General features: G+C 45.5%; 2 protein-coding genes across 19 annotated transcripts in view; one reads left to right on the forward strand and one right to left on the reverse strand.

Annotated features, from left to right (window-relative positions):
• LOC127585086 (KN motif and ankyrin repeat domain-containing protein 2-like) overlaps positions 1-7,301 on the forward strand; it is a 142,470-nt gene extending 135,169 nt beyond the window's left edge. For 16 of the 17 annotated variants that reach the window (XM_052042251.1, XM_052042252.1, XM_052042250.1 and 13 more), the window contains one exon: positions 3,339-7,301. In XM_052042251.1, coding sequence (XP_051898211.1) covers positions 3,339-3,398 — 60 coding nt within the window. In that variant the 3' untranslated portion in view covers positions 3,399-7,301. The remainder of the gene's footprint in view (positions 1-3,338) is intronic. The other variant, XR_007958469.1, reaches the window with a different exon arrangement.
• A 27,103-nt stretch (positions 7,302-34,404) lies between these two features.
• On the reverse strand, positions 34,405-52,600 carry ldlra (low density lipoprotein receptor a). 2 transcript variants are annotated; one of them, XM_052041890.1, is made up of 18 exons: positions 52,445-52,600; positions 45,208-45,330; positions 44,609-44,731; positions 44,125-44,505; positions 43,673-43,795; positions 43,280-43,402; positions 42,925-43,044; positions 42,697-42,822; positions 42,054-42,225; positions 41,162-41,389; positions 40,413-40,531; positions 39,981-40,120; positions 39,502-39,643; positions 38,537-38,689; positions 37,923-38,108; positions 37,755-37,835; positions 37,258-37,418; positions 34,405-36,501 (listed from the first exon to the last, which is right to left on the reverse strand). In XM_052041890.1, the coding sequence occupies exons 1-18, from the start codon at positions 52,560-52,562 to the stop codon at positions 36,466-36,468; spliced, it is 2,655 nt and encodes an 884-aa protein (XP_051897850.1). In that variant the 5' UTR covers positions 52,563-52,600; the 3' UTR covers positions 34,405-36,465. The 2 variants fall into 2 exon arrangements, with proteins under 2 accessions (XP_051897850.1, XP_051897849.1); XM_052041889.1 differs by having other exon boundaries at positions 37,755-37,838.
• Between the last annotated feature and the right edge of the window lie 8,348 nt (positions 52,601-60,948).

Genomic DNA, 60,948 nt, shown 5'->3' on the forward strand with positions numbered 1-60,948 from the left:
GGCACAGCCAAACCCTGGTAAAGTTGGCATAATTGCAGTTGTCAAACTCCAAACAAGTTAGAACGGACACTCACCCAGTATGGATGGCTCATGGGAAGGGAGAGGGAGGTGGTCACAACTGGCAGAGAGCAGAAGACCAGGTAGAAATGGTCAGTTTTCCAACAGTGGTTTTATTATAAGGCTGTGATTAACCCTGACAGATTCAGCTCTGGTCAGTAGGTAGCCCCATTTCACTTCCGATCTCACCTTAAAGTTAGCCTTGCTCTACTATCGAAGCAAAGCAATGTCCTCATTCAGTTACACACCTGCCTCAATCTCTTTCACTCCAAAGGTCTCACCGTCTTCCCTCCAGCTTACCATGTTCACCCAAAATTCTGCAGCCCACATCCTAACTCAGTCCAGGTCCTATTCACCCATCGCCCCTGCGCTCACTGACCGACATTGGCTTCCAGTTCGACAGTCCTCGGTCTCACTGCGATCCCTCCCCCCCCCCCAAAAAAAATCTGCGGATGTTGGAAATCTGAAAAAGAAAACACAAAATGTTGGAAACACTCAGCAGGTTGGGCAGCATCTGTGAAGAGAGAAACAGGCAACTGTTTCAGGACAAAGACTCATTATCAGAACTGATGAAGGGTCTCGGACCTGGAACGTTAACTCTGTATCTCCCTCTTCTTCCTTCCTGTGCTACCTCCTTCAGACGTACAACCCTTCCAGATTCCCAACCTCCAGTTCTGGCCTCCCCGACTTCAAGTCCTCCACCAGTAGTGACCTTGTCTCTGTGTCCCAAGCACAGGAATGATCTCTGATATCTCACCACTTGTTAACTCTTTCACCACCACATTGACCATAGTCACCGATTTCAACGTTTCCTGTGGCTCAGTGTCCAGTTGGATACCGCTCCCAGAATGCACCTTGGGACGTTTTGCTACATTGATTTTTAGACTGAATCTTTAGAACCAACAATTACTTTAACCCAGTCCTTTCTTCAGTTAATTAATCACTGTGCCCTTCATTCTCCAGAGGAACATAAGAATGGAAGAAGATACGGGCAGGAGTTGGCCACCATGTCCCTTGAGCATGCCACGTCACTCACCATGATCCAGGCTGGTCTACACCAGCCTCCCCTCCACTTCTCATAGAAACATACTGCACAGAAACCAGCCTATTCGGCCCATCTCATCCATGCTGACCACGATGCTGGTCCTATTTTCCGCATTTGGCCCTTTTCCACCTACATCCAAGTACTTGTCCAAACACGATTTGTGCCCAAATCCCTCAATTCCCCGATCTTTCAGACTTTTATCTACCTCCATCTTAAATAATCAGAATCAGGTTTATTATCACTGACATATGTCATGAAATTTGTTGTTTTGCGGCAGCAGTACAGTGCAAGACATAAAAATTACTATAAGCTACCAAAAAATGAATAAATGAAATAGTGCAAAAGAGGAATAACGAGGTAGTGTTCATGGGGTCATGGACCGTTCAGAAATCTGATGGCGGAGGGGAAGAAGCTGTTCCTGAATCGTTGAGTGTGGGTCTTCAGGCTCCTGTACCTCCTCCCCAATGGTAGTAACAAGAAGAGGGCATGTCCCGGGTGGTGAGGGTCCTTAATGGTGGATGCTGCCTTCTTGAGGCATCACCTCTTGAAGATGTCCTCGATAGTGGGGAGGGTTGTGCCCATGATGGAGCTGGCTGAGTCTACAACCCTCTGCAGCCTCTTTCGATCCTGCGCATTGGAGCCTCCACACCAGGCAGTGATGCAACCAGTCAGAATGCTCTTCACAACCCTGTGGGTTAGAGAGCTCCAGAGATTCACCATCCTCTGCGAAAAGAACTTCCTACTCACTTATATGACTACCCCGTTGTAACCATGTCCCCTCGTTCAAGAGTCTCCCAGTAGATAAGATAAGACATCTTTATTAGTCACATGTACATCGAAACACACAGTGAAATGCATCAAGTGTTCTGGGGGCAGGCTGCAAGTGTCACCACGCTTCCGACGCCAACATAGCATGCCCACAACTTCCTAACCCGTACATCTTTGGAATATGGGAGGAAACCAGAGCACCCGGAGGAAACCCACACAGACACAGGGAGAACATACAAACTCCTTACAGACAGCGGCCGGAATTGAACTCGGGTCGCTGGCGCTGTAATAGTGTTACACTAACAGTTACACTACCGTGCCTGCCCACATCTCAAACCTCAACATCTACCCTTGTCATACCTCTTCAGGATCCTATATTTCTTCAGGTCACCCCTCAATCTTCTAAACAAAGAATACAGACCCCAATTGTGCTAAAGATGCACTCTTGATCTCTCAATCTACCTCATTGTGGCCATTGCACCTTAATTGTCTACCTGCACTGCACTTTCTCTGTAATTGTAACACTATATTCTGCATTCTGTTTTCCTTTTGTACTACCTTGATGTACTAATGTACTGTATGGAATGATCTGTCTGGATGGCATGCAAACAAAAGCTTTTCACTCTATCTCGGTATGTGTGACATACTTGGGGCATAGATAGGGTGAATGGACACAGTCTTTCTCCAGGGTTGGGGAATCAAGAACTAGAGGGCACAGGTGTAAGGTGAGAAGGGAGAGATTTAATAGGACCTGAGGGGCAACTTTTTCACTCAGAGGGTGGTGGACATATGGAACAAGCTGCCAGAGGAAGTGGTTGAGGCAGGAACATTAACAACGTTCAAAAAGTGCAACAGGCAATCTGCTGGAAGAGCTCAGCAGGTCGAGCAGCACCCGTGGGAGGAAATAAATTGTCGACATTTCGGGTCGAAACCCATTTAAAAGGGACATGGGCAGGTTTATAGAACATAGAACACTACAGCACAGTACAGGCCCTTCGGCCCACGATGTTGTGCTGACATTTTATCCTGCTCTAAGATCTATCTAACCCTTCCCTCCCACATAGCCCCCTATTTCTCTATCATCCATGTGTCTACCTAAGAGTCTCTTAAATGTCCCTAATGTATCTGCCCCTACTACCTCTGCCGGCAGTGCGTACCACACACCCACCGCTCTGTGTGTAAAAAAACTTGCCTCTGACATCCCCCTTGTATCTTCCTCCAATCACCTTAAAATTATGTCCCTTATTATATCCCATTATATCCCAATTATAGAAGGATATGGGCCAAACGTGGGACTAGCTTAGATGGGCATCTTGTTCGACAATAAACCAATTACCAGTCAGCCTCTCAAACTGTTTTGAGGAGACATTCTTGTCTGTGTCTGTCTGTTCAGGGTGGGTGAACTGCTGATGCCCAACTGTAAGAGGAGGAGAGCTGTGCGGGTAATAAATGTCTCTGTCTTTTACAGGGCGCGCCCGCCCCCACACAACCTGTGCCTCGCCCTTCCCCACCTGAAGCCCAACTGTAGACGTGTGCGACCCCCAGCCGAGCTCCTGCCCACCGCACCACCGAAGACCCAGCAGGATGTGCTCGAGGGCTCCCTCTCCAGACTGGCACGGCCCGTCACCTGACACAGCCCGCTGGCGTACTCGACGCTGTGGCATGGCGGCCTGTGTCTGTCAACCCCCGGAGGATCCCCGAGCGCCGCTCTAAACTCAGCAGCCCAGGAGGAGAGGCCTGAACAAAGGAGAGAGGTGCGAGCCGAAAAGGAAGCTCAGCCATCGCACTCTCCGGATTATAAACCTACTGCTGTAACCTTGCATGACAATCTCGCTGTCCGTCCACCAGCTTTTTGTATGAAGAAAGTATATAGAAGCCTGTAGAGGACATTCAGCCCATTGAGACTTCAGACTGAGCAGACTGATTCTTATCGTCGGTGGCTTCCACAACCCTCTCTCCCCACTTCCTCCACTCACTTCCCCTCCCTCCCCTTGCCCCTCCCTCCCCTTGCCCCTCCATTCCCCTTCCCTTCTCAATTGGCCTGCCCACCATGGCAGGTTTCTCAGGACGTCAAAATTAGGACCTGCCTCTGACACAGAGAGAGAGAGAGAGAGAGAGAGAGAGAGAGAGTGAGAGATCCTCGTCACCCCAATAGTCAGTCAGTTCCTGTACAGATACACCAGTCAGTTCCTGTACAGATACATCAGTCAGCCGGTTCCTGTACAGATACGCCAGTCAGGCAGTTCCTGTACAGGTACATCAGTCAGCCGGTTTCTGTACAGATACACCAGTCAGTTCCTGTACAGATACATCAGTCAGCCGGTTCCTGTACAGATATGCCAGTCAAGCAGTTCCTGTACAGGTACATCAGTCAGCCGGTTTCTGTACAGATACATCAGTCAGAGGGTTCCTGTTCAATGACTCTGTTGAAGAGGAACAACGAGCCGAGCCCTGTGGATCCAACATTGAGATGGACGGGGCCTGACTGTGGAGTGAGGAGTAATACAGACTCCATGACATCCGCTAATACCCTTCCCAGGCAGACACTTAAACAGCTGTGATCAGGTTGACCACAGCTGGAGGCGAAGCTGATTCACAGGGGTCTGCTTTACCCTCCCCTATCCCAAACAGACACTGCTTTATACCTCTCCCACCTCGGGCTTCAGAGGGAGATCAAAACCAGCGATAAATCTTATACCCGATCACCGTTCTGGGGCTCAGGCAGCAATGAGCAACAGACCCATTACTGGGAGCCACGGGATACCCGAAGGGGGGAGATCAAAGATCACTCGTTAAACCTCTTTTGCTGCTAATCGTGATCAGGTAACTGACCTGCCTGGGCTATTACCAAATCCCTCCCCAGGGACTGATGCCTGACCACTGGGAAACTGAGTAGACATTCAGATGGGGAGGCGAAACAAGTAACTTCACAGGGTCAGATTCCTCACCAGTTTGTTGGGGGCTGCAAGGGAGATCAGGACTACTCAACCAGAGGTCCATATGCACCAGCTCAGTACTGTGGCTTGGAGATATTGGAAGGTGAGGGGGGGAAGCGGATGGACACAATGGGGTCGAATTTCACTTCCATTTTGCTTCAGGTGGGTTTAGAAATGGAAAGCCAGCCCACAAACCCATTCAACCCATCGTTTATAAATTGCACAAGGCTTAATTTAAAACACTTTTGTTTTAAAGAGGCTTGAGGAAATGGACAGTCCAGATTCAGACTGGGCCCAGTGTTGAAGAAGTGCCACGAGCTTCACCAAACACAATTGTGCACGTTCCCCATCACCTGAGCACATTCCCCAATATATAAACCAAATGTAGTGGATTTATTCTTGTGTATATTACTATGCTGATATTTACAGACCCAGATCCAGCCTCTTTTGCCACTGCTCTGTTTTATCTTCTACTAATAACCAGTTGTACTATTGATGCCGCTGGTTTTGGTGTTTTCTGCAGGACATCAAGACCAGCCCCACTTCCTGGTGTCTTTGTATTATCCTTTTTACAGAAATATCTATCAGAGTTTTGTAATCCACATATTGCAATACACTGAAACGGAAATACTGCTGGCTCATGCTTTATCTCATTTAACAGCTGTCTGCTGGCACGCAGGAGGTCAGGGCATTCACAGTTGGGTGAGAATTGGAGGGGATGTTTGGACTGGGAAGGGGAGGTGGTTGTCAGTTGTGGTTGTTGGATAGGTTGGGAGAGTGCTCTGAAGGTTCAGTAAACCAGTCTATGTTCTGTTTGGACGGATACAAACAGTCCGTGTGAAACAAGTCTTTACTGTGGCTGCACGCTCTGTCTCTCACCTGAATACCCCTGTACCTGCACACTCTGTCTCTCACCTGAATAACCCTGTACCTGCACACTCCTCTCACCTGAATAACCCTCTACCTGCATACTCCTCTCACCTGAATACCCCTGTACCTGCACACTCTGTCTCTCACCTGAATAACCCTGTACCTGCACACTCTGTCTCTCACCTGAATAACCCTGTACCTGCACACTCTGTCTCTCACCTGAATAACCCTGTACCTGCACACTCCTCTCACCTGAATACCCCTGTACCTGCACACTCTGTCTCTCACGTGAATAACCCTGTGTCTGCACACTCTGTCTCTCACCTGAATAACCCTGTACCTGCACACTCTGTCTCTCACGTGAATAACCCTGTGTCTGCACACTCTGTCTCTCACCTGAATAACCCTGTACCTGCCCACTCTGTCTCTCACTGAATAACCCTGTACCTGCACACTCCTCTCACCTGAATAACCTTGTACCTGCACACTCTGTCTCTCACCTGACCAACCCTGTGCCTGCACACTCCTCCCAGCTACAGAAATACACATGAGTGTAGCAGCATCAAACCTGGGCCCAATCTGCCCTCCTGGATAAAGTAGAAGAGCTGCATAAAAGAGGAGCAGGCAAGATCTCCCAGTTTTCCTGACAAACATTTATCTCTCAACAAACATTACTAAATAATCATATTGCTGTGGAAGTGCATTGCTGCGTAAATTGGCTGTTGTGTCTCATGGAATGTAACGTCAAAAAATAGTTGACCACCTCTCAAGAACTTTGAGGTGTCCTGAGGGTTTGGAACTCAAGAACACTTCAAGGCAACATCTAAATCATCATAAACCCAGGATGGTTCCTGGTCGAATTCTCTACCTTGTCAGTCATACTGGACAGCACCTCCTGCTGAGTATTTGAGGGAGGGATTGAATTAAGTTTAATTCCGATAATCCAGCACTCTTGGGACTTTGGTATTGCAGGACCAACAGATTTTCTGGACCGTTGGATACCTATTTCATTTCAGGTTTCTACACATTTTCCAGTGGTACAATAAATTTTCCAGTGAACCCAGAGAGTTTAAAGGGAGCAGGACGTATACACGCACCCCTGGTCCCATTTCTGACCACAGACCATCCCATATTCCTCATCCCTGGTGTTCTGGTCTCACACCCAACTTGCACTCTGGACCCCTGGCTCACATTCCTGATTAATGAGTGAGGCAGATGCTGGGCCATCAGAATTTCCAAACAATCGGATGTCAGCTCATTGGAGTTTTTCTTTGCAGCCCATATGAGCAGAAGCACCAAAGTCAAAGTCGAGTTTATTGTCACATGCACAAATCCATGTGTGCACAGGTGCAATGAAAAACTTACTTGTATCACAGGCACAGAGCATCAGATAAGCAGCATTCACAAGAAAAACATAAATGTAAATTATACACAAATTTTACAAGAAAACACAATTAGAACAAAAAATACAAAGTCCATTTTAGTGCAAAGTGGTCACTGTAGTGACTAGGGTTTTGCCGGTTGGTTCAAGAACCCAATGGTTGAAGGGAAGTAGCTGTTCCTGAACCTGGTGGCATGGGACTTCAGGCTTCTGTACCAAACTGCAAATAACTATATCGTGTACTTTCACATACTGTACACGGGAATTTCTCAGGTGCATTTCTGGTAGGTGAAATGTATTTCAGTACAATGTATTCTGTGGGTGGATAGTGGCATATTATGTGTAACAGTGAAAAATAACTTTGTTAAATGGAAGCCTCAAATGCCAACAAGTCTGTGGTGTTATCATGTAAGTTCATAAGTCAAGCATTTATAAATCAAGGAGTTACTTATAAAACATTTCTTCACTGTTGCTGAGTCTGAATCCATCAAAAACACTAGGTACATCTTCACCACATGGACTGTGACAGTTCAAAGAGGTGGCTCATCACCACTCCCTCACTGGTAGTTAGGGGTGGGTAGTGTAAGAGTGGCTTGGTGGTGCTGCTGTCGGTGCTGCCGTCTCACAGATTGCAAACAGTTACCTTGTGTGTCACAGCGGTTCGAATGTGACATCGGGTGCTGTCTGTGCAGAGTTAGCATGTTCTCCCTGTGACTGCATTGGTGTACATAGGTCTCCCATATCCCAAGGACACATTGGCAGGTTAATTGGCTACTGTAAATTGTCCCTTAGTTTAAGATAAAGGCAAAAAAAAACCAAAGGGGTGTTGATGACCATCTTTTTTTAAATACCTCACTGTAACAGGCCCTTACAGCCCAATGACCCCACACTGCCCGATTACGCCCATGTTAACCTACTAACCCGCACGTCTTTGGAATGTGGGAGGAAACCGGAGCACCCGGAGGAAACCCACGCAGACACGGGGAGAACATACAAACTCCTTATGGACATAAGGGGAATGGGACTAATGGTACTACTTCTCAAGGAGCCAGCATAAGGTAAGATAAGAGAAGATATCTTTATTCGTCACATGTCCATTGAAACACACAATGAAATACATCTTTTGTATAAAGTGTTCTATGGGCAGCCTGCAAGTGTTCTGTGTCATAGCAAGTATAAGATAAGCATTGGTCTTGCCAGCCACACCACTGGTGAGGCAGCATTTGGAATATTGTGCTCAGTTTTGGTTGCCCTGCTATAGGAAAGATGCCATTAAGCTGGAAAGAGTGCAGAGGAGATTTACGAGGATGTTGCCAGGACTTGAGGGACTGAGTTATGGAGAGAGACTGAGCAGTGTGGGCCTTTTTTTCACTGGAGCGTAGGAGAAAGAGGGCTGATCTTATAGAGATGCATGAAATCATGAGGGGCATAGATAGGGTGAATGTGCACAGTCTGTTTCCCAGGGTTGGGGAATCAACAACTAGAGGGCATAGGTTTAGGGTGAGAGGGGAGAGATTTAATAGGAACCGGAGGGTCAACTTTTTCACCCATAGGGTCGTCCGTATATGGAACGAGCTGCCAGAGGAAGTGGTTGAGGCAGGTACACTAACAACATTTAAAAGGCACTTGGACAGGTAATTTGGTAATTAGTGATTGGTTTATTACTGTCACATGTACCAGGATACAGTGAAAGACTTTGTTTTGCATGTCATCCATACAGATCATTTCATAACTTCAGTACAATGAGGTAGTACAAGGGAAAAGCAATAACAGAATGCAGAATAACGTGTTACAATTGCAGAGAAAATGCAGTGCAGGCAATCAATAAGGTGCAAGGCCATGTATGTGGATAGGAAAGGTTTAGAGGTATGTGGGTCAAATGCAGGTAAATGGGACCAGCTTAGGTCAGCATGGACAAGTTGGTCCGAAGGGCCTGTTTCCGTGCTGTATGACTCTATGACTCTACCTCCCAACAGATGACTCAAGTGTTAAATATATATTTGAATTCTAATGAAATACCAGCAGGGGGAGCAGGGTTCCACAGCGCTGTGTTGCTCCGAGCTACCTTGCGCCTGATGCTGAGGGGCCCAGGGTTGTGCAGGGTGAGCAGATATACACAGTGGCTGCCGTGCCTTGCACTCAATGGGTAAGGTTAAACCAACAATTTACAGCACAGAGGAGGCCATTCAAGAGGCTGTCTTCTTCCATTCCTTTCTCTGTTTTGATACATTTCCTTTCCTCACAATCACTTGCTTTTTTTAACAATAATAGATTGTGTAGCGCAGTTGTCAAAGTCGAGTTTATTGTCAGATGCACAAGTCCATGTGTGCACAGGTGCAGTGAGAAACGTGTAGCAGAATCACAGGCACATAGCATCATATAAGCAGCATTCACATGAAAAACATAAACTAAACAATTTTTACAAGAAAGAACACAATCAGAACAAAAAAAAACAAACTCCATTTCAGTGCAAGGTGGTCACAGTGTCCCTACACTGTCGTGATTAAGGTTGTGTCGGTTGGTTCAAGAACCAAATGGTTGAAGGGAAGTAGCTGTTCTTGAAAGTCAAAGTCAAAGTCAAGTTTATTGTCATGTACACAAGTCTGTGTGTGCACAGGTGCAATGGAAAACTAGCAGCATCGTCAGCAGCATCAGATAAGCAGCATTCACAAGAAAAGCATAAGTTAAACATAAATTATACACAATTTTTACAAGAAAAAAACACAATTAGAACAAAAAAAACCAAGTCCATTTCAGTGCAAAATGATCAGAGTGGTCATAGTGTTGCTAAACTGTAGTGGTGATTAGGGTTTTGCCAGTTGGTTCAAGAACCAAATGGTTGAAGGGAAGTAGGTGTGTGGTGTGCGACTTAAGGCTTCTGTACCTCCTGCCTGATGGGAGCTGCGAGAAGATGGCATGGCCCGGATGGTGGGGATCCTTGATGGATGTTGCCTTCTTGAACCAGGAACCTGGTGGTGTGGGACTTCAGGCTTCTGTACCTCCTGCCCCATGGTATCTGCGAGAAGATGGCATGGTCCAGATGGTGGACACCTTTGATGATGGATGTTGTCTTCTTGAGGCAGCACCTCCTGTAGATACTACCGATGGTGGGGAGGGATGTGCCCCTGATGTATTGGCCTGAGTCCACTACTCTCTGCAGCTTCTTATGTTCCTGTGCATTCAAATTGCCGTACCAGACCGTGGTGCAACCAGTCAGGACACTTTCAACAGTACATCTGTAGAAGTTTGTTAGAGTGCTCAGTGACAATCCGAACCTCCTTAACCTTGTAAGAAAGTAGTTGCTATTTGTGTGGGGTTTGCACGTTCTCCCTGTGACCACCTGGGTTTCCGTCGGACGCTCCAGTTTCTTCCCACATCCCAAAAACGTGCGGGTTGGGACATTAATTAGCCCTAGTGTAGATGGCTGGTGCAAGAATCAGGGGGGGAATTAATGAGGACTCCAGTGGCCAATGAACCTACCAATCTGCACGTCTTTGGGATGTGGGAGGAAATCAGAGCACCTGGGGGAAACCTACGTGGTCATCCGCGCCAAGAGGTCAGGGTCTAACCCAGCTCCTGTGTTGCCCATGTGAAGGGAGGAAGGGGTGAGTGGCTTGTACTGATTCCTTACACCAGATGAGTCCTTATAACCAGTGCTAAGCTGAGACAGACAGAACTGGGCAGGGGAGGGAGACTGGAGACACAAGAGACTGCAGATGCCGGAATCTGGAGCAACACACAATCTGCTGGAGGAACTCAGCGGGTCGAGCAGCGTCTGTGGGGGGAAAAGAATTGTCAACATTTCGGGTCAAAACCCTGCATCAGAACCAAATGTCTGTATCTGCATCAGGTCCTGATGCAGGGTTTCAACCTGAAACGTTGACAATTCCTTTCCCCCCACAGATGCTGCTCGACCCGCTGAGTTCCCCCAGCAGATTGTTTGCTGCAGAGGAAGGAGATTGATGGGATTGCACTGAGAACCATCACAGACTCAATGGGATGAAGAGATGCCTCCTATTGTCATTAGGAGATGTATGAAAAACATCCCAAGGAACATTAACAACCTCATTGTAACATTGAGCTAAATAAGGTACTGAGGCCTCCAATAAGAAACAATCTAAGCACTACCCTAACAGCATTACCATCAATGAGTCCCCCTATACTAATATGGTGGGGATCATCACTGACCAGAAACTTAACCGGATCAGCCACATAACTACTGTGGTTACTAAAGCAGTCAGAGATTGACTTGGCGTAAGTGACTCACCTCCTGATACTTCAAAGCCTTTCCACTATCTACAAGGCAGGTCAGGAGTTTGTTGGAATGCTCTCTGCTTGCTGGGTGTGCATTCTCCAGAATACTCTGGAGAGAAACGAGAGTCTGCGACATTATTCAGGACAAAACACCACCTTAAACGTTCATGAAATTCACTCCCTCCACCTCTGGTGGCTGCAGTGTGCACTAGTTACTCACCCAACTACTCCGAGGGCATCACCCAACCCTCCGAGAAGGACAAGGGCAGCAGGTTCAAGGAAACACCAGCACCCATAGGTGCTGGTATTGGAATTGGTTTATTATTGTCACATGTACTGAGGTACAGTGAAAAGCTTAGTTTTGCAAGCCATCCATACAGATCATTTCAAAACATAAGTACTTTGAGCTAGTACAAGGGAAAAGCAATAACAGAATGCAGAATATAGTGTTATGGTTATAGAGAAAGTGCAGTGCAGGCAGACAATAAGGAGCAAGGCCATGATGAGGTAGATTGTGAGGTCAAGGGTTCATCTTTAATGTATAGGAGAATCTTATACATCAATGAATCTTTAAACAGCGGGATAGAAGCTGTCCTTGAGCCTGGTGGTGCACGTTCTCAAGCTTTTGTATCTTATGCCTGATGGAGGGAGGGAGAAGAGAGAATGTCTGGGCTGGGAAGGGTCTTTGATTATGTTGGCTGCTTTACTGAGGCAGCGGGAAGTGTAGACAGAGTCCATGGAGGGGAGGCTGGTGTCTGTGATGGACTGAACTCTGTCCACAACTCTCTGCAGTTTCTTGCGGTCCTGGGCAGAGCAGTTGCTACCAAGCCGTGATGCATCCATACTGGATGCTTTCTATGGTGCATCTTTAAAAATTGGTGAGGGTCGACGGGGACATGCCAAATTTCCTTAGCCTCCTGAGGAAGTAGAGGTGCTAGTGTGCTTTCTAGGCCAGGTTCCCTTCCCAAGTCACACACAACCCTGAGGTGGAAAAATGTCACTGTTCCTTCATCTGAATCTTGGAACTCCCTACCCAGCAACACCATGGGAGCACCTTCCCCAAGACAGGGACATTTCAAGCAGTTGTCCCACCCCAACTTTCTCAGAGGGTAATTTGGAAAAGTCAATACATACTGGCCTTGCCAATGAGACACACCAGCCAGAATTTTTTTTATATAAAAGCATTCGAGTAAATGACTATAAGCTTGGTCAAAGTGTAGATTTATCATCTTGATGAAGGAGAGAGGCTCAGGAAGGAATTTCAGAGTGTATGCAAAGACACTTTGGTCAGCGTTGGAAAGGCTAAAATCAAGAATGCACAAGTACCCAGGATTAGCCGACCACAGATGCTAGGCTGGAGGAGGTTGGATTTGGTGAGACCAGAGAGAGTTTTGAAATTAAAAGATGAGTGAGTGGAGATTTTTATAAGTAGGGGTGTGGCGACTCACCGTCTAGTTGGGCGAACCGGCTCGGCAGTCGGATCGCGCGGCGTCGGAGCGATGAGGCCCAAGATGGCGGCAGGCCTCGTCTTTCCAAGCGACGGGGAGAACCCTCGCGCGGGAAAGTCCTGATGACGTAGGACTTACGTCATTGCCGGTGTTTAAGGCGGGAAAATAAACCAGTTCTGTTTGGCAAACCTCCGAGTAGAGTCTTGTTTTATTCCGCGGTAGCAACCGCTACATTGGTGACCCCGACAGTCCAAACGGCTTTTGGACCCACGAAATGGACGACAGCGCGGCAGCCAACGCAGTGGCCCCACCCTGCAAGTTTCAGGGAAACGCCGTCCAGATTTCTTGTCCTGAACGAAGAGGAGGCTCTGTCGGCGGCCAGCCGCCCGAGCCTCCTCTTCGTTCAGGACAAGAAATCTGGACAGCGTTTCCTCGTTGATACTGGAGCGGAGGTCAGTATTTTGCCCCCGACAGGCCGCGACACTCGTGACAGGCCACCAGGTCCTCTACTCAATGCCGCCGACGGTACAACGATACGGTCTTTCGGCACCTGTACGCTTCAATTACACTTTGGCGGCAGCCGTTTTACCTGGACCTTTACCCTTGCCACCGTCGCCCGACCACTCCTAGGAGCCGATTTCCTTCGGGCCCACAACCTGTTAGTCGACCTGCGAAGGAAGCGGTTAGTCCACTCTAGCACGCTCCGGACCTATCCCCTGGGAGAAATCAGCCCACCAGCCCCGCACCTGGACTCCATTTCCCTTTCTGGCGACGATTTCGCCAAGCTCCTAGCCGAATTCCCATCGATTTTGGCACCTTCGTTTACAAATTCTAGGCCCACACACAGGGTACAACACCACATCATTACCACAGGGCCACCCCTTCATGCCCGAGCACGACGATTACCTCCAGACAAGCTCCGCCTGGCAAAGGAAGAGTTCCGTCACATGGAGGAGCTGGGGATTGTTCGCAGGTCAGACAGCCCCTGGGCCTCCCCCCTGCACATGGTCCCCAAAGCCACCGGAGGGTGGAGGCCCTGTGGCGACTACCGTAGGCTGAATGACGCCACCACCCCGGACCGCTATCCCATCCCTCACATCCAGGACTTCGCAGCGAACTTACACGGGGCCCACATCTTTTCCAAAGTGGACCTCGTTAGGGGATACCACCAAATCCCGGTCCATCCGGATGACGTCCCCAAAACTGCGATTATCACCCCATTCGGCCTGTTCGAATTCCTTCGGGCGCCATTGCAACGACCATATGAGGGACCGTTCCGAGTCATACGGAATAACGGATCCACTTTTATTTTGGACATTGGAGGCAGGGAACAGGTTTTCACGGCGGACCGCCTCAAACCGGCCCATTTGGATCTGCAACAGCCTGTCGAGGTTGCCACGCCGCGACGCAGAGGCCGCCCCCCTAAGCGGCAGCTGGCACAGCCCACGGACCTTGGGGACTGTCTCGCCGGTTCTTGGGGGGGGGTTGTGTGGCGACTCACCGTCTAGTCGGGCGAACCGGCTCGGCAGTCGGGTCGCGCGGCGTCGGAGCGACGAGGCCCAAGATGGTGGCGGGCCTCGTCTTTCCGAGCGACGGGGAGAACCCGCACGCGGGAAAGTCCTGATGACGTAGGACTTACGTCATTGCCGGTGTTTAAGGCGGGAAAATAAACCAGTTCTGTTTGGCAATCCTCCGAGTAGAGTCTTGTTTTATTCCGTGGTAGCAACCGCTACAGGGAGAAGATATAATAGGAACTTGAGGGGCAACTTTTTTTTACACAAAGGGTGGAACGTATGTGGAACGAGCTGCCAGAGGAAGTGGTTGAGGCAGGTACAATAACAACACTTAAAAGACCATTGGACAGGTACATGGATAGGAAAGGTTTAGAGGGATGTGGGACAAATGCTGGAAAATGGGACTAGCTTCAATGGACATCTTAGGTCGGCACAGACCCATTGGGCCAAAGGGCCTGTTTCCGTGCTGTGCGACTCTATGACTCTAGGTGGCAGAGAGGCAGCACTAGTTGGGAATGAGCTGTGCAGGCCTCAAGGAATGAGGGGAGTGAGAGCACTGTGTGAGGAATGAGACTGGCATTACCTGTCGGTAGGCAGTGCCACGTCAAAACCTGGCTCCAATAACACAATCCGTTGGCAAAGCCTTGCTTAGTCACTGCACCTTCCCAATCACCAAGTACTTGATAGCTGAACAAAGAAAAGCACTTAACATAGCACCAGATCTCACCTCCTCCCTAAGGTGATTCACACACTTCAGTGAGTGACCCTGCTCCTGTTTTGTGACAATCTGCTGGAGGAACTCAGTGGGCTGAGCAGCATTTGTGTGTGTGTGTGTGTGGGGGGGAGGGAAGGAAATGTCGATGTTTCAGGACATCACAACAATTCCCTTCCCCCCAGAGATGCTGCTCGACCCGCTGAGTTCCTCCAACAGGTTGTGTGTCGCTCCAGATTCCAGCATCTGCAGTCCCTGGTGTCTTCCTTATGTTGCCTTTTCCAACAGATCCTAAATACCCAACCAATCACAACAGCAGACTGGAGGCACAAGAGACACCGCAGATGCTGGAAATTTGGAGCAACACACGCACAGTGCTGGAGGAACTCAGCGGGTCAGGCAGCATCTATGGAGGGAAGTGAACAGTCGACGTGCTGCCTGACCCGCTGAGTTCCTCCAGCATTTTGTACGTGTTACATCAGCAGATTTATGGGTTGGAACCTAACACTACTGAACATTGTTAAACATCCCAAGCTGCTTCACAGGAGCTAATCAAACAAGTTTGATTCACATTGAGCGATTGGGAGAGGCAACCAGAAGGCAGCTCAAACAGCTAAGGAATGCCTTGAATGCAGAGAACAGTTCATAGAATCATAGAATAAAGAAACAGGCCCTTTGGCCCACTGAGTCCATGCCAACCACCGAGCATCCATTTACACCAATCCTACACCTAATCCCAACCTCTCACCTGGAAGAAACCTACTCGGTCACAGGGAGAATGTGCAAACTCCACACAGACAGCACTGGAGATCAGGATCGAACCCGGATCATTGCGGCCCTGCCAGCTGTGCCACTGTCAGAGAAACTTTGAGGGGAATCCTGGATGCTGCCAGTTATGGAACAAATAAATTCAGCTTGTATTGGTACTGGTGTTGGTTTATTATTGTCACTTGTACCGAGGTACAGTGAAAAACTTGTCTTGCATACCAATCGTACAGGTCTGTTGCAGGAGATGGGCAGGGGTTTGTAAACAAGGATTAGAATTTTAAATTCAAGACGTTGTCACAGGGGCAGGCGTGAGCGAGTGGTGGGGTGAGGGGTGAGGAGTGAGCTGACCCGGGGGTGGATCAAGGAAGAAGGAGCAGAGGAATAATTGTGAATTGAGCTGCTTTCTCGTCCACTCCTGGCAGGAGGTCTTTGGAGACTATTGTTAGCACAGCTCGGGACTATCACCCAGGGAAGAGGGGAATTCAATGGCCTCAGATGCAGCTCCTTTATGTGTGATTGAAGCTCTTGGAAGGCTAGGACGGTCTCTGGCGGTCTCCATGGTGACAGTGAATAGCTGTCAAAGATCCTCTGTGTCAGTTGTACCTCTGAGGTGGGGTTGCCTCCACTTTTGTTCACAGACACTGGGAGGAGTCCCATGGCAAACTCTCCTGCCCTCTCCTCCCTAGACTGTGAATGAGCAACTGAAATAAACGGACCCAGGGAGCGTGCCTTCGCTCCCCAGGGTACAGCGGTAGGAACTGTAATTAATGACAGTGCCCCGGGACAAGAAAGGGGTTTCTGAGATCCGTGTGGAGACAAAATCTTCCCTCCTTGTGATCCCTGTTCAATAATTACCCCCTCCTCCCCAAGTAGAAGGCAACCAGCTGTAAGTGCAGAGGGTTAGGGTGGAGGTAGAGTTGACCTCAGTTGTGATGCCGTTTCTAGTGGAATGGCTTTCCACACTTGCCCTCTGGACATGAAAAATGCCTCAAGTGAAGCACTGGGGACCCATGGAACTGAGCCCAGCTGGTAGAACTGCTGCCTCATAACCCCAGAGACACGGGTTCAATTCTGACCTCTGGTGCTGTCTGTGTGGAGTTTGCATGTTCTCCCTCTCCCATGTCTCAAAAGACGTGCAGGCTGGTGGATTAATTGGCCGCTGTAAATTACCCCTAGTGTGTAGGTGAGGGGTAGAACCTGGGGGGAGTTGCTGGGAGTGTGGGGATTGGTCTAGGATGAGTATAATTGGGTGCCTCTTGGTCAGCACGGACTCAGTGGGCCAAAGGGCCTGCTTCCGTGCTGAATGACTCTATGGCTGTGAGAGGGGGAGGGACTGGGCAGTGGTCCACACTGGAAGAGGTCCCAGCAACGTGCTTTCAGGCCACCTGGAGCAGGCTGGCAGGAAGGGGCAGAGGGGAGGGGGGTGGGTTGGTGGGGAAGGGGTCCTCGATCCAGACAGCAAGAGTGTGGGGGAGTGGCGGAGGGAAACAAAACACTAACAGAAATCTTGTAACAGGCAGTGGTTACTAAATAAATTCCTCAATAGATCAAAGACTATTAGACTCTCCTCTCTATTGCCTGCCTTCCAACTATTACTGAACCCTCCCCTGCCATTATAAACCCACCCCCACAACACCTTCATTACTAAACCTCTCCCCACATCCATAAAGGAACCCCTTCATTTGATGTGATGAAATGATCTGTATGGATGGCATAGAAAACAAAGTTTTTCACTGCACCTCAGTACATGTGACAATAATAACTAATTTACCAATTTTTACCATTACTAAAACTCACCCCACAACCATAACTAAAGCACCTCATTACTAACACTTTCCCCATAACCATTACACCCTTCCCCCCTCCCACAACCGTTATGGACCCCACCTGCCCTACAACCATTACGAACCCAATTCCATCCTCCCCTTATAACAATAACTAACCCCAACCTTGCCCCACAGTCTGTTTGAAGAACGAGACAGGAAATGAATTCTTTTCTTTTGAGCCATGAAGCAAACCAAGCCTTCGGCAGTCTGGTTGCTGGGCAACAGGGGTTGATTGAGGTAGATCATAATAAGGTGTCTTTCCAGAGATACGGGCAAGGTCGTAGCCAGAGCGCTCCTGGTTGTAACATGAGCCCGCACCTCATGGGTGGGGTGGGATGACATCCATGGCACTCTCTCAAGGCAGGGGTGGGGTGGACAATTCTCAGTCCTCCAGGTCACGGGACTGAGCAGAGAACCAGGGTTCCAGTGGGAATGGGCAGGTTGCAGAGCCGAGGTGGTGTGTGGTGGGAGGGGGGGTGTGGGGTGGTGGAGAGTGGTTGAATGGAAGGCAGTCAGACTCTGGAAGTCAGTGAGGCCACATCTCACTCCCTGACCCAGCCTCCACCCGCCGTTTATGTTCAGGAGCTTTCGAGCAATTTAATTTCCAAGTTCCTGCCTCTCCAGAGTCATAGAGTCAAACAGGTCCTTTGGTCACAAGAGAAAGGGCTGAGAGCTGGAAGTTTCCCTTTACCTACACAGGGCATCCAAAGGGTTACGGACACCCACTGATACAGTGCGACTGTCACTGACACAGAGGGTGACACAGTGCAACTGTCACTGACACACTGAGGGTGATACAGCGCGACTGTCACTGACACTGAGGGCAACATAGTGCGACTGTTGCTGACATACTGAGAGTGACACAGTGTGACTGTCACTGACACAGAGGGTGACACAATATGACTGTCACTGACACACTGAGGGTGATGCAGCGCGACTGTCACTGACACTGAGGGCAACATAGTGCGACTGTTGCTGACATACTGAGAGTGACACAGTGTGACTGTCACTGACACAGAGAGTGACACAATATGACTGTCACTGACACAGAGGATGACCCAGTCCGACTGTCACTGACACACTGAGGGTGACCCAGTGCGACTGTCATATTGACAACAGCACAGTGCTTTTGAACTTAAAGCTGTGACTCTTTCCAAGTTAGTGAACTGTGGGAGGCAGCACATCTATCTGCCCTTCCCACTGCACCCCAGATTTTGCACATTCTATGCAGTAATTAAGGGTGGAAACATAATTAAAAGAGTTTCCTCTGGGACAACGGTCCTTGTACAGTCACCCCGCACGTCCTCAAACAATCCTGAACAACAGGGCACTGACAGCAGGGAGAGAAAGATACTTTAACAGGACATCAAAATACCTGAAGCCCATACAACTAATGGATACCAGTCAGAAAAAACGCAGCAGACAATCTGCACACGGAAAGTTCCCTTAAGCAACCATGACTGCAGGAACTAAAATCTCAAAATACTGGAAATACTCAGCAGGTCAGGCAGCAACTGTGATAGAAGAAACAGAGTTAATATCTGAGGTCCAGTAGTCATGAAGGGTCCCAGACCTGAAACATTATCTGAAGGAACTCAGTGGGTCAGGCAGCATCTGTGGAGAGAAATGGACAGTCGATGTTTTGGGTTGAGACTCTTTAGTATTGGAATTTTTTTTCTTTTTTTTATCAAAATAAACGTTATTCATAATAAAAGACAAACTATATACAATTATAAAACAGTGCAAGCCTTTACATTCTTGTACAGATCATTCATTAGTGTTACCTTTTTATATAAAAAACAGTACTGATGCCACACGTGTAGCTCCCTGGGGGCTAACCAGTCCCGTATTTACAATATTTAGGGGCTTTCTCACCTGACCCCGCCCCTCCCTCTCTAGTGGCAGAAGAACCCTAAACTGTAGTCCTTCCCCACCGAGCCTTTGCGTTGGCTGTACCCAGCTTCAGTGTGTCCCTCAGCACGTAATCCTGCAGCCTGGAATGTGCCAGTCAGCAGCATTCCCCTGTGGACATCTCGCAGTGCTGGAAGACCAACAAGTTTCAGGCCGACCAAAGGGCGTCTTTCACCGAGTTGATGACCTTCCAGCAGCAGTTGATAGCCGTCTCTGTGTGTGTCCCCAGGAACAGCCCGTAGATCAGAGAGTCCTCTTGGAATTGGTTTATTATTGTCACTTGTACCGAGGTACAGTGAAAAACTTGTCTTGCATACCATTCATACAGATCAATTCATTACACACTTAGTACAGGGTAAAAACAATACCAGAATACGGAGTAAAGTGTCACAGCTACAGGTAAGTTCAATGCAGGTAGACAATATGGTGCAAGGTCATAACAAGTTAGACTGTGAGGTCAAGAGTCCATCTCATCGTATAAAGAAACCGTTCAATAGTCTTATCACAGTGGGGTAGAAGCTGTCCTTGAGCCTGGTGGTATGTGCCCTCAGGGTCCTGTATCTTCTGCCTGATGGGAGAGGGGAGAAGAGAGAGTGACCTGGGTGGGTGGGTGGGGTCTTTGATTATGCTGCTTGTTTCACCAAATAGACATCAGAAATAGACCTGAGAAGTAAATAGACTGCAGGCTTGTGAAATGAAGGTTGGCAACTTGTGCTCACAAAACAGTTAGATCTCTAAATGGAATGGCAGTTGCGGTCAAGTCACAAGAGAAATTGTACCAAGATATTGGGTCTGCTTTTTGGTAACACACGTTATCAAGAACAGACATGCTGATTGGTATTTGGTAATTGGTTTATTATTGTCACATGTACTGAGGTACAGTGAAAAATTTCATTTTGCATGCCACCCAGACAGATCAATTCAAAACATAAGCACATTGAGGTAGTGCAGCAACCGAATGCAGAATCTAGTGTTACAGTTACAGAGAAAGTGCAGTGCAGGCAGACAATAAGGTGCAAGGCCATGACGAGGTAGATTGTGAGGTCAAGAGCTAATCTTTATTGTACAAGAGGTTCATTGAATGGTTTAAAACAGTGGGATAGAAGCTGTCCTTGAGCCTGGTGGTGCGTGTTCTCAGGCTTTTGTACCTTCTGCCCAATGGGAGGGGGGAGAAGAGAGAATGTCTGGGGTGGGTGGGGTCCCTGATTATTTCAGCTGCTTTCCCAAGGCACTGAGAAGTGTAGACAGCATCCGTGGAGGGGAGGCTGGTTTCTGTGATGCGCTGGGCTGTGTCCACAACTCTCTGCAGTTTCTTGCGGTCCCGGGCAGAGCAGTTGCTATACCAAGCCATGATGCATCCAGATAGGATGCTTTCTATGGTGCAAGCAACTATCTCAGACACACTGAGGGCACAATGCACCTGTCACTGATACACTGAGGGTGGGACGGTGTGACTGTCACTGATACTGTCCATGATAGACTGTGACCTGTATGGTGAGCCTGTTACTGATCCTTGAGGGCTGTACAGTGCAACTGTCACTGACACTGTGGGCAACACAGCGTTACCGTCGGTGATACACGGAGGGCTGTACTGTGGACTGGTACTGACACACAGACAGCTGCCCAATGTGACTGTCACTGTCATACTGAGACTGTATTCTACCTGACAATGCTACACTGAGGATAATCCAGTGCTTCTGTTTCCATCTCACTGAGGCGGTGGGTTTGCCTGCTGTGAGTGTGCTGAAGGTGTAGCAGTTTGCCTGATAGCCAACTGGTGACATTCATTTATAATGGTGGGGCTCGATGCGACTTGCTGCTGCTTCCTGAGATGAACATACCCTGGAAGTGTAAAGGTCAGGGGGCAGGTCAGACCTGCGGAGTGACAGTGAGTGTTGCCCGAGTAGTGTGTCTAAACTTTCTCTTCTGCTTTACTCGCTTTGCGCAAACCAGCTGCGGTCCTCTTCCTGAGAAAGAACTTGGGGAGATCCTGGAGTTGCGAAAGGCGCTAAAAGTGGCACATATTTTATCTGCACACCCATGAAGATCCACGCACAGTGGGTGAGAGTGCACTGAACGAGCTGCAGTGGAAGCTGGGGTAGAATGGGCGTGAGCGGCCGAAAGGGCTACTCCTCCTGTTTGTAAGAGGAGCAGAGGGAAGAACTGCAAAACATCTCTCCACTTCATAGAACATAGAGCACAGAACGGTACGTCACAGGAACAGGCCCTTCGGCCCACAATGTTGTGCCGATCTTGATGCCAATTTATACTAAATGTCCTCCTCCTGTGTACCACCCACATCCCTCCATTCCCTTCATACTGATGTGTCTATCTAAAAGCCTCTTAAACTCCACCAAACTATCTCTTCCACCTGGTAATCCGTTCCAGGCACCGACCACTCTCTGCGTAAAAACTTGCCCCTGACGTCACCTTTAAACTTCGTCCTTCTAACCTTAACTTGATCCAAGTCTTTCCCCAACAATATTCCAAATCAATGATAACTTTATGAATTTGAACTCCACCCTATGTTATAACACCTGAGGAACTTTAGTGGCAGGGTGTTTTCGGTAATTCTAGCCAGTTACTTAAGTACGGCGTGATTTAATAGTTAGGTATTGGCTGCACAGTAAATAACTGAATAATTATAGTCAGTTGGTTAAGTCTATATTACAGCTAAGAATACTTTTGAAACCAATGGTTTGGATGCCACTTTACTGTAGTAAGTTGATCGTTGTAACGATGGCCAGGCCTAACCCTGTGACCATGGAGACTGAATGTGCCTTCTCTTCAGTCGGGAGAGCTTTCATTGCATTATTTGTCTATCCTTTCCCTCTGTGCTTTAGGTTTAACCTCTGTACTATCTACACGATATGCAGTAGAAACACAAGAGTTTGGAAGGACTTGAAGAAAAACTGCTGGTGCTGGAAATGTAAAATAAAAGCAGAAAGTGCTCAAAGTGCTCAGCAGGTCAGGCAGCGTATGTGGGGAGAGAAACAGAGTTAGCGTTTCAGGTCAAAGAATCTTCGTCGGAATTAGGAAGGAGTCAAAAGAAGCTGCAGAGAAGGTGGGGGAGGGTGGTGTCTCCGATAGGGTAAACCTAGGGTGACCATGGGGATAAGCTGTAAATAAGGTTGTCTGGTGAATGGGTATTAGTATTGGTTTATTATAGGTTAAATGAACGGGCAAAGATCCAGCAAATCGAGCATGATGTTGGACAATGTGTTCATTTTGAGAGGAAAAATAAAAAGAAAGCATTACATCTAAATGGTGAGAGGTTCCAGAGCTCCTGAGGTGCAGAGGGATATGGGTATCCTAGTGCATGAGTCACAAAAGGCTAGGATGCGGGTTCAGCAAGTATTGGTATTGGTTTATTATTGTCACTTGTACCGAGGTGCAGTGAAAAGCTTGTCTTGCAAACCGATTGTACAGGTCAATTCATTACACAGTGCAGTTACATTGAGTTAGTACAGAGTGCATTGATGTAGTACAGGTAAAAACAATAACAGTACAGAGTAAAGTGTCACAGCTATGGAGAAAGTGCAGTGCAATAAGGTGCAAGGTCACAACAAGGTAGATCGTGGGGTCATAGTCCATCTCATTGTATAAGGGAACCGTTCAATAGTCTTATCACAGTGGGTTAGAAGCTGGCCTTGAGCCTGGTGGTTCGTGCCCTCAGGCTCCCGTATCTTCTACCCGATGGAAGAGGAGAGAAAAGAGAACGTCGCGGGTGGGTGGGGTCAGTTAGAGGGTGAGAACAGGAAAAAAAGAACGTAGGAGTTGCAAAATGCAGAGCAGGGAGACCTGCCCGGCAGGTCAGGCTGGGAACATCCTCCACTTCCAGAGGGAAAGGAAGGAAAACAATGGGGGAAGAAAGGACTTGATTGGCTAGATCCCAGTGTGAGGGTGTGGTTGGTAGCATGATTGACAGATTGATCAGATGCCAGGGCAGGACTTACACAGGGCCCTGGGGAGTGTTGGAGAACAGAGAAATCTAGGGGTACAAGTATATTGTTCCGTGAAAGTGGCGACACAGGTAGACAAAGTGGTGAAGACGGCGTGTGACACACTTGCCTTCATTGGATGGAGCAGTGAGTACAAGAGTTGGGATGTCATGTTACAGGTGTACAAGACCTTGGTGAGACCGCACCTGGAATATTGTGTGCAGTTCTGGTCACCATACTTAGAAAGGATGTGATTAAGATAGAGAGGGTGCTGAAAAGATTCATAATGATGTTGCAGGGACTGGGAGGCTTGAGTTATGAGGAGATAGTGGATAGGCTGGGACTGTTTTCCCTGGAGCAAAGGGGGCTGAGGGGTGACCTTATAGAGGTTTATAAAATCGTGAGGGGCACAGATAAGGTGGATGGTCACAGTATTTTTCTCAGGGTAGGGGAGTCCAGAGGGCAAAGATTTAAAGGAGACCTGAGGGACAAGTTTTTCACACAGAAGGTGGTGAGTATTTGGAACAAGCTGCCAGAGGAAGTTGTTGAGGTGGGTACAATTACACTTAAAAGATATTTGGACAGGTCCATGGATAGGAAAGGTTTAGAGGGATATCAGACAAATGCAGGCAAATGGGACTAGCTTAGATGGGCATCTTGATCGGCATGGGTGATGGGATGCCAGTCAAGAGGGCTGCTTTGCCCTGGATGGTGTTGAGCTTCTGGGGAGTTAGTGCTGAAGTGGGGAGTGGTCCATCATGGTCCTAACCCGTTCCATGTAGATGGTGACAGGCTTTGAGGCGTCAGAAGATGAGTGATATACCCAGTCTGCTCTTGTAACCGCAATACTTATGCAACTGATCCAATTGAGTTTCTGGTTAATTGTGCAGGACTCAGAGATGGTAAAGGCATTAAATGTCAAAGATGGTTGTTGGCAATAAATTTATGGCCAAAAATCACAAGAAGCTTTCACACTGAAACTAAAAAGTAATCATAAATGTGAATAGAACTGGGTTTACTTCAAGGAAGGAGAATATGAAGGTGAACCTGAATCCAACTGCGTGTTGTGTTCAGTCTTGAAGGGGTTACAGTACAGACTCATCAGAATGCCTCCAGAAATTGAAGGGTTAGTTTATGGGGCTGGCTTGTTGAAACCTGGTGTGAACTCCTTTGAGTTCAGAAGACTGAGTGGTGATCTTATCAAAATTTTGGAAATGATACAGTAAAAACCATTTCCTCTAATGGGGAATCCGGACAAGAGGGAATAATCTTATAATGGGGTCTGGTCATGCAAAGGGGCATGGAAGTCACTTCCTGAAAGGTTCTGGTCACTGGAAGGTCAAATGAAATCATTAGGACTGAGATTGATCGGTTTCTGTTGAGTAAGGATATACAAGACGTGTGGAACACAAGCAAGTGTGTGGAGTTGAGGGGCAGGTCAACCACAATCTGACTGGATGACAGAAGTACGAGGATGTTGCCAGGACTCGAGGGACTGAGTCATAGGGAGAGGTTGGCCAGGTTAGGACTTTATTCCTTGAAGCGTAGGAGACTGAGGGGTGACCTTATAGAGGTGTATAAAATCATGAGGGGCAGAGATAAGGTGAAGGTGCACAGTCTTTTTCACAGGGTTGGGGAATCAAGAACTAGAGGGCATAGGTTTAAGGTGAAAGGGGAAAGATTTAATAGGGACCTGAGGTTCCTACTGTCCTTAATAGGACAACTGTTTCACACAGAGGGTGGTACGTATATGGAACGAGCTGCCAGAGGAAGTGGTTGAGGCAGGTACAATAACAACATTAAAAAGACACTTGCAAAGGTAGATGGAAAGATTTAGAGGGATATGGGTCAAACACTGGCAAATGGGACTAGCTTAGGTGGACATCTTGGTTGGCATCGACGATTTGGGTCGTAGAGTCTATTTCTGTGCTGTATGACTATGAGTCTATGCCTCTAAGCAAAGGCATAATGTTTGGCTCAAGATCAACCCACAATACGACGACTAAGTCCTGATACAAGAGGAAATCCCAAACTAACATACAAGCAAATCCCAACTGATGTTGGTCTCTCAGCAACCATTGCAGTTTAGAACTTGGCACTGGCTATTATATTCCTGTATCTCACGAAACATCCCACACCGGCATGCAAAAGGCGCAGAACTCTGTGGAACGCCAGCATTCACTGCCCAGGACCACAAGAAACTGCAGAGAGTTGTGGACGCAGCCCAGCGGGTCACGGAAACCAGCCTCCCCTCCATGGACTCTGTCTTTACTTCTCGCTGCCTTGGTGAACCAGCCAACATAATCAAAGACCCCTCTCACCCGGATCATTCTCTCTTCTCTCCTCGTCCATCAGGTAGAAGATACAAGAGCCTGAGGCAAAAAACCGCCAGGCTTAAGGACAGCTTCTATCCCAGTGTGATAAGACTATTGAATGGTTCCCTTATACAATGAGATGGACTCTGACCTCACAGTCTACCTTGTGACCTTGCACCTTATTGTCTACCTGCACTGCACTTCCTCTGTAGCTGTGACACTTTGTACTGTTATTGTTTTTACCTGTACTACCTCAATGCACTCTGTACTAACTCAATGTAACTGCACTGTGTAATGAATTGACCTGTACGATCGGTTTGCAAGACAAGTTTTTCACTGTACCTCGGTACAAGTGATAATAATAAACCAATAACAATACCAATACCAATACCAATAAAAGTGCTTGACAGATCCTTCAATGCCAAGCTGCATTCAAAACATTCCCAAGATTGCCAGAATCTCTTCCCTGAGCATTGACACAAAAGCTCGGCAAGCAGTGAATGGTGCAATGAAGCTTTGGGTGAAGTTTGGTGTGTCTGGAAACTTGTAAGTGTAACCAAAATGTTTGGAGTTGGGGGATAGAGAGACGGGGCTGGTCGGAGGAACAAGTTCATGGGTTTTTGAACTAAAATCAGAGGCTTTATAAGGGGTTGGTCAGACTGCATTTGGAATATTATGAGCAATTTTGGGCTCTGTATCTAAGGAAGGATGTGCTGGCCCTGGAGAGGGTCCAGAGGAGCTTCTTAAGAATGATCCCAGGAGTGAAAGGCTTAACGTATGAGGAGCGTTTGATGGCTCTGGGCCTATAGTCGATGCAGTTCAGAAGGATGAGGGGGAGATCTCATTGAAACCTACCGAATACTGAAAGGCCTGGATAGAGTGGACGTGGAGAGGATGTTTCCATCAGTGGGAGAGTCCAGGATCCAAGGGAACAGCCTCAGAATAAATGGACGTCCCTTTAGAACTGAGATGAGGAGGAATTTCTTCAGCCAGAGGGTGGTGAATCTGTGGAATTCATTGCCACAGACGGCTGTGGAGGCCAAGTCACTGGGTGTATTCAAGGCAGAGATTAGTAGGTTCTTGATCGGTAAGAGGGGGTTAAGGGTTACAGAGAGAAGGTGGGAGAATGGGGTTGAAAAAAGTCAGCCGTGATTGAATGGCGGAGCAGACTTGATGGGCCAAATGGCCTAATTCTGCTCCTATATCTTACTGTCTCATGGCAAGAATGAAGCTGGCTGACAAAGAGAATCAGGATGTCCAAAGTATCGTACCAAATGTTGTCATATAACATGCTGTTCCAGGATAAGGTGAACAGTCCTGGCATATTGTCAGTCACTGATAGATCTTTCAGATTATTCTGTACATGCCATGAGGGCCAGGTAGTGACCATCTCCAGCAAGAGGGAGTTTGACCTAGACCCTAGACACTCAATGGCATTGCCATCGATATCCTGAGAATCATTTTTGATTAGAAACCTAATCAGCTACAAGAGCAGGTTAGAGGCTCAGCACACACAAGGGAGACTGCAGATGCTGGAAGCCTGGACCAGATTTCTCCAGACCAAAGGTGTAGCCATGGGCACTCGGATGGGCCCCAGCTATGCCAGCCTTTTCGTCGGCTACATGGAGCAGTCCATGTTCCAAGCCTACACCACTAACATTCCCCAATTTTTTCTCTGCCACATTGACGACTGCATTGCGGCTGCTTCCTGTATCCATGCGGAGCTCGTCAATTTCATCAACTTTGCCTCCAACTTCCACCCCGCCCTCAAATTCACTTGGTCCGTCTCCGACACCTCTCTCCCCTTCCTGCATCTCTCTGTCTCCATCTCCGGAGACAGATTATCTGCTTGCATCTTTTACAAACCCACTGACCCCCACAGGTACCTCGACGACACCTCTTCCCATGCTATTCCCTTCTCCCAGTTCCTCTGCCTCTGCCACATCTGTTCTCATGATGAGACTTTCCATTCCAGGACATCCTGGAAAACAGGGTTTCCCCTCTACCACCATCAATGCTGCCCTCACCCGCATCTCCTCCATTTCCTGCATGTCTGCCTTCACCCCATTCCCCCCCCAAACATAACAGGGACAGGGTTCCCCTTGTCCTCACCTCCCACCCCACGAGACTCCGCATCCGACATATCATTCCCCACAACTTCTGCCATCTCCAACGGGATCCCATCACCAGGCACATCTTCCCCTTCTCCCCTCTCTCCACTTTCCGCAGGGATCACTCTCTCCACGACTCCCTTGTCCACTCGTCCCCTCCCACTGATGACCCTCCTGGCAACCGCACCAAGTGCTACACCTGTCCCTATACCTCCTCCCTCACCACAATTCAGGGCCTCAGGCAGTCCTTCCAGGAAGTGCTTCACCTGTGAGTCCGAGGGTATCATTTATCGCATCCGGTGCTCCCGGTGCAGCCTCCTCTACATCGAAGAGACCCAACACAGATTGGGTGACCGCTTCGTCGGGCACTTTCGCTCCGTCCGCCACAACAGCCAGGACCTCCCGGTGGCCACCCACTTCAATTCCACATCCCCTTCCCATACTGACATGGCTATCCATGGCCTCCTCTACTGCCACGTTGAGGCCAGACGCAGGTTGGAGGAACAACACCTCATATTTTGCCTTGGGAGTCTCCAACCTGATGGCATCAACATTGATTTCTCTAACTTCCGGTAACCCTACCCCTCGGTTCCCCACCACCCCCCACCCCCAACAAAGCGGTCACACAAAGTCTGTAGTCCTTCGTGCTAAAGGCATTTAGCACACTGGCCTTCATCAGTCAGGGCATTGAGTATAGGAGTTGGGATATTATGTTGCAGTTGTATAAGTCTTTGGTGAGTCCAAAGTCTTTGGTGGACAGTTTTGGTCACCCTGTTATAGGAAAGATGTGGTTAAACTGGAAAAAGTGCAGGGAAGATTTACGAGGATGTTGCCAGGATTAGTGGGCCTGAGTTATAGGGAGAGGTTGGCCAGACTAGGTCTTTATTCCTTGGAACATAGGAGGATGAGGGGACACCTTAATAGAAATTATAAGAAGCATAGATAAGGTGGATGGTAACAGTCCTTTCCCCAGGGTAGGGGAGTCCGAAACTAGGGGGCATAGGTTTAGGGTGAGAGGGGAACGATTTAAAAAGGATCTAAGGGGCAACTTTTTCATGCAGAGGGTGGTGAGTATATGGAACGAGCTGCCAGAGGAAGTGGGTGAGGCAGGTAAAATAGTATCATTTAAGAAGCACTTGGATAGGTACATGGAGGGGCGGGACTTAGAGGGATATAGGGCGAACGCAGGAAACTGGGACTAGCTGGGTGGGCACCGTGGTCGGCATGGACTGGTTGTACTGGTTGAATGTACAAACTCCTTACAGACAGCAGCCGGAGTTGAACCCGGGTCGCTGGTGCTGTAATAGCGTTACGCTACATACTGCCATTATGGTTCACTATTTTAATCGCCTTACATACAGAAAGATACACACTACCATTCGTAACAGCCTAAAACAGGTTTGAGCTAATGTTCTTTTAAAGTGAAGTCAAGGTAATAATGTAGGAACCAATTTAGATACAGGAAGGTTTTACAAACAATATTTTTAAGACTAGATAATCTGTTTTTTTCAGTATGGTGGTTGAGGGCTAAGTGTTGTTAAGAGAGAATACCTCTGTGTTTTATTATTAAGACAGTTCTTTGAAAGGTTTTACAACTGAGAGCAGACAGGGCTTCAGTTTAACATTTAAACTGTGAAGGGTCACATTTCCAACAATGCACATAACCTCTTGGGACTTCTGTGTTCAAGTCTCTGACGTGGAACAAGAACCCACAACTTTCAGACTTCGTGGGGAGTGCCACAGCTGTCTTTAACTCTGTATTCTGTAACTCAGAATTAAAGGTTGAGGGAGAGAATTCCAGAGTTTAAGGTGTTAGCACCCAAGGACAGGACACTCAGGATTAGAGCAGGTAAACTTGGAGACAGCTGAGACATCCTCCAAACCAACCACAAAACTACAGAAATAGAGATCGAAAATGAGGGCAAAGGCTCACCACACCAGGTAGAGGTTGTGGAAGGAGAGAGACGATGAGAAAATAAAAGTTTCAGGTTTACAGTCATTTATCAGAACTGAGAAGTGACATTTTATAAATAGAACTAGAATTTATTGGGGTTTTTTTTATTCAATCCAGAGGTGTTTTCATTTTTATTTTCCATTCTGGAAATAAACCCCTCAAGAGATACATCAATTTTCAATCACTCAGTACTAAATCAAGTACCATAATTATAATTGCAGACTAGATCAGGTAATAGAGTTATGCAGCACTGAAATAGGCCCTTCAGCCCAACTCACCTATGCTGACCAAGATGCCTATCTAGACTAGTCCCATTTTCCTGTGTTTGGCCCATATCCCACTAGACCTTCCCTATCCATGTACCTGACCAAATGTCCTTTAAGAGTTGTTATTGTACCCGTCTCTACCACTTCCTCTAGCAGCTCGTTCCACATACCCACCACCCTCTGTGTGAAGAAGTTACCCCTTCATATCCCATTTAAATCTTTCCCCTCTAACTTTAAACCGATGCTGTCTAATTTTAGACTCCCCTACTCTGGGAAAATTTCTGTGATTATTTACCCTACTTATGCCCCTCATGATTTTATCAGGCACGGTAGTGTAGCAGTTAGCGTAACGCTATTACAGTGCCAGCGACCCGGGTTCAATTCCGGCTGCTGTCTGTAAAGAGTTCGTACGTTCTCCCCGTGTCTGCGTGGGTTTCCTCCGGGTGCTCCGGTTTCGTCCCACATTCCAAAGACGTACGGGTTAGGAAGTTGTGGGCATGCTACATTGGTGCCGGAAGCGTGGCGACACTTGCGGGCTGCCCCCAGAACATGCTACACAAAAGATGTATTTCACTGTGTGTTTCGATGTGCATGTGACTAATAAAGAAATCTTATCGTATAAACCTCTATAAGATCACCCTGCAGCCTCCTTCACTCCAGGGAAAACAGTCCCAGCCTATCCAGCCTCTCCTCATAACTCAAGCCCTCCAGTCTCGGAAACATGATCTGAATCTTTTTTGGAGCCTCTCCAGATTAATCACATCCTTTCTATAGTATGGTGACCAGAACTGCATGCAATATTCCAGGTGCTGTATCTCCAAACTCATATACAGCTGTAATATGACATCCCAACTCTTGTACTCAGTGCCCTCTCCGATGAAGGCAAGCATCCCATATGCCTCTTTCACCACTTTGTCTACCTGTGTCATCACCTTCAGGGAACTATGTGCGTATACTGCCAGGTCTCTGTCTTCTACACTTCCCAGGGCCCTGTCGTTCACTATGTAAGTCCTACCCTGCTTTAACTTCCAAAAGTGCATAATTTCACACTTGTCTGAGTTAGAACCATAGAACACTACAGCACAGAAAACAGGCCATTCGGCCCTTCTAGTCTGTGCCGAAACTTTATTCCACTAGTCCCATTGACCTGCACCCAGTCCATAACTCTCCAGACCTCTCCCTTCCATGTATCTATCCAATTTATTCTTAAAACTTAAGAGCGAGCCCGCATTTACCACGTCAGATGGCAGCTCGTTCCACACTCCCACCACTCTCTGAGTGAAGAAGTTCCCCCTAATGTTCCCCCTAAACCTTTCCCCTTTCACCCTAAAGCCATGTCCTCTCATACTTATCTCTCCTAATCTAGGTGGAAAGAGCCTAGTTTTGAGCCTAATTTAAAGTTAAATTCCATCTGCCATTCCTTGGCCCACTTTCCCAGTTAATAGAGATCATGTTGTAACCTTATATAACCATCTTCATGGTCCACCTCACCACCAATTTTGGAGTCATCCGTAGACTTACTAATTATACATTCTCATCCAAATTGTTAATATAGATGACAAACCGCAGGGGACACAGCACTGATCCCTGTAGCACACCGCTGGTCACAGCCTCCAGTCTGAAAAACAACCCTCCACTACCACCATCTGACTGCTTCCACCAAGAAAATTTTGTATCCACCTGCTTAGCTCACCCTACATCCCATGTGATCTCACCTTCCAGAACAGTCTTATCACGCAGGACATTGTCAAAAGCCTTGCTAAAGTCCACGTAGACAACATCTACCACCTTGCCCTCGTCGATCCTCTTGATCACCTCTACAAAAAACTCAATCAAATTCATGAGACACGATTTCCCATGAACAAAGTCACGCTGACTCTCCCTAATCAGTCCTTGCCTTTCCACCTGCAGATAGATCCTGTCTCTCAGAATCTCTTCCAGTAACTTACCCACAATTGATGCTAGGCTCACCAGCCTGTAGTTCCCTAGCTTGTCCTTGCAGCCCTTCTTAAATAAAGGCACGAAATTAGTCACCTTCCAGTCTTCCAGTACCCACCTGTGGCTAAGGAAGATTCAAAAATCTCTGCCAAGGCCCCAGCAATTTCCTTACTGGCTTCCCACAATGTCCTGGGTTATATTTAATCAAGCCCCAGGGATTTATCCACCTTGACAGATAAGGTAAAGGGGAATCCTAACAGATTCTATATTAAGAACAAAAGGGTAACTAGGGATAGAAAAGGTCTCCTTAAGGATCAGTGTGGTCATCTACGTGTGGAGCCACAGATGGGTGAGGTCTTGAATATAAATACTCCTTGTCCATATTTATTCATCCACCCTTATGTGCCTTAAGATCGCCAACATCTCCTCTTTCATATCGATATTTCAGGATACGTTTCCTTCCCCAAATTCCCTAACTTCCTTGACCTTTTTCATAATAAGTATGAACAAGATTTATTTATTCAGGACCTCACCCATCTCCCGTGGCTCCACACATACATGACCACACTGATCCTTAAGGAGACCTATTCTAACCCTGGTTACCCCTTTGTTCTTAATATAGAATGTTAGGATTCTCTTTTACCCTATCTGCCAAGGATATCTCATGCCCTTTTTGCCCTCCCGATTTTTTACATCCCTTATACTCAAGGGACTCACAATATGTTCTGATGATGTTCCTGATCAGAGCCTCAATATCCCATCAGCCAGGGTTCCCTAACCCTGCCAGCCTTGCCCTTCACTCTAACAGGAACATATTGATCCTGAACTCTCCCTATCTTGCTTTTAAAAGCCTCCCACTTACCAAATGTCCCCTTACCTGCTAACAACCTCTCCCAGTCAACCTTTGCAGGTTCCTGTCTAATGCTGTCAAAATTAGCCTAGCCCCAATTTAGGACTTTAACTTGTGGATATTTGTAGTGTACCAAGAGATATGGAGGTTTTGTGGAGAGCTAATACAAGGTCAGCGATGATCACATTGACTAAGAAAGCAGACTCATGGGGGCTGTGTATTGTGCACTTTGGGCTTTTAACATCTAGCTTTCTTGTAAAGGCTCTACTCCACACTACAGAGGGAAAGAAAAGCAGTACAGAAAAAAAATGTAAGTGTCATCAAAATGACAGGGAGGGGAACTAGGAGAAATGAATAAAGAGGTTTCAAACCACCAGCATTCTATCCTACATGATTGTTCAATGTAGATTTTTCCAAAATAACCTCACTTCTCACTGGCAGATGGAATTATACAATGCACAACTCAGAATATCAAGCCAAGAAAGATTGTGACACAGGCAGTTTTACATTTAGATGTCTCACACAAAGTTTTGTCCCATGGCTAATCACTCAGGACCAGAGGAGTCGGCAAGGAAGTAACCTTGAGAACAAAAGCTCTCATATTACAAAGACTGTTTTATTGAATTAGACATCCAGAGCCACTATCTAAAAACCCTATTTGATGCATTAGCCAAAATCCTTCAGGATAACGTCCGGTTTAGGTTTACTCTGAACCAGACTTAAGCTTTATAAAAGATAAAAACAAGCTGCTGGAGGAACTCAGCAGGCCAGACAGCATCTGTGAAGAAAAACAGACTGTCAGTGTTTTGGTTACAGGACCCTTCTTCAGGGCTGAAGATAGGAAAAGAAGCCCAATACATCTGGTGGTGGTGGGGGTGGTTTGTGGGGGAGAAAAGAAAAAAAGAACCGATCCATGGGGGTTTGGTTTAAAGCAGAATTTTATGTTCATGCCATTAGGTTGCAAGGTCCCAAGACAGAAAATGAGGTGCTGTTCCTCCAGTGTTTGGACTTCTTGTGGCAGTGGAGGCCGAGGACTGACAATCTGTGACAGAGTGGGAGGGGGAGTTGAAGTGACTGGCAACAGGGAGATGCAGATCATGGTTACAGATGAGAGTGCAAGCTTCATGAATTTACAGGATTATATAGATCATTCATCTACATCAAGTGTAGATCCTCCCCAGATTATGAGGACTCAATTTATGGACAGCTTACACACAAGAACATGCATGTGCGAGATTGGGACAGATTTGCCAGCTGCTGCAGGGTTACAGACATCTTCTGGGGACTGGGTGTATGTAGACTGTTATGACCTGGTCATTTAAATTGAATCTTGTGTCCAGAGAAGCAACCTCATGTTTGGCCCATGAGTAACTATAAGCTAGCATGAAAATTAGTCCAGTGTACAGCACTGTTAATGAATTTCTATGTGGGAATGGAAATAAGTATCAGGAAGTGGGTGCAAAAAAAATACAGATGTAAACATTTAATCTTCAACCATGATTAAGTTTCAAATAATGCAAATCATACCTCAAGTTACAAGCTTTGAAATAAATTTTATTTAGCTGATTGTTGGGAAAAACAATGCAAGAAAGGAAATACACATCAATGTGATTTAGACAAGGTCAGAGCCTAACATTCATGAGGGTGCATTACATAAAGTTAGCTTCAGTCACACCAAATGTTATGGGGAGACAGACAACATTTAGATTGAACAGATTGCAGCAAGATTGACTCAATAGCAGCTCCGGATTTAAACACCCATGAACTCATTTAAAAACTGCAAGTAGGAAAGTCTCAAAACAAGTTCACATTTACTGAAACACCAGTGTTATGGCAGCAGAGGTAGCAAGGCATTAAACAGAACATAGATAAAATAATATATATATTTTTTTTTAAAGATTAACCAATACATCCTGTTATTGAATGATTTAACACCTTGAAGTTAAGCACACCCAGGGCACTCATAGCCAGGGCAAGGCACTTGCCCATATCCATGTGCATAATGGTACCTAATTGACAGATGGTCACTCTGGGATGTTGTTACAAGTACCCACTCCACCAGGTCCTTCAAGTTTGGTAAAGGGGCAAGATAGTGAATCACATTCATAGCAGAAGCACCACACTGAATGGTGCATGGGAGGTGGTCACAACTTAGCCAGTTACAGCACCAGCATTGTGTAGGATCCTATTCCAATGGGAACATGCACATGCCAGATTTTGCCAAGTTGACAACTGGCCTCCCACTGTGTTAGCCAACAGGATAGGTGGTGCTGGCTGGCAGTGTGAAGACATCCAGTGGTGGTTCAGTGGAATGGGTTCTGCTTTAGAATCTATTTTTTTTAAAAAACATTTTTATTTTGTAAATAAATATATGTTCTGTAAGTGTAAATTTAACAAGTAGAAAGACAAACCCATTTAGCAAAATGTGCTGTCAGAAAGCAGCTATTGTAAACATTTACATTTAAAAAACAGGAAAAATAGGACAAAGTTGGGCTTTGCACTGATTTTAACCCAGCACAGTGCATTATGGAATTCATCCTCCCCCAGCACTTCTGCAATTGGTACACATCCATATTGTACTACTGGAGCTGCACAGAGTCTGAGGCTTTACAATAATGGCTCCAGAGGACAGAAATAAATAAATAGATTAACATACATCAACACTGCAAATTATTAAACATTTCCTTCTGCAAAATATCTGTACAATTTACAGTTATTTACAAATTAAAGAGCGAGCTGGGTTCATACTTGTGGGCTGGCACCAACTCTGAAAAGAGGGACAGCTTCAGTTGCAAGGGGAACTAGCAGTGTCCCTTTGCTACTGATGAACAAGGACGAGAGCAATGCCTGACATGCAGTGCTTTAGGAAATCACAATGCATTCTGGTCAGCGTAGAGTTGCACACAACCCTGGGAGTGAATTGTAAAAAGTAAACTCAAGTAGAGTATTACATGAATGTTCAAGGCTGTACATGAATGTTCAAGGCTGTACATAAATTTGCACTGGATCCAAATAAAAACCCTCTGCCTTTATTTTCAATATGCTGCCTTTGGAAGCAGCAAGTGCCCTCCCTACCCATTGGCCAGCCCCAGCTTAATGTGGGAGTGAAGCAACAAGCCTGGGAAAGTAGAAGTCCAGCTCGCTCCCGCTAGACCTTGCTGTACACAAATGCTATTTACAAATGTACAAGACAAATCTTGCACTAAGTGTTATATATAATCTAGTCTGTAACATACTTCATATTTAAATCCTTTCTGTACATTCAGTAGATTAACCCACAATCAGTGTTCATTTCTGATTGTGTCAGATAGGTGTTGCCTTCAGCAAGTGTCTCAATAAGTCCCAAAAGGAAGTTTGTGTTCAGAGGTTAAGTAATATCTGACACTGGGATTTTTAGAAAAACCACAGTTAAAAATATCCACAGTAAATGGCACATTGATTGCAAATTAAAAAACCTATGGAGTGATTGTTGAGCTTGGGGGGTGGAGCAGTACAGAAACTAAAGGAGTGCTGTGCAAGGTGGGCTGAACAGTACATTTTACATTCCAGGTCCATAGACAGCATTGCTCCAGTGAGGCACTTTGCAGTAGGCTCTTTGTATCAAGCACCATAATCTTCCAAGCTTACAACTGCTCTCTGCAAAAGAAAGGCTTTTGTTTAGTTTCACATAACAAAGAAGGTAATTCAAAACCAATCATGTCACAGAATGATGAAAGTTGTCTCAAGTTCTCACAATTAACTGGCACACTGAAGAAACCAAAGTCTGGTGGGTGGGTCATTGTTTGCATGGATAAAAATGACATTTGGTTCAGTTGCTGGTATACCCATCCCTTGCTCAGAAGTTTGCAAATTCAGAATCATAGCTTGAGTGTTCAAACCCTGCTGGATGTAGTGAAGAGTAGCCAGAGGTCAGAACCAAGTGATCCAGGGTTACCATTTCAGATCAAATGGAGAATTTAGAAGTATTTAAAAACCCTCAATAATTTGGTAGTTTATTCAGGTGGAGTGGACAACTGAGGTAAATCAAAAAATTCAGCAATATCACCTCCACACCTTGTAGTGCAGAAGAAATCTAATCCTGTAACCCAAGTTTTACATCAAAATTGATTTCACATCAGTCATAATCTAGACTGACATTGATACCCTAGCTATTTAAAGTGAAAGTTCAGAGGTTTGAAAACAGCTGATTGACAACTGGCAACTTGGGAGGGTTATCTTCCAACAATTTTCCACTTTTCATCTTGGGCTGGGGGGGGGGGGGGGGTGTGGGAGGAGGTTGGTGGAGGGGTGGGAGGTGGTGGGTGAGGGGGGTTATGCAGCTTAAAGACGTGTTGTTTCACTAGAGGACAGGGTCTCAAGTTAAAATTGAAATATTAAACAGCAGTTTCTCACCGTAGGATATGTGTAGCCGACCTGGTTTCGACTGATGTGGACCTCATCGTCTTCAGTGGTCTTCTGGTAAACAGGGTTATCAAAGTTGATGCTGTTGGTGTTCTTCAGTCTCCAGTTTTTCCATATGAAATACACAGCAGTACCAAGGAGTGCCAGGATTGCTGGGGAAAGAGAAGAGCAGTTTGATCATTATCTTCCCAGAGATTTCAGTGCATGGTCACAATTGAAAAGGTAGCTGGACATTCCAGTTTGGAGCAGAGCATTTCCTCAATCTCATTTCTAGTGGAATGGAGCAAACACCGAGCATCATTCTCTCAGCTCAAATCCTAGATAAAACCTGCCTGCAAGGAGAGGACAATCCCAATGGCTAATGAGTTTGACAAGTACCAGTTGTGTCAATGTCAAGAGCTGTGATAACTACAAGGCCAATCAGTTGGAATCTACACAAAAATGTTAGCACTAGTTTAATTTCCCCAATTTGTCTGGACTGAACTTACCCAATGGTAGAACAATCCACAACGCATTAATTCCTTTGTGGTCTGCAGCAGCAGCTGCCTCAGCCGAAACCCCAATGCGCTCTGCTAGAGAAAACAAAACAGTAAGTGGTCTGAAAGCAAAAATCTTTCTAAAAGGCCAAATTGATTTAAAAGTAGTTAGAGTGGTACCTTTATGTGAAATGGTGAGCATTTCATGCAGAGTTGGAAGTGTGGAGGGATCAGCACGAGCCACAGTGTTAGCAGGGCTGTGCGTGGTCACTTTCTTGACTGTGGTGGGGCTGGCTGTCAGGATGGTCTTATTATTGCGACTCGATGTTTTGGCTGTGCTCAACTTGGCAGTTGGTGTGGTGACAGCTAAATAAAAAGTCAATGTTCAATATGTGCACATTGGAACAATCTTATCTCTTAACTGTAATGTGGAGGTAGGATGTGCTGATATTGTGAATGATCATTTTTCAGGAAACATGTCACATTCAATTACATCTTTAAAAGACAAACTACAGCTTCACTAATCAAGCTTTTTCAAAGTATGACTAGCTTCCCCCTTCTCCAAATTATTCTCTTGCTGCCTCATTATACCCTTTCCTTTAAAATTTACCCAGGACACATTTTGATCACCCTACTTATGGTGAGATTTTCATTTTGCACCTTCTCCCACTCACTTTGGGACTGTTCCCCCTCCCCTACACAAAAAAGATTAGTGCTTTCCAAATGCAAGTATATGCTCCTTAATTAAACCAAAAATCAGCATCCAAGATCAGACTAAGAAAAAAAAGACAAACCTTTAATACAGCGCCTCATGTCTGGCCCAAGTTGCATGCCATCAGGACAAACACAGGTGTACTTTGGAGAATGAGCTGTGATCTGTGGTGCTGGAAGGCATAGATGTTCACATCCACCATTTACTTGCCCATTCTGCTCACACCAGTTAGTACCTGGGAGAGGAAGATAGTGATTACATACAAGGATAATTCAATTGTGACCTTTACTATTAGATTCGAAAGATAAAGCAAAAAAGAACAATGCCCAATAACAAGCCACAGTGATAACACATTAGGGCGATAACCAAATGATTGGTCAAAAAGCACAAAGTTCTAATGATATTCCCAGAGCTCAGGGACAAAGTTGTTGACAGTATATTCTATGCAACAGCAAATAGAGCAGGGTGAACAAATGCATCTAGACATACACTATGAGTAACCTAAATACATGGGAATCTTCAAAGAGGCAGTGCCTTAAGGCAGCAGCATCCATCATTAAGGACCCTCACCACCAGGGCCAGGCCCTCTTCATGTTACTGCCATTGGGGAGGTGGTACAAGAGCCTGAAGACCCACATTTCAACAATTCAGGAATATCTTCTTCCCCTCTGCCATCAGATTTCTGAATGGTCCATGAACACTACCTTGTTATTCCTCTTGCACTTTTTTTGTAACTTATAGTAATTTGTGTCTTGCACTGTACTGCTGCCACAAAACAAATCTCATAACACATGTCACTGATAATAAACCTGATTCCCAATGGCAGCAGATTTGTACTTTTAGGGAGCTACCTTGTAATCCACTAGGGACAAGTTGAAAAGCACTGGAATAGGGCACTAACCATTGGCAGGTGCTCATCTCTGGAGTGATAGATGGTAGAGGACTTTGGTCATTTGGCCAAATATCAGTTTTAATTGAGAACTAGTGGACCTCCAAAGAACTATGGTTCTGGTTAGCTTCAAGGAACATCCTTAACTCACAACTAACCTCTAGGCTGCCGAAGATGGTGATAGAGGACAATGTCTTGGGGAACATCTAGGTTCTCAATGACTGTTAGAATATCACCCCCAGTGAGCCTGTTGGCACTGAAAATTGCCTCGTGATCCACATCAGTCCAGAAGACCTTATCCTAAGGAAAAAAGAAATACATTAGCAAAGCCAACCAGCTCTGGAAGAAAGTGCAACATATTCAAGACTCCAAGCAACACAAGAATAAGACTGATACTTTCCAAAACAAATTTATAGATCCTTGGTTTTTTTTTTATATATATATATAAAAAATCAACCAGAAACCCTGGTCTGTGGCTCAGAACTTAGAGCAAAGTTTCACTTGGAGATATCTAGCTCTTGCTGGTGGCTGGTTTTTAAACTAATGAACACTTTTAATCTTGACTGCAATCCCAACCCATCAAATTTTATGCAATTATAAATCTCAGCTATTGCAGTACTATGCTTCAGCCACTCACCTCAAACAGAGCCAAAGAGAAGGGATGAGCCAGCTTGTCTTCTGAGATGATCAAGGTTTTCCTGCTGTCTCCAGCAACACCAATACTGGACAAAGTGTGCAACTTGGAGTCTACCCAGTAGAGTCGCTGATTCACCAAATCTGGAACAAAAACAGCACCATCATGCACTGTCCCAACATACTTGATTTAGCATCCAAAGTGGAATTTTTCATACAACTCCCAAATCAGATTAAGAATCACTAAAGTTCCAGGAGATACTGCAGTGAAGGCCAATGGAGAATATCCATGATTAGGGGAAAAATGTCACCAACAACCCAGAGAAAGTTTAAATGAGACAACAACTTGATTCAGAGGATCTGCACTTGAGGCTATTCTTTGTATGCTCCTTGATTTGTACAAAAGAAAAATGGCAAAATTAAGATAAATACTCACCCAGGGTGATTCCATTTGGCCATTCAATCCCCTCACTGACTAGTGACATACGATCCACGCCATTCAAACCACCTTTCTCAATCTTGGCAGGGTTTCCCCAGTCACTCCAATATAGAAAGCTGAAGAGGGGGTAAAGAATCAATTAGTCAACCCACTATGCTGACTGGATTACAATCCAAATCAATGAAATAAAAGTCACCCAAACCCTCTTGCTCAAAACACCAAATAGTCGATCGAGACCTTGTGTTGACAAAATGCAGAAAATATTCAGATCATGCAGCATTTGTAGAAAGAAACAAGTTAATATTTTAGGTTGAAGATTTGTCAGAATTGGGAATTTGATGAGGGGGATGGGGGGGGGGGGAAGAAGAGAGGGGAAAAAGAGAAGAGAAAATTCTCATTTCCTGTTTTGACAAAATCTCCAACCACAGATGCTGCCCAATCTGCTGAGTATTTCCAGCACTGCCTTTATTTCAGATTTCCAGCATCTGCAGTTTTGCAGATTCATTCTCAGCTGTATTTGTTTTAAAAAACATCAAGGCATTGCCCCATTTTTTGGGTCAAACCTAGTTTTCCCTTCACTGCAAAGGGAATCATGCGACCAGTTTCTAGATTTGCTGTAGCAGCAATGGTTTAGCCAAGGTGGGAAGACTAGAGGGATGAAACTCTTAATCAACATGAGCCTGTCAGCAGTTTGTACAGATGATCCTATAAAAACTCATCAACTTGGCTTCAGAAGCTGTACGTACCCATGAACTGGATCCACCACAATGGCCCTGGGCTTTGATACTTTTTCTTTGAAGAGGACTTTTCTCTTTGTTCCAGCTGTGTTAGCTACTGAGACAGTGCTGGCAACATAGTCTGTCCAGTAGATGTTCTGGTGAATCCAGTCTACAGCCAGACCATCTGGTGCCTCAATCTCTGTCTCAATCACTGTAGAATGATGGGAAGAGTTCTCAGCTTTGTCCATTAGAGAACTGGAGGAAGAGAGAAAAAAAGTTACCAGAAGTTAGTTAGATCTGGAGATGTTGCCCAGAAGGTTCTTTGGAAGTTAAGAATGATGTACAAAATCTTATGGTTAAGAGCTGCTTCATTAGATGTTCAAAGTATAGGTCAGACAGTGCCAGCTTGTACCAACAAGTGAGGCAAGTAAAATGAAGTAACAAAGAACTTGACCTCACGCTCACCCTTTACCAGTCTAAACTGGTGAGAAAAGAGAATCTGTTAACAGTCTGTGAAAAAAGGTACTGTGAGTTACACTTCAGTTTTGCTCAAAGGAACTACAGGTATAGAGCCAAATATACTACAAGTTAAAGCTTTGCAAACAAACAGGTGATTATACAAAGATGCAAGTGTAAAGAAAGCTAAAAACTACAAGGAAAACAATCTGGACCCTAACCCAACATTAGAGATTTAATTTTCATCCAAGAGAAACAGATGCAACAAGAGATGGATTCACTTTAGCATCAATTTTAACAAATAGGTTTCTGGGAAGTGCATCATACTGAAGACTGAACTCCTGATCTGAGAGATTTGGTTCTGGAGTCCAAAAAAACCCACAGGATCATACTGTCATCACAGCCAACCACTATGCCACCAGTGCCAATGCCCTGGTTCCCCAAACCACATGCAGAATCTCACCTAAAGATTTTTTTCTGATCCAGGTCAGCCCAATAGATCTTGTTTGTGGCCACCTCCATGTCTAGTGCCACAACATGTTTCAGACTGGGGATCAGCTGCGTGTACTCACTCCGATCAAGAGTCAGTTTTCTGACCTCATGCCGGCTGGTGAAGAACAAGTATGCAACGGTCCCTAAAATGAAATTCAACGTGGGAAGCATTAGATTCAACTAGTTTACACAAACAAACACATTGATTAAAATTAACAAAACTCCGGTCATGTCAACAAGATTGTGCCACTGGCCTGTGGAATTTATCATGAGTCCTAAAGGTCATACATTGTACACACACTGACAGTGATCTTTGATAAAGTGAACTTTCTAACTCCATGTACTCAAATAATAGATTCTGCCAAGCTTCTAACCTTGAGTTTTGGCAGCAAGCAACACAAACTCCACTGCACACATTAGGAAGGAAGCAGGCAGCCTCTTTACCCTTATGGCAATAAGTATTGTGAAGCCATTTCTAGTCAAGTAACCAATCCAAACAGCAGTGCATTAAGAAATGTTTGATTTGACTTAAAATCACCCAAAGACAAAGAAATTGAGAACTACAGCTGATAAAATTCAAATACAACTTCATGCACAATCTTAGTGGTTCTTACCAATAGCCTTGCACTGCCTGGTCACTGGATCCATGTGATAGCCTTCATTACACTCACACTTGAATCCACCATCCAGGTTGATGCAAATCTGACTGCATGTATCTGGGTTCTCACACTCATCAATATCTGAAAGTCACAAAGTGTCAAAATTTGTATCCTTTGAATAACACTCTGGTACAAAAGAATAACAAGAACAATATTAGGTGCTGGGCAGGATGCAATACCTACCTTCACATTTGGTATTTTCAAATAGTCTGAATCCAGGTCGACAGAGGCACTGGTAGCCAATCTTCAGATCTTTACAGATGTGTGAACATCCTCCATTTTCTTTTAGGCATTCATTCTCACCTAGATCAGAATGGTGAAACCAAAGGATTAACTAGTTTAACCCACTCATCTTTGTCTTGTTCAGTAAAATTCCAGTTGAGCAATGGATTCCTTAATCTACCCTCTGACCACCAGCTCCACTTAAAACTAGCTTATTGCTGTTCCTGTAAATCAACATTTACTAGGCTAGAAGCTGTCAAAAGTTCAATTTTTCCTAAAAGTCACACACAAAAGATCCTTAATTTAACTGACATACCACACTCCTTCAGGGGCTCATCTGACCAGTCTCTGCAGTCACGCTGTGTGTCACAAACTTTATCCAGTAGGATACACTCTCCACTCCTACATCTGAACTTGTGGGGACCATCACACCTAGTCACTGAAAACACAGGGGAAGGTTAAAATATTTTACATTTTCAAATCTGTCAACTGCAGAACTTAGTTTGACTCAATGCAATACATTAGCAAAGTGGCAAAAAGACATTCTTTGGTACAGAACAAATAGGACAACACTTCAATAACTTCAACAGTAGCCAGGTAGGAGGGGAAAAAAGCTCACATTTAAACTAACTAGGTATGCACAATGACTGTAGACAAAATTTTATTCGAAAACTTAGCAATAAGCAATGCCCAGTGGAAATCAACATACCATTTACACAGCCAGCTTCATCACTATGGTCGTGACAGTCAAATTCCTTATTACACTGTAGGCTTCCGTGAATGCACGTCCCATCATCACACTGAAATTCATCAGGCTGGCAAGTTGTCAGAGCTTAAAAGAAGAAAAATGGGATGAATACACTGGATATGTCTGTAAATTATCTGTTAGTATTATAGTTTGGCAATGCTTATAACATCAATAGTTTTACAGGGAGGCCTCTCGGCTCACCAACTGAAGCAGAGACTTTCTTCCTTATGATCCCTCTACCCCAGAAATATAGCAGAAACAAGTTTCCAGACTTCTGGGATCTCATGCAAGTGCACCATCAGTTTTTGTCTACAGATTTATGAAGTACTTTCTCAGGGCAGGAAATCCTGCACCCAAGACCATCCTAGCCTTAGGTTAACACTTGGCCATACTCAGGCACTGTGAACACTCACCACAGCCTTCCTCATCCGACTTATCCCTGCAGTCGGTGCTGCCATCACAGCGCCATTTCACGTGGATGCACTCGCCACTTTTAGCACAGTGGAATTCTAGGCTAGTGCAAGGACTGGGCTGTTCAAATGCAGGTGCTTTTCCGCAGTTTTGTGGCCATTCATCTGACCCATCAGGGCAATCGGGATCATCATCACAAGCCCAGAATTCTGGGATGCACACGTGGTTACCACACTGGAACATTTTAGGTCCACAGGTCCGTTCTGGACATCCCAACTCATCACTACCATCAGCACAGTCATCCTCTTCGTCACAGGTAAACTTCATGGAGATGCAGTTTCCATTATGGCACTGGAACTCGTTATCTTTGCAAATGCGGGCAGCTGTTGAACAGGACAGCAAGTAATTGTAAGACTGGCTTTGCACTCATGAGTGGTTAGAAGTGGCTGAACAAGCAGAGAGAAAAGATCCTTCAAGATCACTTACGGCAATTCTCCTCATCAGACTTGTTCTCACAATCGGCTTCAGAGTCACAGCGCCAGGATGCTGGGATACACTTGTTAACACGTCCACCACAGCTGAATTCAAGAGCGCCACAGGTTTTATTCTCTGAAACAGCAACAGTCAAAGATGTTTTAAGTTTATTTTTCACCACCTACAGGATTAGGTTCGTCTTTTCACATTTGAAGTTAATTCATATTCAAGCACTTGGACCCATTTAGGCAAGCCACCCCATACTTTCTCATTTCCCCAAAGATGCAGATCGTAGGATTTTTATTTGGATGGCAAAAGCCCACTAAATAACCATTCTTTCCTCCTACAATCATCCCTAAACCATCACGGCAATTCAGATTCATAGGATGCACAACTAGTTTAATAGACCATGAGAAGATTCAGTACACCTTTTCCTAAAGGGACCATTGGTCAGACATGATTAAGTAGCTTGAGAGAGATGCAAAACCACAGTAGAGGAATTAATGCCCTGGATTAGCCGATTTAGTAGGGATATTGGAAAATAACTATGTACATGGCACTATATACACAGTGCAACTGCCACTAAAGAAACAAAATAAAGTTCCACTTACTGCACGTCTCAAATGATTCATCAGAACCATCTTCACATTCAGACTGTCCATCACATAGCCACTGTGCCCGAATACATTTCCCATCACCACACCTGAAGTGGTTCCTATCACAAAATCCAGCAGCTGAAAGTAGAAAAATAAATAGGTCACCCATCTTTGGTTTTATAGTGATCAGAAAGTTAGAGAAAAACTGGTTAAGTATCAAAAGAAAAGACACCCCGGCAATGTCAGTTGGAAGTTCAAGGATTGGATCTAATACCTTCTTCCCCCAGATGTGCTCTGAATTTCAATATACAAGATACCACAGAATCCTGTTCCACTTCCTGCATTAAGTACCACAGCACATTTCCACCGACTAGCTTCTAGGTTCATTATTAGGTCTTAGACGAAGGCACAGCTGCAGTTGCAGTTCATCGCAGTGTTGTAATGTGAATTAACTTGCAGCCCACACACTCCATTCCACCCCAGTTTCCCCAAATGCCTACTGGAGAACTATTCTCTGGCTGCAAGTTGTGGCCCATGTTTCTTTCAAGGGCATGTGCTGGTCAACAGGTCAGTTCTATGACCCACTGCTGGTTCTTGAATGCAGATCTGAGTAACTGAGCAGGTATGGTCCCAGGTCTGTATGAACTGATACCAAACTGGGCAATAATGTACAAGACCTGCAGTAACTCCAGGCTTCTGTATTTCAAGATTACTGCTTCCCCATACCTACCAATCACTGCCTTCTGCAGTTGGGCATTTACATTGCACACAGGGAATTTTGTGAAATTGTGTGCTCAAGATCACACCAGGTCTTTAACTTGCCCTTTCAATTCTCAAATTCAGACAGGCAGGGTAATTAAGGAAAATTACTTGTGTAAAGGCTCAGCAATTTGAGAATCAAACTGATAGAGGCAACCAGTTAACAATAATCAAGGCTGCAAACTTTCTATACCAACAGTTAACAATAGGCTGAAAACCTCAGACTGGTGGATCTCATCTTGCTTCCTCTTGCTTTCTCCTCCACGCACCCCCCCCCCACCCCCCAAACAAAAGTGTAAAATAATTTAGTATGCCCCTTTCCCTGCTGTGTCCAAAGTACCATGAAGGTCATTCAGTCCCCTTTAGTCATGAAGGAACAGCCCAGATTTTGTCAGAGCTAATTACTGTCAGAATCATACAATGTGGAATCTGGCCCTTCAGCCCACCACATTAACTACCTGTTTGCACTAATCCTACATTAGTCTTATTTATTTGTCTCCTATTCTTATGAACTTCTCTTCCTCCTCTCCTCTCCCTTCCCACCACCCCCCCCCCCCCCCCAAACAACCATCAGATTCTACCACTAGGAGCAATTTAGTGACCAACTAACCTACCAGCCCACACACATTTGCGAAGTGGGAGGAAACTGGCAGAGCATGCAAATACCCAAGGTCAGGACTGGCACCGTGAGGCAGTGGCTCTACTAGCTGTAGGACAGTGCTGCCCACAGTTGCAGTGATGAGTTCCTTGTGATTCTGAATCTGCCTCCTTCTGTGACAAGAGCTGTTAGTTCTCAACCTTCTCACCAAGTGGAGCACAGGTTCCAAATTTAGGTGCAATATACTTAAGATGCTAATCATGTCAGAGTTGGCAGTCAATTAGCCTATTGATCTCATTTCCCCTGGCCCAGAAACCGATTCTCTCACATGGCTACAAACTACTCCATTGATTCTTTTACAGGTAACTGATAATTTTGTCTTCCAGAATATTTAGTTCGTGTGTTGATAACCAGATTATTCTAGTGTGATGTTTGTTACCAGACCAGGTTTATACTCTGATATTAGATGAACAAGGAATGATCACATCAAAACATACAAAGTTCTTAGAGATAGATGCAAGGATTGTTTCCCCTGCTTAGGGCTCTAAACCAGTTGTCAAACAAAATGAGTAGTGGGCTAATCAGGCCTCATAAGAGATTTCTTCAGCTCAGTGAATCTTTCAAATTCTCTTGGGTAGACGACTGCAGAATCTCATGTCACTAAGTACATTCAAGATTATGATCAATAAATGATTTCTAGATACGAAAGGGATACAGGGAAAACACAGGAAAGTGGTACCAAGATGAAATACCAGTCACAAAAAATTTAATGAATGACAGTAGGTACAAGGGGCAACAGACAACCCAACTACAACACCATTCTTGTGCATTGCCACAACTTTATAACACAATGAGCAGTCCTCACCTCAAGAGGTGAGCAACCCTGCACGTCACTAGGTTGTGCAATTAAACCAAAGAAAATCCTCCAAAATACCACAGTACATAGACTATTCAGAAGACTCTATTCATCCATTCCACTTTTCTTAATTAAATTTGAGCACCAGTCTTTCAGGACTGAGTTACCAATTAACAAGAGTCCCTTAGCCTGATTCAGCAGTATTTCATATGCCAGCCTGTTAAAACAGCCCAACATTTTACAACTGCAGGAAGATTAATGAGGTTAGCCTAAAAGTTCCTTTTTGTGTGTGGGGTAGTGCGATAATCAGCATTTGAGTCAAGTGTTCATAACAGTTTCCCCTTGAGGAAAATTTCAAATAGAAATTCCAATTGTGTGGGTTTTCCAGTACTAGAAACTTACTTGTACAGTGACTCACTCAGATGAGTACAATCATCTCTGGTTCAAATCACCCATTTGCTGTTGAAAAGTGGGCCGATAGCCTCATTATACATGATTGGCTCGTTGGTTACGACATATTTCATGACCACACCCACACTGCTCTAAGAAGTGACTACATATGGCACGTTAACAGGATGTTCAAAGCAATATATTATAGCAGCTACAACACCTCCAATGAATAATCAGAATCAAAAGGAAAGGTGACTGCCATTGCCTGGCCTTTAGCTTCCCCTTCATTTTTGCAAGTGCCAAGTTTAAACACAGCAACACAAGATTTCTCTTTCCACACCAATAGTTTCTATGTAAAAAGCAGAGTCCTGAAACTGACCACTGCCACCTAGAGTATCATTTGTTTTACTACCAAGTCAGCAGCACCCTCAAAACTTTCATGTTGGTCAATTTCTTCCCCAGCATCCACACAGCAGACTCAGCACGAGTCAGGGGTTAAAAACCCAATACAAAATTTATACAAATACTGATACCAATTACATCACTAGCAGTTCCATTACCAGTTAGAGTAATGCACCAGGGATTTACCCAGAAAGCTTTCTAGTCTACACAGATTAGGTGCACATCCAACTAAGGAATTAAGACTGAAATTTAAAAGCTTTGTTTGAAGAGAGATCTGACAAAGTATTTAAAATAATGAGATAGAAAACAGATTTCTAGAAAAATGAAGGGTGTATCCATGATATGACATTTTACAAGATGAAGGCATGGTGGTAATGTGAAATACACCATTAAAAAAAATCAAAAGCTAAGGTTTTTTTTTGGGGGGGGTAATAAAAGACATACGATCAGAAAAAACATTAGAGATAAAGGAACAGTGATGAACGCACCTTATTGTGTACACAGACAGTAAGCATGGACTAAGAGCCAAACAGCTGGTGCAAACCTTAATAAATGACGTTTCCAGAAGTTGCACTGCCACTTAAAAAGCAATGCATACAGAAAAGCACACCTCTGCTTTTCATACATCTCTTGCACATAATCTTGGATCCATGCCCATTCATTCTACACTGTTTAGTCAATGGAATGATTTTCTAATAGTTTTGTCCCATCCCTTCCTGCATTCTTAAAGACAAAATTAAGATGTTTCTAGCCATGGAGGATCTTTCAAATACAGCTGGGACTTCAACTGGGTTTTTAACGTGGCATTAGATGGGATATTGCCAGTCAGCATGAGATTTGCCTTCATTGCTATTAACTTGCTAAAGCTATAGAGTAGAAAGTATGTGTATCACACAAACATGTTTGAAATAACAAGGTATGACACTAATGAAGCACCATAATGAAGACACTGGTTATTAGTTTCTAATAACAGCTCCAATTCATTATATTGAAATTTTTTTTAAAACACATCAGTTATTGCATTGGATAGCTAGTATGAAACCATCCACTTCACATTCCACAGTATGCAGTGGTGAAATGCCTCTGTAGTTAGGATTGATACCAAAAAAAGGTGAGTGTTTAAAAGGTATCAGCCAAGGTCTACAGTGTTGGATCAGACAAGATGACGTTAACTACATGATCTAATGAGACATTCAATACACTCCATCTATATTTAAACACAATATTTAATACTAACCGCCCCCCCCCCCCCAAATACCCATTGAACATTTAATCTCATTCCAAATTGAATTCTGCCACCTTCAGCAACAGTCTTTCTGTAGGGCCATAGAAGAGCAACACTTAGCTGCACTGTCCTGGAAGAGAATGCTCTCTGAAGATTACAGCGCGGAACTCCACCCTGCAGCCACTCTCCGTTATAAAAAAAGCACTATGCAGAGACACTATAACTGCTCATTTCTACCAAGAAAGTACTGGGCACTTTGCCACAAGAGAATCCCAGGTTATATTTGCAAACTCAAACAGCATGCCAAGCCCAATTTAGCGCAAGTAACAACTGTCTCAAATGCATCCTTGAAAGCTATTTCTCTGCTTTACAGCTGACACCTGATTCCTAGCATGCTCACTGCAGTCTTGTGCTAAAATGCAAGATAGCCCAATCTGCAGCACCAGAAACATACCTGTAACTGCATTACTACAATCAGTTGCCAAGAATTTAAAGACCTGCTTGCTGAGAACTTTTGTAGTCTTACTTTAAAACTTATTTCTCAGGGGACTTGGTACTCAGTTTGTATGTGCTGAGGATAACAAGCTTTATTGTTGCCATCTCATCAATGCTCAAAAGGCAGCTGAGACTATCAACAGTAACTTAGTCAACAAGACAGTCTGATCGTACCATGCAAGCCAGCCAATCAGAGGCTACCTTGCACAAGCTGTTTTAAAAAGGAGTGGCTTGGTGAATTCAAACCCTTCAATTGTAACGCATGTAACCAAGGCGGGTGCACAATTAAGCAAAGCAAATGCAACCAAGAAATCTATGGAGACAGGAAACAAATCTCAGAATAACACAATGGCACTACAGGTAATGCTGCTGTTTCAGCTCAGGCAAGTACATTCAATTCAGACCTCAGGTGCTGTCTGTGTAGAGTTTGCATGTTTTTCCTGTGACAGTGTGAACTTCTCAGAGTGCTCTGGTCTCCACCAAACATCTCAGACATACTGGCTGCAAGGTTAATTGGCCACCAAATTACCCTTGTGGCTGTAACTGGGGGGGGGGGGGGGGGGGGGGGGGGGGGGGGGGGGGGGGGGGGGGGGGGGGGGGGGGGGGGGGGGGGTCAGAGCGATGTTAATGGGAATGTTCAAGAAAATAGGCTACAGGGGGAAAATGGGATTGATCTGAAAACTGGCATAGACTCAACGGGCAAAATGACTCCTGTGTCACAAGTATAAAACTAAACTGGAATAGGTTATACTGCCCTTCATTGTATTGAATGGTGGAATACTCATGTGGCTGAATGTTCACCTCAGCAACCGTCCTTACTCATCCGATACCTCACTCCTATCTTGGGTGATGAATCTTAAATCAACCATTCACTACCACCCTCATTGAAAGCTCCACTCCCATGTTCATTCATTAAAGGAAGTGACTCAGCTCGCAGCTTTTAAGTCCAAAATCAAATCATGCAATTAAGTTACTCTAACAGCTCACACCTCAGCACAACCAACAAGTCAAAGAGACTTTATCCCACTCCTCAAGCAAGGAATTTTAAACTTTAACAAGAGCCCTCCAGCATCTTGCCCAAGCATCTACTTAGAGAGACATTCTTCACCTCTGAATACTTGAACAGACTTCCCATTCCACACCCCCTCCGTCCCAAAACTAGGAGTACTGACAGGAATTCCAGAAACAAACAATTCATCATCACACAAGAATTGGGGAATTCCTGTTATGTTATACACTAATCAAACCTCAGTGCATGGAGCTTAGCCAAGGTAGTACATTTCCAAGTACAGTACTACCGTACCGTGGCAAAGCACTGAACTTGCTTTAATGATCTGGTTCACAAATAAGGCTCCGTAATAAACTTCTCACTCTTTAAACAAATGAACTGACAGGGACAGAGCAAGACTTCAACATCTCACCCCAAAGATCCCTGCGAGAATAGCACTTTCAAACTGGAAGAACATACAAATTAGGAGCGGAGCGGAGCGGGGCGGGGCGGGGGAGGGGGGAGAAGAGCCACTCAGCCTCAAGCCTCTTCTGCCATTTAAGAAGTTCATCTGATACACTTATAACCCCAACACTGCAACCTTTCAAGTCCTTGCACATCAAGAATCTATCTACTTCTGCCTTAAAAGGATCACTTTTCCATCTTAAGGAGCAGGAAACAAAGTCTTTTGAATGTTAAGATCAAAAAAGGGATCTCCCCCCCCAATCAAAAACTTCACCATCTTAAATAAAGTGACCCTTATTTAAAACAGTAATCCTCTGGCTCTAGTCCCACGGGGAAGCATCTGCCCAATAAAATCCACCCACCCCCAGGATCTTTTAGAGAGAGCTCGTCTCCAACCGGATGAAATCATAACCCGACTCCACAGGCAGGAACCCTGCCCGCTCGGCACCGAGCGAGGGATTAAAAACTCGGGTTAAATTTAACCTTCAGCGCCGGGTCCCTGAAGGATCGGGTGAACGGCACCCTGCCTACAACTCCCAGGGCTCTCCGCGCACCCCCACCCACCCACACGGAGGTGGGGCCACAGGACCAGCCCCGGCGAGCGGCGCTCTGATTGGTCGCCGAGCGAACAGGAGATCGCCGGACTCCGCCTCCCGGCCAATCAGCAGCCGGAGGAGAAACCCCCACTTCAGTGATGGGGAACTCGGGAGCCCCCCCCCCCCCCCCCCCCCCCGCCAGCGGGGTCGGGCGGCGGACGCCGGACGCCGGTAGGGTGGCGGCGGTCCGTGAAGGGAGGGGTGGCGGGGGTCCGTGCGGCTCCTTCCCCCGTCCCCGACTCCCACCCACTCCTCAACAGCCCGACTCCCGAACCGGCTTCCTCACACCCCACCCGCCTCCACCGTCCTCCCCCCCCCCCCCCCCCGCCCGCCTATCCCGAGCTCAGCCCCGTCATCGTCCCCCCCTCACCGGGACCAGCCTCAACCGCCAACCCTTCCTACCCCCCCCCGTCCCCCCTCAAACATCCCCCGCCACCGCCATCCACAATACAAGCCTACTCAGCCCCGAAACACTCACCTGCCGGAGCCGGTAACAGGAGGGAAACGGCGAGAGGGAGGAGGAGAAGCAGCGACGGAGCGAGCGATCTACCCATGTCGGCGGCGGGTGCTCGGAATGGGAGCCGGCTCCCGCCCATCCGGGTATTTGAAAGCCGGGCGCCAGCGGCCGGTGGGGTGATCCGTTGGCCCCGCCCCCACCATTTAAAAGGCGACGCCCCGCCTTCCCGCCCACTCCCGGTGGGGCGCTGGGGCAGGCCGGGCTCTCGGCGGCTGGCTCCTCACCAACATGTCCTTAACCAGCCAGCAATCATTAAAAACAATTAAATCCGCCTCAGAGACAACTGAAACTTGAACAATTGCACTAACATTGCAGCCCAGTCTTCCTCACTGGTGTCGGTTTATATTGTCACTTGTACCGAGGTGCAGTGAAAACTTGTCTTACGAACCGATCGTGCAGGTCAATTCATTGCACAGTGCAGTCACATTGAGGTTAGTACAGAGTGCATTGAGGTAGTACAGGTAAAAACAATAACAGTACAAAGTGTCACAGCTACAGAGGAAGTGCAGTTCAATAAAGTGCAAGGTCACAACAAGGTAGATCGTGAGATCAGAGTCCAACTCGTTGTATAAGGGAACCGTTCAATAGTCTTATCACACTGGGATAGAAGCTGTCCTTAAGCCTGGTGGTACGTGCCCTCAGGCTCCCGTATCTTCTACCCGACGGAAGAGGAGAGAAGAGAGAATGACCCGGGTGGGTGGGGCCTTTGATTATGCTGGCGTGCTTCACCAAGGCAGCGAGAGGTAAAGACAGAGTCCAAGGAGGGGAGGCTGGTGTCCGTGACGCGCTGGGCTGTGTCCACAACTCTCTGCAGTTTCTTGCGGTCCTGGGCAGGGCAGTTGCCGTACCAAGCCGTGCATCGTAAAAGTTGGTGAGAGTGAGAGGTCAAAGGGGACCCTCCCAAGTTGCATCCCAAGCTTGGAGAATAATACAATGCATTTTCCCCTCAGCCGGGGATAACTTGTTTATTACATTAATTTTCCTACTCGTCCCACCCCTAGAAGCACTTGGAGCAATTTATAAAGTGTTGTTGTTAGGAGGAGGGCTGCTGTGGAACTTTAGCAGCGGGCACCAAGCATTGACCTGACGGGCTGAATGGCCTGTGTCTGCAGTACAATTAATGTAATTCACCAGTCATCCTGCGGATTAGCGTGGGATGCAGATTGCACAGAATTATCTGCTGATATAACAGCCTCAATGATCCAAGAGCATGAGAATGTTTGGAGGTTATTTTGAAATCGATGTGTTATTTTGAAATCGGCCTGAAATGTTGACTGTTTATTTCCCTCTATAGATGCTGCCTGACCTGCTGAGTTCCTCCAGCACTTTTTGTGTATTGCTCCAGATTCCAGCATCTGCAGAATCTCTTGTGTCTCTGTTAATACATTGCTGCAGATTTTGCAACATTTCAAATTTATAGTTTTGAATTAATTCACCCTCACTAGCATTACACCAATATTCCAGATCAGACTAATTCTTGCTTTAATATCGCCATTGTTATGTCCCATAATGTTATAAATTATTCTCACTGTGCATATACCATATACTGTGAGAAGGCAAAGGACGAGGGATAGTAAGTCCTGAAACTCCCTTCTTAATTGCTGGCCTGACATTTCTGATTTTGGTTAAAACCACGGCTGCTTGGATAAGTCACAGTGATTAGCTGAGAGCTTGCCAATCTCACCCACATGTAAGCGCAGTTTCAATGCCCCTAATTACAAAGAATATATAGCATTGAAACAACACTTCATCACATCTCAAAGCAGATCAAATTAAATTGTAGGACTTTGAAACAGAATGTTTTTTTTGTGGGCAAAGGGAGTAACTATTTTGGCCTCAACACGATCCCTCAAACAGCTGGATTTGCAGTTGGCCAGGGCGTCACTGTTCTTCAAGCACTATTGTGTGAATTTTAACATCTGTCTCAACTACTGGAACAGGCAAACAGATGTTGAGTTTAATGTTTCATTTGAAGAATGGCAGCTCTGACAAGACTGTGTTTGGCCTGCAGATCAGATTCTATAAGTTCTGGTAAAGGGCTTCATCTTATGAACTTCTGACTTAAAGGCAAGAGAACCACTAACTTGTCAAACTGCCAGGCCTTTTATAGAGTACATAGCTCAGTTACTTCTGCATTAAAAGCACTATATAAATTGAAATTGTAGTTGTAAAAACCTATGGGAATTGAGAACGTTCCTCATTTTTCTTTAAAAGGTATTTTTCACAAGGACAGAAGCAGAAACAGGCCCAGCATTTATTTATATAGGTGATCGTGAACTTGAGACCACCTTCCTACCTGATATCAATGTCCCTTGATTCCTTTAACATCCAAAAATGTAGTGGCCTCTACCTTGAATATACTCAACAACAGAGCATCCTTAGACCCGTGAGGGCATTGAATTGCAAAGACTCATAATCCTCTGTGTGAAACTAATTCCCTTCATCTCTAGTTTAAGTGGCTGATCCTTTAATCAATTATGCTCCCAAATTCTACAGCTTGAGGCAATAGCTTCTTGTCATTAACCCTGTCAACCCCTCTCAGTTTGCATGTCTCATTAAGATCACCTCTCCTTCTAAACTCCAATCTGCATTCAATTATCATCCTCATTCTCTCCTGACAGGTTACAATGTACATTCCTGGGATGAAGGGGTAAATTAAATGAAATTGGTAAATTGGTTTATTATTGCCACAGATTGAGGAAATTTAACATGCACTCACTGGAGTTTACACAAATGGGGAGTGATCGAATTGAAAGATACATGGTTCTGCAAATGATTGACAGGGTGGATGCTGATAGGGTAGGGGCTAAGAGGCTATTTCTCAGCGGAGAGTCCAAAAGTAGAGGGTTGTGGTCTGAGGATAATGAGATAAGGACCAAGATGAGAAACTTCTTTATCCGGTGAGCTGTAAATCTTTTGAATTCTCTTCCTCAGAGGTACGTGGACGCTTGGTCATTGGGTGTACAAGGCTGGGATTGGTAGAAAGCAAAAGGAGTCAGAGGAATCAAGGTGTTATAGATCAGGCATTCTGTAGTTTCTTCTAGTTCATTCCTAATACCGATTACTGCCAACTAGCCCTTAGCATCTCAGTTTGTGACGGTCTAGTCGATTGATGGGAGGTTGCCACTGGATAATCTGTCCCTGGGCTTTATGAGCTATGTGGATGATTCACCATGTCCAGTCTCCAATGCCATGGTCAAGTAAACATGTGCTGAAACTGAGTGGGGGAGTCTCCCAAAAATTCTTACAAATTTCTATAGATGTATGGTGGAGAGCATTCTGACTGGTTGCATCACTGCCTGGTATGGAGCCTCCAATGCACAGGATCGCATGAGGATGCAGAGAGTTGTAGACTCAGCCAGCTCCATCACGAGAACAGCCCTCCCCGCCATCGAGGACATCTTCAAGAAGGTGGCATCCATCAAAGAGGACACTCACCATCCAGGACATGGCCTCTTCTTCTTACTACCATCAGGGAGGAGGTACAGGAGCCTGAAGACCCACACTCAACAATTCAGGAACAGCTTCTTCCCCTCCGCCATCAGATTTCTGAACGGTCCATGAACACTACCTCGTTATTCCTTTTTTTTCTTGCACTATTTATTTATTTTGTAATTTATCAATTTTCATGTCTTGCACTGTACTGCTGCCACAAGACAACAAATTTCATGTCATGTGTCAGTGATACTAAATCTGATTGTTTCCTTGAGCTCCTTATTGGTTAAATGTGAGTGTCTGGTTAGAAATGGGAGAGGGTCTCTGTGGCAAAGTTACACAAGAAGCAGTTAAAGGGTGCCTTATTACTTCATAACCACACTGAAATTCAATCTCCACTTAGTGAGGCATTGGTGAGTGGTTGAATGGCTACCAAAACAGCAACAAAGCAATTTCTTGAATATAATGCTAAGTGCTAATGTGTTTACACTCAAATGGTATAATATCAAAGCCATTCTATCTCCATTACAAAAATGCATGAACCTTTTGGTGAATATTCATTAAAGTAATGGCTTATGTTACACCTAATACTGATGAGCATTACAGAAATGACAATCACAATCTCTAGCCTCCTGTTCCCCTGGCTCTCTCCCCCGAACATCCTGCCCACCCAGTCTGCCAGCTCACCCCACTCTCCCTTCACAAATTGACTTCCATCCCTAGGATGGATTTCCTCCCTTCCAGTGTGTTAAGGATCGGACCCTCATATTACTTTCTCATGATTCTGTGTTGTTAGGCTCCTCCCCCTTTGTCCAAAGAGGAGGTTAGATTGAGCTGGCCATATGGGCTCATCCAATAGGCTGTCAATATGTAATCTCATATGCATAAGGCTATGTACTTGATAGTTTATGTGACTACACAAGTCATACGATATTTCCCAACCTTCCAACTGTAAAGGACCTTGGACTTAATCCAAGGATTTTATTCACCCTTTCCTTTCCTCTTGTTTATCTGTCTGACTAGTAATCAACAGGAGCTCGAGGGAAGCATGCTGAAGTAGCTGCTGAATCGGGAAAGGTTCTGTGACCACATCAGATGAAAAAATGTATTGAGTGCATATATTGTTTTAATCACATTGATTGGTGCATTCTGGTGGTTGGAGGATCAGGGGTCAGAGGTGGGGCTGTTCTAGATTCAAGGTCTATACAAGTTCATCCACCATCCCCTTACTGATAGGACCTGCCAATGTGGACTCCTGCATGCTATGCAAATACAGGAATGTTTAGATGGGATCAATACTGAGAGGTTATTCAAAGTTTCACTGATTTGGTTGGTGGTTGTTTTTCATGCTGCAAGCAAGCTTTCAACATTGTTTAGGCTTCAAGGACATGGAAATTGAAATCCAGTGTGAATGGGGGCAAAGTTTGCAGCTAGCGGCACATCAAAGGGCACTTCAGGTTGCCTTCACAAACAAACACAGTCCAGGGCCACAGGGGAAATGAGACAGATCCTCGGGACAGAGTGAGAGACTCATCCACAGCACAAACACCTAAGATTTATCATTGGTTCATACAGGCTCAGGAACAGATTTACAGGGGTGGGCGTGGTGCTTGCTGCTTCAGAGAGCAGAGAAGTTGGCCTGTTATTTATGATTGGTATAGGTGGATATATTTCCAGCATTTTATGTTCATATTTCAGATTTCCACCATCCATAGTATTTTGGATTAAGTCTTATTTATTTAATTGTTTTGCATAGCTAGCCGCCAGCTTGCTCTAAACCTCCAGTTCCTTCAGCATTTTGTGTGTGTTGCTTTAAGCCCCTTTGCATCTTCCTCCCTGTCTAAAATTTCACAGAAAAGAATGTAATTCTTTACATTCCTCAGCAACACGAGGGCTTATGCTATAAATTAGTGGGGTTTGCAATGTGGGGCGTTCCAATCTGATTCACTCCATCAGGCCACTTTTTTTAGCCCAGCCTACTTCTCAGGATTTGCATAAGTTTCTCGGAGGCTGCCGAACTGATGCAGAGGGAGTGACTTTGTCCTTCATCATTACTTAAGCTGTTTCAACAGAGGTGGTTAGGTTATCAGGTGTCTCAAGGATCTTGTAAGATTTTAAGAACTTGCATTCATATGACTAACAAAATAAAACAGCCCAACAAAATATTAAATCAAAATGTTAGGCTAAGTGACCAATAGCATAAGTATGTTGTAAGGAATGTCACGAGAGAGGAAAAGGAAGGGATTTTGAGAGGGTTACAATAACTTTATTTATATAGCACATTTAATGTCTTTAAATGCTCAAGGCGAGAGGGCATGGCTTTAAGATTATGGGTGGGAGGTTCAGGGGAGATGTCAGGGGGAGGTTTTTCACCCAGAGAGTGGTTGGTGCATGGTATGCACTGCCTGGGGTGGTGGCGGAGGCAGGTACATTGAACAGGTTCAAGAGCTTGTTGGATAGGCACATGGAGGAGTGTAGGATGGGGGGATATGCGGGAGGAAGGGGTTAGGTAGTGTGAGGGTGGTTTGATGGACGGCACAACATGGTGGGCCGAAGGGCCTGTTTTGTGCTGTATGGTTCCATGGTTCTATGGTTCTAAATGTCTTTAATGTCTGAAGGCACTTTCAAGATTTTTTTCAACAAAAATTAACTTGCAATCACTTAGGATGGGTGATCAAGAGCATGGTCAATGAGGCAAGTTATAAGGGGCATGTCACAGGAAGCAAGAAGTGGGAAAGGTTTACAGAGAGAACCTCAAACATTGAAATGGTGTATCACCCCAGGGGGCTGCATGAGTGGCAATGGTGCTAGGGTGTAAAAAAAAAGTAAGTTAACACCACTGAATATATTGACCATGAATGTAAAATGTTTTGCACTGTTTATTCTTTTGTATATATTCTTTTTATTATGAATAAAGTTTATTTTTGAAGTAAAAAAGGTTTGCAGGACAAACTTCACAGTTAAAAACCTGGGTGGCTGAAGGTTTGGTCCACCAATGGTGGAGCAAGTCAACTTGGGGATGGGTAAGAGGGCAGAAACAGAGGAACATTAATATCTCAGATGACTGCAGGCTGGTGAAGGTTACTGAGAGAAGGAAGACAGGGGTAAGAATTTCACATTGCAGGCATTTCTGAGTCGGGGGCAAGGTAGGTCAAGGAATACAAAGGGATCAGGATGGTGGAATTAGGATACAGTCAACAGAGTTTTAGACGAGTTCACATCTACGGTGAATGTAAAAGATGAGCACATTTGTCTGGAGCTGTGATGGTCAGGTGTGTCCAACATGTAGTGTATCCTGAGGTCATTTGGCAGTTCTCTAGATTGGCAGCTGCTTGATGTAGCCGATAATTTTGTTAATTTTTTTTAAGGCAACCTGATTGTGCAGTTAAAGCAGTAAAAGAAGGTGCAGGGAATTACTGGCTTCTTGCCATCCTTTTGTATTTTCGCTCAAATAAAAAAAAACAATGATTCAGGAATGATTTGTCGGCGTTTTATGCCTGATGACGTCTGGAGCTCTGAAACATTGACAGAAATAGATTTCTGTTAAAGGCAGGATGTGATGATTTAATTAGCAAGTTCTCAAGTTTCAAACAATACAGGGAGTTCTGCCACATTACAGTAGGTGAGAAAGGTACAGGGGGGCAGTAGTACCTGCTATCTCTTGATGGAGAGCAGCAGGTGGGAACTTACTGTCTTTTCTGAAATTCCAGCTCCATCTGTGGTCACCACCTTTGAAATTCTGCCACAATGCAAATAAAAACATCTGCTAGGGAAGAGGAAGAACGATAGTTCCCTCTTGTTCTTTTCCTTTGTTTGTTCTTATAGCCCGCAGTCAAGTATTCTTTTTAAAAGTGTTGCACCTGTTAGTGGGGTGAGATGGCAAGGGATTGAGCAGTGCCAAGTGCTTCTGACTCCCAGATGCAATGACCGAACCAAGAGCGAACATTCCTTTTCCCTGGACCGATCCTCCGCCCCAGACCCACTGAAGAGAGGTAAGATATGAATGAAGGGTCAGTTCCTCCTCCCACTGTTTGGAAAGGAATTACAGTAACTATTGATTACCTAATGTCATCATGCAACAGAGAACCACAGCTCATTACTCTTCCGGCTTGTTTCAGACCAGAATTTCAATGTAAATTAAGCTTTTAACTCAGCTAAAATACAAAATGCACTTGAATTGTTAATGCATAGAAGATTACGAGCTAAGTGCTAGTGAAAGGAATTGGTGTGGGTGGGTACTTGTTGGTCAGCATGGATGTGGTGGGCTGAAGGGCCTGTTTCTGTGCTATGATTCTAAATGCAGGGTCAGGAATAATTGTGTGGGCAGATCAGTGTGAATAAAGGCAGAAGTTAGTCAGTTGTACCAACACAGGGCCTGGCTGGGGACAGCTTAACGAGTGTCTCACTTCCTAAGCCATCAAAGTCTTTCCAGCATCTGCAAGGCTTGACTTTGGACTGTGGTGGGATCCCTTTGGATGAGGTGCAGCCACAACAACTGACACAACAACAGCCACAACAGAACAGTTCACTTGACTGATGCCCCACAACCGGACAATAGCCACCATTAGCATTCCACAGCTGCACAATATACAAGCTGCATTGTAACAACTCTTCGAGGTAACCTTGACAGTATCTCCCTCTCCTGCAATCTACTTTCTAGCAGGGTAAGGACACCAGTGTCATGGGAACAATGTCAACTCCAAATTCTCCCCCAGGCCACACTCTTCAGACTTGGAGATCAATCAACAACAATCAGTCAGCAATGAAGGAGCATAATCACTCACCACCAAAGTATACCTTACCTTCATGAAGCGCTTTAAGAATCAGAATGATTTAGTATGAAAGGAGCACTTGGCCCAGTACATCTCATTGCTAGAGTTATCCAGTTTATCCCATTTCCCTGCTCCTTCCCCATGGCTTTATTATTTAATTTGCTCAATCATGCATTTACCCAATTCACTTCTGTATCTTACAGTTGAATCAGTTGTCATTAGCTATAGCATCTCATGTTGTGATTCTTCTACCACTGA

This window comes from Pristis pectinata, chromosome 31, assembly GCF_009764475.1.
Source record: "Pristis pectinata isolate sPriPec2 chromosome 31, sPriPec2.1.pri, whole genome shotgun sequence".
Classification (NCBI taxonomy): Eukaryota; Metazoa; Chordata; class Chondrichthyes; order Rhinopristiformes; family Pristidae; genus Pristis; species Pristis pectinata.

What these genes read in the sequence shown, in the direction of transcription:
- ldlra (XM_052041889.1), bottom strand. Translation starts at nt 52,562, where the DNA reads ATGGGCGGGAGCCGGCTCCCATTCCGAGCACCCGCCGCCGACATGGGT. An exon ending in GTGGTGGATCCAGTTCATGG is followed by an intron (nt 40,532 to 41,161) that starts GTACGTACAGCT and finishes CCCCCTCTTCAG; the next exon opens with CTTTCTATATTGGAGTGACT. An exon ending in CATGAGGCGCTGTATTAAAG is followed by an intron (nt 38,109 to 38,536) that starts GTTTGTCTTTTT and finishes CTTTTTATTTAG; the next exon opens with CTGTCACCACACCAACTGCC.